The sequence below is a fragment of the Coffea arabica genome, chromosome 6e (assembly GCF_036785885.1).
Source record: "Coffea arabica cultivar ET-39 chromosome 6e, Coffea Arabica ET-39 HiFi, whole genome shotgun sequence".
Lineage (NCBI taxonomy): Eukaryota > Viridiplantae > Streptophyta > Magnoliopsida > Gentianales > Rubiaceae > Coffea > Coffea arabica.
Window position 1 is genome coordinate 19,504,821 of NC_092321.1, and position 72,089 is coordinate 19,576,909.

General features: G+C 35.8%; 5 protein-coding genes across 5 annotated transcripts in view; 4 read left to right on the forward strand and 1 right to left on the reverse strand.

Annotated features, from left to right (window-relative positions):
• The window catches only part of LOC113695214 (disease resistance protein RPM1-like), a 3,078-nt gene extending 1,766 nt beyond the window's left edge, over nt 1–1,312 (forward strand). Inside the window, exon 2 of the mRNA XM_027214232.2 lies at nt 1–1,312. This exon is cut by the window's left edge and continues 1,314 nt beyond it. Within this exon, the coding sequence (XP_027070033.1) occupies nt 1–1,005 (1,005 nt within the window). The 3' untranslated portion in view covers nt 1,006–1,312.
• A 9,673-nt stretch (nt 1,313–10,985) lies between these two features.
• Nucleotides 10,986–13,348, reverse strand: LOC140009770 (uncharacterized). Its single transcript, XM_072056078.1, has 4 exons — nt 12,891–13,348; nt 12,116–12,431; nt 11,328–11,549; nt 10,986–11,228 (listed from the first exon to the last, which is right to left on the reverse strand). Exons 1-4 carry the CDS (start codon nt 13,346–13,348, stop codon nt 10,986–10,988), a joined length of 1,239 nt encoding a protein of 412 aa, XP_071912179.1.
• An 11,980-nt stretch (nt 13,349–25,328) lies between these two features.
• Nucleotides 25,329–26,291, forward strand: LOC113696540 (uncharacterized). The gene has a single exon (XM_027215944.2). It carries the CDS (start codon nt 25,329–25,331, stop codon nt 26,289–26,291), a length of 963 nt encoding a protein of 320 aa, XP_027071745.2.
• Nucleotides 26,292–34,847: 8,556 nt separating this feature from the next.
• On the forward strand, nt 34,848–39,022 carry LOC113694684 (transcription factor bHLH100). Its single transcript, XM_027213539.2, has 3 exons — nt 34,848–35,157; nt 36,242–36,604; nt 38,686–39,022. The coding sequence occupies exons 1-3, from the start codon at nt 34,867–34,869 to the stop codon at nt 38,782–38,784; spliced, it is 753 nt and encodes a 250-aa protein (XP_027069340.1). The 5' UTR covers nt 34,848–34,866; the 3' UTR covers nt 38,785–39,022.
• Nucleotides 39,023–53,155: 14,133 nt separating this feature from the next.
• On the forward strand, nt 53,156–54,012 carry LOC113696541 (uncharacterized). Its single transcript, XM_027215945.1, has 2 exons — nt 53,156–53,298; nt 53,379–54,012. The coding sequence occupies exons 1-2, from the start codon at nt 53,156–53,158 to the stop codon at nt 54,010–54,012; spliced, it is 777 nt and encodes a 258-aa protein (XP_027071746.1).
• Nucleotides 54,013–72,089: the final 18,077 nt, after the last annotated feature.

The following is a 72,089-nucleotide window of genomic DNA, read 5'->3' on the forward strand; positions in this document are numbered from 1 at the left end:
GACAGAGTTAAAAAGATACTCTCTCTTAGTTATAGCGACCTGCCTTGGCATCTCAAGACATGTCTGTTGTACACAAGCATTTATCCAGAGGATCACAGAATTGGATGCCTAAGACTTGTTAATTTGTGGATTGCTGAAAGGTTTGTAGAACGGAGAGAAGGAATGAATATTGAAGATATAGCTAGGGGTTATCTCACTGAACTCGTCAATAGAAGTCTAATTCAAGTGACGGGTGTGTTTTATGAAGGAATACCCAAATATTGTCGAATCCATGACCTACTGCGAGAAATTATCATTTTCAAGTCAAGAGAACAAAACATGGTCACAATTACTACCGGAGAACCAACAAGGTGGCCGTCCGAGAAGGTACGCCGTCTAATAGTCCATAGTAGTAGTGGTAGTAACAACACCCAGCAAAGACCAAATTATTGCTTTGACCACCTTCGGTCATTCGTTACAGTTGGATCCAAAAACCCACTCCTGTCCAGAATGTTGTTATCTGAAGTTTCACGGGGTAGTAAGTTGTTAAAAGTTTTGGATTTGAGACGTCAAAAGACACTGAAGGAAATGCCAAATGGGATTTTCAAATTGTTTCACCTCAAGCATCTGGACCTACATGGTACAGGAGTGGAGAGAGTCTCAAAAGGCATTGGGAAGCTTCAACACTTGGAGTATCTGAATTTGGGAAACACCAGAGTTATGGAATTACCTATGGAAATCCTAAAGCTGCAAAAACTTCGGGCTCTCAGAGTATATCAACAAGTTGATTCTTCCGATGATGATTATGGATTTCATGGATTTAAAGCTCCCTTGAATATGGGAGGGCTTCTTGTCCTAGAAGTATTAGACTGCATAGATGCAAGTAGTGGATCCACAATAGTTAAGGAGATAGGAAAGTTGACCCAATTAAGAGAATTATGTATTACTAAGTTAAGAGGAGAAGATGGAAAAGAGCTCTGCTCCTCCCTTGCCAACCTCATGATACACGTGAACGGGGTTACGTAAGTTTAGGGGCTGCATGTGCGTGCATGGGGTTTGCATGGAGGGCCACAGCTGGGTTTTGTTGCAGTTAGTTACTGAAAGTTGTTACAGTTAGTTAGTACTGATTTGTAAGATTCTTATGACATCAGCAGATGTCATAAGTTTGTTAGCCGGTTATAAGCTCACCGTCTTAGCACTTATAAAAGGCGAAGATGGGCACCAGTAGAAGACAGACAAAATCTGGGAAATTTGTTATATCGGCACTTTCCATTTCTTCTGTAATCTTTCCTTCTTTATTCAAGTCAATAAAGTTCTCTTGGCTTTCGGATTACTTCTCCGCCAGTTTTTGTAATTCCTAAGTCAGAGATTGAGGACCTCTACTGTCCTTTGCATCAGTGGTATCAGAGCTGGGTTACGCCAGCTCCAATCATCGATGGCAGAGGGCACTAGGTCTCAGGATGTCAGGAAAATGGAGGAACAAGTCAGAGCTTTGCTGAAGGAGCAGCAGGAGCAATTTGAGAGGGAAATGGCGGCTCTGCGGAATTTGGTGATCGAGCTTCACACACAGAAGGCTCAGGGCGAGGGGAACAGCTCTCCTCACCATTCGGATACTCCAACAAGTAGCAGGGGAGGATATCAAGTTCCTTCGCGACTGTCACGTATTGACTTCCCGAAATTCAACGGGGAGGACTTCCGAGGATGGTTGTACAAGAGCGAGCAGTTTTTTGAAGTGGATGGCACTCCTGGCTCAGTCAAGGTCAAAATAGCGGCCATGAATTTGGAAGGTAAGGCTCTTCAATGGCACCAAATTTTCATGAAATCTAGGCTTACTCGTGAACCCCCTGTGTGGGAAGAATACGTAAGGGAGCTGTCCTCAAGGTTTGGCGATTCCCTGTACGACGATCCAATGGGCGAATTGAAGAGCTTGAAGCAGTCTGGGACAGTACAAGACTACCACGATCTGTTTGAAGAACTACTCAACAGAGTGGACCTCCCAGAAGATTACGCTACAAGTTGTTTTCTGAGCGGGTTGAAGCCCGAAATCCAGTTGACTGTACGGATGTTCATGCCTAAAAGTGTGCAACATGCCAGAATTCTGGCCAAGATCGAAGAAGCAAAGATATCAGTACAATCGAATGGAAAGGTGACACCCAAACCTTTCACGAATTATTATGATCGCACTGGTACCACACCAATCCATGTGAATGCTCTTAAGCCTAAATGGAAGACGGACTCTAAGGCAGTGCTGCCCCTGCCTACGTTTCCAGCACTCCCTAGCAATGAAAGACAAAAGGAGCTAGTTGTTAGGAGGCCTTTCAGGAAATTGAGTAGGGCAGAAATGGATGAAAAAAGGGCACGAGGACTTTGTTTCTGGTGCGATGAGAGGTTTACTGCTGGGCATAGGTGCGGGAGTAAGCAATTCCACCGACTGGAGGTTTGGGATGATGAATCAGATAAGGATGAGACGGAAACAGATGAGGAAGGGGGTACGGTCGATGAGGGACAGTTAGCTCATATTTCCCTCAATGCCATGACTAACATGACTGTTCCTAATTTCAGGACAATGAGGGTCACTGGGCATGTGGGAAGGCAGTCTGTGAACATTTTCATAGACTGTGGTAGCTCACATAATTTTATCCACCCCAAGGTTGCACAAAAGCTGGGATTAAGTACACGGCAGGTTGACCCCCTAATTGTAGAAGTAGCAGACGGAAACAAGTTGACTACTCGTGAACTCTGTTCAGGCTTCACCTGGAAAATGCAGGGGCAAGAGTTTAAGGCCGACTTGTTGGTACTACCTGTGGGTGGATGCGAAGTAGTATTGGGAATGCAGTGGTTAACCACCATTGGGGACGTGAAATGGAACTTTAGGGATCTCAGGATGGAGTTCTTGTCGGATGGCCACAAGGTGGTCTTGAGGGGAATGAAGCAACATGGGCTACAGTTGGTGAAACAGAGAAAAATGCAGAGGCTACTCCAAAAGCCTGAACAAATTGCAGGAGCTCAAATCTGCCTAATCAGGATGATCCAAGAGCCGGAGCCAGAACCATTACCTCTTTCTAGTATTGCTGTAGGAACCAGTGGTGAGCAGGTTAGTCAATCGTTGGGTCTGGATTCTTTGTTAAATGAATATGATGATTTGTTTCAAGAACCAAATGGCTTACCTCCTGAAAGATTGCATGATCATAGAATTGTTTTAAAAGAAGGTACGGAACCTATCAATGTAAGACCTTATAGGTATCCGGCCTTCCAGAAGGGAGAAATTGAAAAATTGATCGCTGAAATGCTTGTGTGTGGGCTCATCAGAGCTAGCTCTAGTCCATTCTCTTCACCAATAGTTTTGGTGAAAAAGAAGGATGGGTCCTGGCGAATGTGTGTTGACTATAGGCAGCTAAACAATGCCACAATAAAGAATAAATTTCCCATTCCTTTAATAGAAGAGTTGTTGGATGAACTTTTTGGAGCTAAGTTCTTCACCAAATTAGATTTGAGGTCTGGTTATCACCAGATTAGAATGAAAACTGAAGATGTGGAGAAGACAGCCTTTAGAACTCACGATGGCCACTATGAGTTTCTAGTTATGCCCTTTGGGCTAACTAATGCTCCTTCAACATTTCAAGGTCTAATGAATGACATTTTTAGGCCATTCTTGCGGAAGTTTATTTTGGTTTTCTTTGATGACATTTTGGTATACAGTGGCGGTTGGGAGGAGCACCTGCAGCATCTGAGTGTGGTGTTTGAACTACTGAGAAGTCATGAACTGAAGGTAAAAAGAAGTAAATGTGCTTTTGCTCAGCAGCAAATTGACTATTTGGGGCATATTATCAATGCAGAAGGCGTCCAAGCTGATCCCAAGAAAACTGATGCCATTCGGAGTTGGCCACTGCCGCAGACAGTCAAGGAATTGAGAGGATTTCTGGGTCTCACTGGGTATTATAGGAGGTTCATACGAGATTATGGTAAAATTACAAAGCCTTTAACTGACTTGCTTAAAAAGAATCAGTTTCAGTGGCACGATGGAGCTACTCAAGCTTTTAAGAAGTTGCAGGAAGTTATGAGTAGCCCCCCTGTCCTAGCTCTGCCAGATTTTAGCCAGGAATTCATCGTGGAGACAGATGCATCTGGGAATGGGATTGGGGCGGTGTTAATGCAAAAAAGGAAACCGCTAGCTTTCTTCAGCAAGTCATTGGGGTCCAAGCATCAAGCTCTATCAGTATACGAAAAGGAAATGTTAGCCATAGTCACTGCCATTTTGAAGTGGAGAGCTTACTTGGTGGGAAGGCATTTCGTCATTAAAACGGACCATCAGAGCTTGAAGTACATTATTGAACAAAGGGTACATACACCACTGCAACAGAAATGGATAGCCAAGCTGATGGGGTATGACTATGAAATACAATATAAGAAGGGGAGTGACAACGTTGTGGCAGATGCATTATCCAGGCAACCTCAGGAGGGCAGTTCTCTATGTACCATGGTCACTATCACAACGTCCTTGATCAGGGACATACAGCAGAGTTGGCAACAGGATGCAGTAGTTCAGGACTTGATCCAGAGGTTAGCCAATAATGGTCCGTGCTCGAGCAACTACTCGTGGCACCAGGGAGTGTTAAAGAGGAAGGGAAAACTGGTGGTTGGCAATGACCCGTCTTTAAGGGGCAGATTGATTACCTTGTGGCATTCGAGCTCACAAGGGGGGCATTCTGGAATTGAGGTAACGTACAGGAGGCTTAAGCAGATCTTGTACTGGCCATTCATGTTCAAGGATGTGGCTCATTTTGTAGCAGCATGCGACATCTGCCAAAGAAATAAACCAGATAATGTAGCTTATCCGGGCTTATTACAACCTCTACCCATACCTCAGAGGATCTGGTCTGACATCTCTATGGATTTTATCGAAGGCTTACCTCTCTCACATGGCAAGAAGGTGATTTTCGTGGTGGTCGATAGGCTCAGTAAATATGCCCACTTCATGGCCGTAGCTCATCCTTACACAGCCATCTCCATTGCACAGCTCTTCATGGACCAGGTTTACAGGTTGCATGGTCTTCCCCAGACCATTGTTAGTGATCGAGACCCCATCTTTCTAAACTCCTTCTGGCGAGAAATTTTCAGGTTGCAGCAGGTTCAGTTGAACATGTCTTCTTCTTATCACCCTCAGAGCGACGGTCAGACAGAGGTAGTCAACAGATGTCTGGAGAACTATTTAAGATGTATGACGGGTGACCATCCCAGAGAATGGAGTTCGTGGTTGCCAATGGCAGAGTACTGGTATAACACAAATTTCCATTCTTCTGCTAAGTTCACTCCATATGAAATTGTCTATGGGCAGCCGGCCCCTCTTCACATTCCATACCTACCTGAGGCCACAGCATGTGCTTCCGTGGATAGGAGCTTACAAGCTAGGGAGAAGGTCATTCACTCCTTGAGACATAATCTGTCCAAGGCTCAACATCGAATGAAGCAGTTAGCTGATAAGCATAGGTCGGAGAGGGAACTTGCGGTTGGTGACTGGGTTTATGTGAAACTTCAGCCTTACAGACAGCATTCCCTACGTTCTCACCACTGTCAGAAGCTGTCACCTCGCTACTTTGGTCCATTTCAGGTGTTGGCAAGGATAGGAGCAGTGGCCTACAAGTTAGCTTTACCTTCGCATGCCCGTATCCATGACACATTCCATATCTCCTTGCTCAAAAAGAAGGTTGGCACAGGGGGCACTCAAGCTCAGATTCCCGCAGGAATTACACACCAAGGACAGATGTTGGCAGAGCCCATAGCTGTTCTTGACAGACGTCTGGTCAAGCGTGGGCGAGTTGCGGCTACACAGGTGCTGGTTCAATGGAGTAACAGCTTTCCCGAAGATGCAACTTGGGAGTACTTGCAGGACTTGCGGCTACAGTTCCCTCATTTCAATCCTTGAGGACAAGGATTGTTTTGAGAGGCGGGTATTGATACACGTGAACGGGGTTACGTAAGTTTAGGGGCTGCATGTGCGTGCATGGGGTTTGCATGGAGGGCCACAGCTGGGTTTTGTTGCAGTTAGTTACTGAAAGTTGTTACAGTTAGTTAGTACTGATTTGTAAGATTCTTATGACATCAGCAGATGTCATAAGTTTGTTAGCCGGTTATAAGCTCACCGTCTTAGCACTTATAAAAGGCGAAGATGGGCACCAGTAGAAGACAGACAAAATCTGGGAAATTTGTTATATCGGCACTTTCCATTTCTTCTGTAATCTTTCCTTCTTTATTCAAGTCAATAAAGTTCTCTTGGCTTTCGGATTACTTCTCCGCCAGTTTTTGTAATTCCTAAGTCAGAGATTGAGGACCTCTACTGTCCTTTGCATCAGCTCACCAATCTTCGGGAATTAAGTGTTGAATCAATTGGAAAAGGTGATGATCATGAGATAATCGATCTAAATCATCATCATCCTTCTCTTTCTTCTTCTTCATCGTTTCTTCAATCTCTTCGTATGTTGCTTTTGTGTGGCCGCTTAGAAAAGATGCCACAATGGGTAGCTCATCAACACGGCTTGGTAAGAATAGATTTGAATTGGAGCGGGTTAAGGGGTGAGGAGAATCCGCTTGAATCCCTCCAACATTTGCCCAATTTGGGTGAAATTAATTTCTGTGGATCTTACCAGGGAGAAGGGTTGTGTTTCAAGGCTGCAGGGTTCCTAAAGCTGAAGGAGATGCACTTAAAGAGAATGGAAGGGTTGAGATGGATGAGAGTGGAGGAGGGTGCATTGCCTCGTCTCCAAACACTAATCCTGGAAAAACTTCCATCACTAGAGGAGCTGCCTATGGGTATTCAGCATTTGATCCAGCTTCAACGGCTTTCTTTGTATGAGGTGGGTTCTCAATCGAGAGAGAAGCTGTTAGAGAATCAGAAGGAAGAAAGTGAAGATCACAGAAGAATCGCACACATTCCTGAAATTCTCATTGGTTACTATACAGATGATAGGAAATGGAGACAGCACCAGCTATGGGAGAAGAAGAAGAAGAAAACATAGTCATTCCTAGCAACAGCAGCTGCCGTGGCTTCCCTTTCTCTAGTTTGTACCCTCCCTGTTGTGGACAACACTACTGCTTCCTCTTCTTTTGTTTTTATTTTTTATTAGAAATTTTATTCCCCTTCGACCGTGAGAGAAGTTCATCATCTGCAACGTCTTTCCTTCTTATTTATTGTATGCATCGTGTATAATGCGTAATGATGTTGTTAATGTACTGTATACAATTAGTTTTATCTTTTTGTTTCTTGATCTTTTCCATAATTGATTTAGCAAACAATCAAGAGGTAGGCAGGTTAGAAGTGTATTAATTATATCTACCAGAAAATTTTCATTAAAACTCCAAATAACTTTTAAATTAGCGAATGTTGGACATACATCAAGTTTATTACATGATTTCTTTTACGTGATAGATATCCCTCAATCAGTTCTTTTCTTCTCAAATTTGTCAATGTTTCAATTCACATTGCATATGATATGAGATCATTCATCATTGACTAGTATAATTACTTTGTGCTAATAAACCTACACTGGATTAATTTCTTAGATTATCTATGAAAAAAGAAAAAATCAGTCACGTGCTGAATCAGCACGGCATGAAAAAGTATATATATATATATATATATATACTTTTAAAAATCTTGTCCACTGCCACTGTGAGTCAGCCCGGCAGGGGTGATTCTTTTAAAAAAATAGTAATAATAACCTGAATTTTTTTTTTTTCCAGAAACTGCCACCTGCCCGCAAACTCAGCCCGGCAGTGGTGATTCTTTTTTAGGGGGAAAAAAAAAGTGCGCCTGAACATCGGCTAATCAAAGCCGAAATAAGGACCAGTAGTTTCACATGCACATGTTCATTGCTCAAAATGTTGTGTTCATATTTATGACCAACCAAAGATAAACAAAGTTTCTCTAAAACTACAATAATGTTTGCCTAACAATAAAGAGCCCATAGTAGCATATAAAATTTTCTATTGTTTGCCTTTTATCCTTTTGTGTTAAAGTACAATAATGTTATATATTTCAAAATACAACAATATAACTGATTAGATGAATAATTTTATTTATACAACTATATATATATATATCAAAATATTGTTTTATTTATACTACAATATATATATATATTTCAAAAATACAACTCATATAATAATTTTATTTATTACATGAGTTTTACTTTGGAATATAAATAGTTGTATAACTAAAATTATTCATCTAATCAATTATATTGTTGTATTTTGAAATATATAACATTATTATACTTTAAAAAAAAAATAAAAGGAGCACAATTGTACGAGTCCTTGGTTTAGTCAAAAGATGCTTAAAACTCCATCAAAATCGAAGAATCTCAACAATCCCACACTCCTATCGTAAGATGAATAAGAGATTCCAATTACCAGTGGTTTTAGAGCAACTTTGTTTATCTTTGGTCATAAATATGAACACAACATTTTGGGCAATGAACATGTGCATGTGAAACTACTAGTCCTTATTTCGGCTTTGATTAGCAGATGTTCAGGCGTACATTTTTTTTCCCCTAAAGAATCACCACTGCCGGCTGAGTTTGCCCGGCAGGAGGCGGCTTTCTTTTTTTTAAAAAAAAAAAGCTTCAGGAAATATTTTGCTGCCTCCTTCTGGGGTGGTGACTGGCGAGAGTTGACCCTCTTAAGATACTAGCACTATTTAAATTGGTAACACATACGTACCTTTTCTTCTGTATTTCCCTTTTCATGTTTTGTTCCGGTACCGCCTCTTTAGTTAACTATTAATTACTTCTCTACGAACGACTGAGCTCTTTTACATTCCTCCTACTATCAAGTTAGCAACTCTCTCTTTCTCTCTCCCTGCATAGAATTCCCTCTGTTATAGCTGAAGCCTGGAGGCCCCCCTGCATAAAATTTATAACTTGGTGGTTTTTCTTCTCTTTCTTCATCATTACTGTTGGGAAAAAACTGTTCTTTCCCTCTTTTGCTATAGATGGTATGTGAGAATTTTAGATATATTGGGAAGAACCGAATCCCCATTTTCTAGAATGAGAAATAGATATCTTTAGTCATTCAGTTATATCAGATTGATTAATTTGAGTTACCACGGGCGAATTTGGCTTCTATAATACAAGTTTTGTGAACTTATTTCACATATAAGTAATAAAATACTGGTAATTAAGAATGTATACATGTAAAGGGTTTGTCTATTTGGTAGTGCACCAAATAAGAGGTGCAAATAAGAAGTGGATCCTTATTTTTTCTGCCAAAGTGTTGTTGCAACTTAAGTGGTGAATGATAATTTTAAAACTTTAATAGTACACCTACCTTCTTGTTTTAATTATATTTAAATCATACATACATATATATATATATATTAAATATCCAATAACTCTGGCTCGTCCACGTGGAACAAGTTAAGAGTCTTCTGTTGGAAATATCCAGTAGACTGATGATGGATTCTCTTTTTTTTTTTTTGTCGAAACGTTAGCTTTATAGAAATGCTCAAGAATTTACAATATGTGGACAAAGGTCCAGTCATCAGGACAATAGTCCTACCAAAACATTAGTGCCTAGCACCTCAAGTTGGGATTCACCCATTCCTCATCTACAAGGATGTTTAGAGCATACATGCTCAACTTGATACTGCCTACAAATCCTGATTCAACAAAAGAGAAAGAACACTTTTGGAACAATTTACTTATGTACTGTATATCCTCCACAAGAGTAGCCATCTGTTGGTTGCTTTGTGTCTCCAGACATTCTTTCCCTTAATGCCCAGATTGCTTGTAGACTACCTACCGAGTCAGTAGCAGTGATTCCAATCCCCACCATTTGTTGCCTTCTGTCTTGGTGAGTGTGGACCTTGATTATCAGTCTGGCTTGGTTCTCTCTTTGGCTTTGATCTTGCTCAATACATTGTAGTATTTCTGTTCCCTGGGTGTTCTTCCTTGTCTCCTTCCCTTTGTTGGCCTCATCAAATTCCATCCATTCCTTCACAGCTTTCTGTATTACCTTATGAGGTTCCTTTTCCTTATGTTCAAACTCCCTCTCGTTTCTGGCCTTCCAAATCTGCCAGAGAATATTTATGGTGAGGTTCACTTGGTCCTCCCCTCCTCTCTCTTCTTGAGCTTCCATGATTGCAGTCCACCACTTGATGAAACAGTTCGATGTATGCTGTATTCCATCCCATTGTACTGGCGATAGCTTCCATACTTCCTTTACTTTGTTGCATTGGAGCAGCAGATGTTCTATTGTTTCTTCCTCTTCTCCACACCCTGCACATTTAGGATCTCCTTGCCTTGTTCGTCTGTGAATTTCACCTCTCACTGGGAGACCTCCATGCAGACACTTCCATATGAATACTTTCATTTTTTGGCACACTTTCTGCTTCCATAGTGATTTCCAAACTCTCTTGATAGATCCTTCATAGCTTGGCCCAACATCATCCCTCCTTCTTATACTCTCCAGCTCTTTTTCCTTCATCCATTTCTTATATCCAGATTGAGTAGTATATTGACCATTTTGAGAGTGTTCCCAGTAGTGACCATTTTCCTTCCCTGTAAAGCTTATAGGTATCCTCAGTATCCTTTCAGCATCTTGTTGGCTGAAAATTCTGAATATCAAAACAGCATTCCATCTGTTGTTGATGATAAGATCTGACACATGCTGTAGTTGACACCCCGGTGGCTTTGGTGTTGTTGGTTTCCCACTTTTGCTATCTGGAATCCAACAGTCTTCCCAGATTGGCGTTGCTTTGCCATTTCCTATCTTCCTCTTGACCCCATTCTGTACTTCTTTTCTCACATTAGCTAAGCTTTGCCAAATCCAGGAGGCATTTTGAGGGACTTTACTGGTGAATAATGATTGCCTGGGGTAGTATTTTTCCTTCAGGACTCTACTGACTAACAGGTTTGGTTGTGTTAATAACTTCCAAACTTGTTTGCCCAGTAAAGCTCTATTGAACCCTTGCAAGTCTTTGAATCCCATGCCACCCTTACTTCTTTTTTCTGTCATCTTTCTCCAGCCAATCCAATGCATCCTTTTCTTTCCTTCTGTCTCCCCCACCAATAGTCTGCCATTTTAGCACTAATGTCTCTGCACATCTTAGAGCTCAGTCTGAAGCATGACATGGTGTAGGTTGGCATAGCCATGGCTACTGCTTTAAGCATGACTTCTTTCCCTGCTTGGCTTAGCAGCTTATTTTTCCAGCTCTGCAGCTTCTTATCAATAGCATTCCGTATGTAACCAAACACCTACTCTTAAGATCTTGTTATAATCATAGGGAGGCCGAGGTATTGACCTTGTCCTATCTGCTGAATGGATCCCATTGAGTGACAGACTTCCTCTCTTACAGCTTGGGTTGTATTTTTACTAAAGAACACCGAAGATTTATCCATGTTGATAAGCTGACCAGTTGCCTTTTCATATACCTTGAGAATGTTCATTAACTTCCCAGCTTCCTGCCTATTAGCTCTGCAGAATACTAAAGAGTCATCAGCAAAAAACAAATGAGTTATTGCTGGTGCCCCTCTACTGATTTTAACACCTGTTAGCTGCTTCCCCATCTTAGCTTTCTGTAGCAGATTAGACAACCCTTCTGAGCATATTAGAAACAGGTATGGGGAGAGAGGGTCACCTTGCCTTATTCCTCTAGTTGGGGTTATGAACTCTTTTGTTCACCATTTATGTTGAAAGAGTAGGTGATTGAGCTGATACAGGCTGTAATCCAACTTATCCACTTGGTGCAGAATCCCATTCTTTCCATTATCGCTTTCAAGAAGTCCCACTCCACCCTATCGTAGGCCTTTGACATGTCTAGTTTCACTGCCATCATCCCAACTCTCCCTTGTCTTTTGTTTTTCAAGAAATGCAGCAATTCATGAGAAATGATGACATTATCTATGATTTGCCTACCTAGAACAAAAGCAGATTGGTTTTTGCTAATGCATTTAGATAGGAAAGGTTTTAGTCTATTGACCAGAATTTTTGCAAGAGCTTTGTAGACCACTTGGCATAAACTTATAGGCCTGAACTGTTTGATCTCTATAGGGCAGTCTACTTTTGGAATCAAGGAGATGACTGTGTGGTTAATGGCTTTAAGAATAACATTATTGTGAAAGAATCCTTGAATTGCACTTACCAGGTCCTGCTTAATTATGCTCCAGAATTTTTGAAAGAATAGTGGAGACATGCCATCACTTCCAGGAGCCTTATTAGGTTCCATAGAGAAGAAGGCAGTCTTGATTTCATCTTCCTCAACTTCTTTGGTCAGATCTCTATTCATTTGCTCAGTTATAGATACAGGGATCCCCTCTAAGATGTCATCAAGCCCCTCCAACCCTGAACTCTTAAACAACTCTCCATAATAGTCAGCAACTTCCTTCCCCAACTCTTCATCAGTAGCAGTCCAATTCCCACTAGATTTTTTCAACTTCTGGATTCTATTTCCTCTCCTCCTTCATTTGACTGTAGCATGAAAAAATTGGGTGTTTTTATCCCCCTCTTTTAGCCGTCTTAATCTGGATTTCTGATTCCAATAGGCCTCTTCATTATCATAAGCCACTTTCAATTGTTCTTTCATTTCCTGAATCCTTGGCCTTTTGTTTTCAGTCTCTGATGCCTTAATTGCCTCAATCTAGTCTTTGCACCAATTAATTCTTTCTAGTGAGTTCCCTTTCTTTTTGTTGCTCCATTTAAGAAGCTCAATCCTATAGTTCTTGATTTTCTCCTTCACTTTGAACCATTTAGTTCCCTCGCACTGGACATCCCAAGCCTTCTTTACCACCTCCACAATATCATCATGTTGTAATCATCTTTTATCAAACTGGAATCTTTTTTTCCATCTCTTTCTTTCCTTCTCAGTCTCAAGTAACAACATGCTATGGTCAGAGGCAATCGAATCAATGTGTGTGCACTTTGCATCCTCATAGCATTGAGACCATTTCATGGAACATAGGCCTCTGTCCAGTCGCTCTTTGATTTCTCCATTCCCATACCAGTTGTTGCTCCATGTCCACGGCTTTCCTATATACCCAACATCCAGCAGCTGATTCTCATTTATGAACTTTCGAAAATCATGAAAACTTCTATTATCTCTCCTCCTTCCACCCCATTTTTCATCATTTGAGATGATATCATTGAAGTCACCTATAATAATCCATTTATCCCCCCATCCAACTTTCCTTCTATTCAAAACTTCCCACTGACCTCGCCTCACTTGACTATCACAGCTTGCGTAGATTCCAATCAACCACCAACTTTCCTTTTTCTCTTGATCTTCCACCTTCACCTCAATTGTAAAGGCCGTACCTTGTACTTCCAAAATATTAGCTTCATTATTCCATAGGAGAGCCATCCCACCACTCTTATTCATAGCCTCTATTACAAAACTATTATCAAAGTTCAAATTTTTTTTACTTTTTCCATATAACTTCTCCTGTTTTTTGTTTCACATAGGAAAATGATATTAGGGGAGAGGAGTCTATTTTCCTCCTTCAGATGGGGAACTGTCAAGGGGGCTCCCTGCACCTTGACAATTCCACACCAGAACTCTCATTGAGGGTTGACAGACCAAGATGGGCTGGTCTCTTCCCCCCTCAAAATCTGATCAATGTGTTCCAACTCACCAGACATTTTGTTTCGTTTTACAGTCTGCGCATTATGCTCCATATCCAGCATTTCCTCATCAATTATTTGCAGCTTCCTTTCAGTATTACCCCCTTTTTTGGGTTCCCTATTCTGAATATCACTTAGAGGTTGCCTACCTCTGTCGCTCATTTTATTCCAAAGTCTTACTTTCCTCACCCTGCTTACTCCATTTTCCTTATTCTGGCTATGTTCTTCCTCATCCACCAGCATGTCCATTGTTTTATCTTCCCTTTCTCCCATTCTCCTACCCAGGTTCCTATTCCCAAGCTCTCCTAATGCTACTAGAGATCCTACTGCTTGAACCATTCTCCCCGTCTCACACTCTGTTGAGGCAGATTCCAGATTACTCACTTTATTTATCCTTTCGGCCCCTTCTGTATGCATTTCTGTCACCTGAGCATCCAGGAGCACCTCATCTCCCTCATTTGGTTCCTGTACCCTGTCTACCAGCCTTACATTATGATCCTCTACTGTGAATGCATTCTTGGTCAATTCTATGCTTTTAACAATCTCAGTTCTGGCAGGGTTGGTTCCCTTTTCTTCTTTTTTACCATTGCTCTTCTTGATCCATTCCCCATTTTGAAACCCCCAAACCTGCCTATCCAAATTATATGAACTGGGATTACTCTCCTTTTGTGGTGATCCTCTCCCATTTTGTGCACGTAGCCAGGGACCATATTGGTTCTCATGTTGTCCCTTCTTAATGCTCACTTCGTTCTTACATTTCTTCTCACTGTGACCTACAATTCCACACTTGTAGCAGAAATCAGGTACTCTTTCATACCTAAAGTTAATCCATTTTAGCACTCCATTCATCTTGACTGCTGTTCTACGTAGTAAAGGTTGGGTCATGTCTGCCCACACTAGCATCTTCAAGTGCTTCCCTTCCTTTCCTCCTGTGTGAGAAATTAGAACTTCCTTCACCTTTTTAAACACTTTCCCTATCTTTCTCCCAGCCTCTTTCGAGATCCAGTGAATTGGCAAATTCCATACTTGAACCCATAGAGGGGCAAATCTAAATGCCTCAGTATTCTCCTCAATTCCAGCCTCCCATCTATTCAGCACTAGTATCTGACTGTCTATCAACCATGGTCCCCCGTTTAGTATTCTCAGTCTGTTCTCCTCTTCTGGAATGAAAAACTGAAATAAGTTAGGACCTAGCTCCGTTACTTCCAGATTCTTTGGGTAACCCCAAGCTGCAGTCACGAAGTTCTTTACTCCTGTGAAATTTGCAACAGTATTCTCCTCAATTCCAGCCTCCCATCTATTCAGCACTAGTATCTGACTGTCTATCAACCATGGTCCCCCGTTTAGTATTCTCAGTCTGTTCTCCTCTTCTGGAATGAAAAACTGAAATAAGTTAGGACCTAGCTCCGCTACTTCCAGATTCTTTGGGTAACCCCAAGCTGCAGTCACGAAGTTCTTTACTCCTGTGAAATTTGCAACTTTTTCTCCTCTAATCTTCCCAATGATGCTATTTTCACACTCAGTTATCCCCGGATTTATGTCATCCATATCCAACCATGTTCCGTTCTGTTCTAGATTAGATAAAGCAAACTTCTTTAAAACTTCCTCCAGTTCATCAGCCATGGTGCCCAGTAAATCTTAGTGGGATACCTCTATTTATGTAAAAGAGCAAATGCTAGAGCCTGACGAAAACAGTGGGAAGAGAAAGTCCGACTACTATCTTCTCTAGGTAAGTGCACTACCAGATAGGCAAAAAGACAGAAAGAAAACCACCTACTTATGCAAATGCAGATGCAGAAGACATAAAAGACCTAAAAGAGCAGTTAATGGCAGTGAAACCTGGCATTTTAGGGCTTCGTGGAGTTAATGCTCTGAGATTAAGAGTAATTGCTGCTATTGTAGTCCATCAGACCGGCTCCAAGTGCTTTCTGATCCCTAAGGCTTGCTTTGAGTGTTCATAAATGTCTCCCCTTTAATTTACCTATGCTCCTTCATGATCTTCCAGCTTCCCTATTTCTACTATATAATTGTTGTTATAGATCTGGTGTTTGATATTCAATGTTCAGGAATGGTGTTGTGTAGTGTTCAGCATTTTTCGTTTCTTGAGAGGGATGCGAGTGCAATTTTGGCGGGCTTTTTACTTTGAAAATTTCAGACTCCCACACAAAGGAGAGAAAGCTCTCAGGTTAGAAAGAGAAAGCTCTCAGGTTCGAGAGTCAACGTGATGTTCCCCAACAGAAGACTCTTAACTTGTTCCACGTGGACGAGCCAAAGTTATTGGATATTTAATATATATATATATATATATATATATATATATATGTATGTATGATTTAAATATAATTAAAACAAGAAGGTAGGTGTACTATTAAAGTTTTAAAATTATCATTCACCACTTAAGTTGCAACAACACTTTGACAGAAAAAATAAGGATCCACTTCTTATTTGCACCTCTTATTTGGTGCACTACCAAATAGACAAACCCTTTACATGTATACATTCTTAATTACCAGTATTTTATTACTTATATGTGAAATAAGTTCACAAAACTTGTATTATAGAAGCCAAATTCGCCTGTGGTAACTCAAATTAATCAATCTGATATAACTGAATGACTAAAGATATCTATTTCTCATTCTAGAAAATGGGGATTCGGTTCTTCCCAATATATCCACCCTCCCATTCATTACCCAAAAAGAAAAAAAGGGATGACTGAAGAATCGCAGGCATCACTGAATTTAGTATTGCTTTCTGGGCATCGGCCACTTGACAGCTAGGTGCTAAGGCTCGGCGGCGGCATCTCTATCTCGTTTGTCTTCTCGCCTAGCTAATTGCCAATGTTGCATTGCAATATTGCACATGGGATCATGGGCTGTAAATGACTCATGCTAATAAATTTTACTTCTGCTAATAATTTTTGTAGCAACGAAGTGGAACTCGTATTCATTTCCAGTGTAATTAATTGAAAAATTAAAAGATGAGAATTATGCAGGCAATCAAGAACCAATGCTGACGATTGGTTGGCATTTTGTTTGATTAATTTAAGGGCTAGAAAATGTTTAGTTCTACTATGTTAAAAACCAGAATATGAAGAGGAAATCTCTGATTGACTTCTTTTTTTGAAATCAAGGAAGCTAGTTTCTCATGGATAAGATTTGGACCAATACATTCCTTCGCAAATTCCTCTCTCTTTGAGTACAACATCAATTGACCAATAAATAATAAAGTACAACATCAGTTGGTCGAAAAGCATTGAAATACTATTCAAAAAGAGGTGGGTGGGGGGATAAAGTCTAGTTTCGGGGTTAGTAGGTGGAAATTAAAGGATTTGAAGAAAATTAAAGGATTTCTCGGTTGCTTGCTGCGTTTCATGTATAATTAATCATGACCACGATCATATTACAAATTAATGACTGAATGAGACTGGTTGAGAGTGTTGCTGTTGCATGCACTGAGCTGGCTTATTTTGAAGCCATCCTTGCATTATTTTGAAGCCCGGAAGCCCACAATTGCGTTTGCAGTCTCACCACCAACTCCACCACCTGCAGATTCCCTTCTTTGAATTCTGGTGTATTAGTGCACTAATTGATTGTAAGTTTAGAACATCTTGTCATTAATTTATTGATCTCCTTCGTTTTACCAAGCTTAAAGCTTAGGTTAAAGTAACAGGGCTTACTTTGAAGGGCCACAGTGCTAAAGGCTGCATTTCGATATTAATAGGTGCCCAAGCACTGGTGTTCTGAAATTTGAAGATAATTTATACTAACTCTTTGGGTGCCTTTCTGCTTCTTGCCTACTAAGTATAATTTTGTATTCTTAACTAGCTTCAGCTACTCTCGGCTAGCTTTCACAAAAGAATTCAGCAACCTGAATTGAGCTTAGGTCTTGAGTTGCATTTTCTGTTCCATTCCGAGGAAATTAACTTTGCTCTGCACCACACGTTCCTGGAAAACACATAGCTAGCTTCCATTTGATTCAGAACTGTCATTTTTGTTTCGAGGCGGGGTTTTATTTATTTAAAGTAGATTCTCATTCTGTTGTGTTGTTTCCTCTTTAATTACTTTAACACACATGCATGTCTATACCGAAATTTTGGTCTGACACCGTAGTGGAGTGGTTTGTTCCCAAGGTTTCTTTGATATTCCACCCGTTTTTATTACAAAAATACTAATTGGTACAAGAGGCAAAAAAAAGAAGAAGCAGAAATTAGTTCCACAGGACGAGGAGGTTACATATGTCAGCAGAAGGTGCAAAAGACTTTATAGTGGTAGTTTTATTTCTTCGTCAATGAAATCAACAATGTCCATTCCAGCCCTTGTTAAATAATTTGACATCATTGCTTTTGCACGATGCTGCGGTAGTCACTCCTTTATCTTTATCCGACCAAAGGGACCACAGTTGAAAGAAGGTCCTGAAGGCTGATCACCTCACCAATTGCACTGTCTTCTAGTTGGCAAGAGGATTTTTCAATACTTAGGGATAACCATTGAACATGGGTTGTTCTACAAGAATGGTGAAAAATCAGATTTATTTAGTTTTATTGACAGTGATTATGTAGGTGATTTTGATGATAGAAAGAGTATGTCTGACTACATATTCATGATGAGTTCAGTAGCTATTTCATGGTGTTCAAAAAAGCAATCAATTTTTACTTTATTAACAACTGAAGTAGAATTTGGAGCTGCAACAGCCTGTGCCTGTCAAGCAATTTGGCTAAGGAATATTCTTGAAGAATTGCATTTTCAACAAAAAGGAGCTACTATAATTTATTGTGACAATAGTTCTGCCATCAAACTTTCTAAAAATCCAGTTCTATACGGAAGAACCAAGCACTTCAACGTGAGGTTTCACTTTCTAAGGGAGCTTACAAGAGATGAAATAATTGATTTTCTCTACTACCAAAGTGAAGGACAGATTGCTAACATAATGATAAAACCATTGAAGTTATCCACGTTTCAAAAATTAAGGACGCTGTTTGGAGTCTGTGCAGTTGATAAGTCCTACTAAACTGAATGTTTGGAAAACTTTCAGTTTAAGGGAGAGATTGTTAGAAATATTTACTGTTGTTAGTTTGACCATGTTTGTTTTTCTACCTAGTTAGTGGAATTAGTGGAGTAACTAGTGGAGTTAGTAGGACAATTAGTGGAGTTATTTTGAACTCTATTATAAATAGAGTAGTTTCATGTTATGTTAATGAAAAATTATGCAACTTGATCTATCTCAGACATTGAAATACAAAGATTGGTAGCTAATTCTGAGGAGAGGAATGCATGCTTCCTGCTTGCTTTATTTGGTGAATAAAGCTGAAATGGATTTTGGAATCTCCTTTCTGTTTGTGCTAGCGCCTGCCTTTTCTTTTTTTTCTTTTTTTTTTTGAGGGGTGGATTTATCTGAATGATGAATTGTATTCTTGCCTTTTTTTTTTGGGTATTTTGTTTAAAAGCAAAAATGGAGAAGTTAATGTTTGTTTGCTTTTGTTTTTGAGATTGGTTTAACAGTTTCCATCTCCATTTGTTTTCATGAGATTCTTATCTTCATCTCTATGAAGTTTTCTTTCTCTCTTCTCCTATCTCATTGTTTTGTCTAATAATAACAGTTTTTTGTTGCACAGGTGGCTGATGACTCAACACTGCATGGTTGTAGTGTTTTAGTTGAAGAGATAATACTGAAGCCGTCTGGATTGATTTCCATGATTTCAGATGGGCAGCCTTGTCATTTGGGGTGTTATAGACAAATAATGTGTTAGATATAGAATTATGTCATGCAATATACTACCAAAGGATTTAATTCCTCTGCATTCCCAAAACACTACCAAATATATAGATTTAATTCCTTCTCATATCTGCATGCCTTTTCGGGACTTAATTTTTAAGGGGGAAGTTATTTTCCAAAATAATGTTGGAGATATATATATTTCTAGGTATCTTGCTGCCTCAAATCGATTATTTCTTTCTGTTTAGTAAAATTCAGACTTCTATTTCGTTCCTTTAAGATTTTTTACATGCTGATGGTTTTCCAGGTGACCATGTCTTTGTTAGTTGATTGCTTGGTCTAAGGTCATTTGGCAACGTCCCTTGGATATATACCCTTTTCTCGAAATCCAAATGGCATAATCTGCAGAACCCCACAAACTAGTCCGTCCAAAGAACTTCAGAAAAGTGCTTGGTTATAAGTTCAGTTCGATCCCACATATTATTTGTCTTTTACCAGCCTAAATGGTTTCAAGACAAACAATTACGAGGGATTAAACTATCTTGCTGATATTCAAGGTTGTTCAGGGTCGATTTGTATATATATATTTAGGTTTGTGTAAAGCTCTAATATAGGTGTGCAGGCTTTGTTTACTCGTAAGTATAATAATAGTTTTGGAAGAGCATTTAGATGTCGAGAGAGAGAGAGAGAGTTCAACATTCAGGGAGGTAATCGAATATTAGATTGGATGAAATTGAGGTCAATAGACAAAGATCAACTTTTTCAATCTCTCACATGAGAGCTCTTTCTCTCTCTGCGAGAGCTTTTCCCCCCAATAGTGGGAGCCAAAACTTTCCAACTCTGCAAACTTTTCAAACTTTTCAAACTTTCAAAAACCCAAAAACAGAGATTCAGACCAGGAACTAATAATCAAATACTTGTAACCAATCAACGTGAATCTGTCCGAAAATCCAAACAAGTTCAAGTGCTAATGCTGGTGGGTGTCGGAACAAAAGGTGCCTGGGTCCAGGAGCTTCGGACATACTATTTATAGCTGGTCGGAGCTAAGAAGATGGACCGACGCAGAACAGGTTTTACAGCCATAAATGCATGCTTTAAAGACTGAGTTTCTCTTAGGTTTTATCCCTTAATTTTTTTAGCTGCATTAGTTTTTGTTATCGTTATCCTTTCTTTCTCTTTGTTGTCTTTTCGTGTATGTGGTTCTCCCAGAAAGGCATTTACCTAGTGGAAGACTGCAGATTTGAGTGCTCATCTGTATAAGTTTGGTTAGATCCTTTTCATATCTCAGAAAGTGTGGGTCTCCATCTAAATATCATAACACTACAATGGCTGAAGAGTTGACTGAAATCATGCAAAAGTTTGCATTAAATAGCCATGAATACAGTGTGACTGATCTGGATGCAGGGGATGCCCGCACAGGTAGGCAGGAATGTCAGACAAGTTTGTTGGGAAGAATCAGGGGAGATAAGATAGCGAACTATACTGGGGTTAAAAATTTTGTGGCAAGTGCTTGGGGTTATCCGAAAGAGCTCAGAGTAACTGAACTAGGGCCAAACTTCTTCCAATTCGAAATTCAATGGGAGGATATCAGAGAAAGGATAATCAATGGAGGGCCTTGGATTTTAGATAACCAGATACTTGTGTTGAGTAGGTGGTACGAGGGGATTGAGGATGATCCTCATGCTTTCAGTATAGCACCACTTTGGGTTCAAATGTGGAATCTTCCTTTACATTGCATATCCAAGGAGGTAGGAAAGAAAGTAGGTGCAGTGTTTAAGGAAGTCAGGGAAGTAGTTATCCCACAGAATGGAGGCAAAGAAGGAAAGCATCTGAAGGCACTGGTCATGGCTGATATATTCCATCCTCTGCTTCGTGGAACAACAATCAAAATGAATGATCAAAAAAGATGGATTAAGTTCAAATATGAAAGGTGTCCTGACTTTTGCTACACATGTGGGATTATAGGCCACAGTGAAAAGGGATGTCAGTCTAAGATACTAGTAGGAAATGATCAGCAAGAGAATCAGTACGGACCATGGATGAGAGTACAATTTGGGAAATCATCACCCCAAAAGGAGAAGAACTATTACAAATCTCCATCTAAGAGGCAATACTGGGGGGTGGAAAACGGGGAACTGGTGAGGAAAGAATCAAAGAGGCAGGAAGAGGAATATAAGTCCACAACTCCAAGAGGAAAGGAAATTCTGGAAGAAAGGGACAAGGGAAAAAATAATCCAAAGGAAAGAGTGGAACATATACCAAGTAACTTGAATGTGGAACTACAGGTCCAAGCTTTGGTTAGCAAGGAAAATCGAGTAGAAAATCAGGCAGATATGGACAATGTGGAGGAAATAACATTGGAGAAAGTCCAGGCAGGAGCTTAACAATCTAGCAGTAACAAGATGATGGAGCTTCTAAAAGAGATGGAAAGATGCAAAAAACCAGAACTTCAAGGAATTAATGGAGAGGATGAGGTAATGATGGACAGGGAGCTGCTAGAACCAGAGCAAAAAGCTGATCTAAATATCCAAGAAGATGGCAGTTACAGTACTGTGCCTAATGAGGTACAAGGTAAACAAGAGGGCCAAAATAGCAAAGACACTCAAATAGAACATCCTCAGAGACAGGAAAGAAAAACAAGGAAAACAGCAAGGATATCATTGGGGAGGGGAAGGAAGGCGTTGCAGCAGATTGACAGCAATTGTCTGAGCCAAGTAGGAACGGCCAAAAGGAAATTGGCTGTGGAAGATGAAGATATGACAGACTCTGGAGCAAGCGAACACATCCTGAAAAAAAGCAAAGGGGGAGACAAAGTAATGGAAATAGAAGGTTTAAAGGAAGGGGTGGGTGCCAGCCTTCACTGGACCCCATGTGATCCATGAAGGTTATGGTGTGGAACTGCCAAGGTGCGGGGAGCCCCTTGACAGTTCCCCACTTGAAGGAGTACAAGAGACTCCTCTCCCCAGAAGTGATGTTTCTTTGTGAAACTAAGAATAGGAAACAATATATGGAAAAGGTCCAGAGGATCCTAAATTATGAGCACAGCTATATAGTGGAATCGATGGACAAGGCAGGATGTATGGTCCTATATTGGAGTGAACACACCAAACTATTGCAGGTACAACACACGGCCTTCACCCTAGAGGCTCATGTAGAGGACCAGAGCAGCAATAGTGACTGGTGGATAGTTGGGATCTATGCCAGTTGTGATGACTCAATAAGGAAACAACAGTGGTCGGTCATTCAAAGAAGGAAACATTTATGGGAACAAATGGATAATTGTAGGGGATTTCAATGACATTTGCTCCAATGAGGAGAAGTGGGGAGGAAGAATAAGAGAAGAATGGACTTTTACTGACTTTAGGAACTTTATCCATGAAAATCAGCTGATTGACATTGGCTATGAAGGGCAGCCTTGGACATGGAGTAATAATTGGGAAGGGGACGGTGAGATTAAACAGAGGCTGGATAGAACATTGAGCAGTGTAGAATGGAATCTGAACTTTGGGAAGGCAAAATGCACCCACCTGAAGTCCCATGCGTCTGATCACAGTGCTTTACTCTTGGATACTAACCCCATGGAAAGAAACATGAAAAAAAGATTCTTTTTTGACAAAAGGTGGCTTCAGAGAGAAGGAATATCCCAAGTTATCAAGGAAGCTTGGGACAAGAAGGTAGAGGGGTCCAGGATGTTTCAGGTTAAGACAAAAGTGAGGAATTGCAGAATTGCCTTACTTAGATGGAGCAACAATAATAACAGGAACTCTAGGGAAAGGATAGAGAGTATAAAGGAAAAGTTGAATCAGATTCAAGGATCTTCACTGGTAAGTATCAGGAAGGAAAAGGCTTCTCTCAAAATGCAACTGAAGGAAGCTTACAGGGATGAGGAAATGTTTTGGTGCCAGAAAGCCAGACTCAAATGGCTACAAGAAGGAGACAAGAATACTCAGTTTTTCCATGCACAGGTAAACAGCAGAAGAAAGGTAAACAGAATGCAGAAACTACAAAAGGAAGATGGGACATGGACAGAAAATGAGGATGATTTGGGAACTGAAATTGGTAGCTACTACAGGCAACTCTTCTCCAAATCTATTGAGAGTAGTAATCATGAGATTATAGATGGAATCCCAAAATCCATTTCTGAGGCTATGAACCAGGATCTAACTAAGGTAGTAACAGAAGAGGAAGTCAAATCTGCAATCTTCTCTATGGATAGCAACAAGGCTCCTGGCATAGATGGGATGTCCCCCTTTTTTTTCCAAAAATTCTAGGATATAATCAAAGGAGACCTGGTAAATGCTATTAAAAGTTTTTTTCATTCTGGCAATATGCTAAAGGCTTTTAACCATACCATCATTTCCTTGATCCCAAAGGTCCCATGTCCCACTAACATCAAGCAATACAGACCCATTAGCCTCTGTAGTGTGATTTACAAAGTTATTGCCAAAATCCTAGTCAACAGGCTCAAGCCTATTCTGCATCATTGTATTAGCATTAATCAATCTGCTTTCATCCCTGGGAGACACATTCTAGATAACATCATTACCTCTCATGAGTATTTGCATCATCTCAAAAATAAAAGGTACGGTAAGGATGCATTTATGGCTGTGAAGCTTGATATGTCTAAGGCTTATGACAGAGTTGAATGGCAATTTTTGCAAGATATAATGGGAAAAATGGGATTCTGTGAGAAATGGATAACATGGATAATGAAGTGCATAAATACAGTTTCCTTCTCTTTTAACATCAATGGAGAGTGTAAGGAATACATTGTACCTGAAAGAGGATTAAGGCAAGGTGATCCTCTGTCACCTTATTTATTCCTCTTATGCTCAGAAGGCTTCTCTAGCCTACTGAAGAAAGCAACGCAGACAAAAAGCATGGCAGGCATGAAGATAAGCAGACATGGCCCCTCTATAACCCACCTGTTCTTCGCTGATGACTCCTTGATCTTTTGCAAAGCCAACTCTAAAGAAGCAAAGGAGCTGAAGAGGATACTAGAGGTATATGAACAAGAATCTGGGCAGATGGTTAACTTAGACAAGTCCAGTGTGTTTTTTAGCAAAAATGTGGATGTGGCAACTAAGGAGGAAGTGTGCATGGAACTAGGAGGGATTCAACCAGTATCGCAAGGGAAATACTTAGGGCTGCCTATGGTGATTTCAAGGTCTAAGGGACAGCTGTTTGGTTACATAAAGGATAACATCAAAAGAAGAATGCTAAGCTGGAAAAACAAGCTTCTGAGCTCAGCTGGGAAAGAAATTCTGATCAAAGCTGTGGCAATGGCAATGCCTAATTACACAATTTCTTGTTTCAAACTACCTTGCAGGCTGTGCAAAGAGATAAGCTCTATGCTTTCCAATTTCTGGTGGGGAGAAAAAGACAACAAGAATAAGGTGCACTGGGTAGCTTGGAAGCAGCTGACAAGGGAAAAAAAACGAGGTGGTATGGGATTCCAGGACATTCAAAGTTTCAATAGAGCTCTGCTGGCTAAACAGATTTGGAGAATCATCAAAAATCCAAACCTGTTATCCAGCAGAGTTCTGAAAAGCAAGTATTTCCCAAATTGCAGTGTCTTGGATTCCAGAACCCCCAACAATGCCTCATGGTTTTGGCAAAGCATCATGAGTGCAAGAGAAGAGCTTCAATGGGGAATACGAAAAAGGATAGGGAATGGCCTTTCTACTAGAATCTGGGATGATCAATGGATTCCAAACCAACATTTAGGAAGACCAATCACAACTAAGCCAGAAGACTGCCAAGTTCAGAAAGTTGCTGATTTGATAGAAGGCTACAGGTGGAACAGAAATCTCATTTTCAAAAACTTCAAAAAGGAGGATGCTGAAAACATTCTCAAGATTCCCATAAGCATGACAGGAAGAGAGGACAATATCTTCTAGACAGAAAATCAGATAGGGGAATATACGGTGCAATCAGGCTACAAGGCAATCCAAGCTAAGAATGAACAGGAGGGTAGAGGGGAAAGAGAAGGAATTGAGGCTAGCTATAGACCAAGGAGGACTGACATGTGGAGAGTGCTGTGGAAACTAAAAATCAGTCACAAAGTTAAGATCTTCATATGGAAAGGCCTGAAAGAAGCAATTCCAGTCAAGGAATTAATCTGGAGGAGAATGTCTAAAGGAGACCCTATATGCTCAGGTTGTGGAGAGGAGCTAGAAACATTGGAACATCTTCTTCTGAAGTGCAAGAAAGCTAAGGAGGTCTGGAAAGTTGCACCGATACAATGGGATGGGATCCAGGAGCTGACTGGGAATTTCAACAGATGGTGGGCTGCATTATCTGAAGCAACTCAAAGAGATCAAGGGATAGACCATATATATCTCACAGCTTATATTCTATGGCATATCTGGAAAAGTAGGAATGATAAAGAGTTTAACAACAAAACACATGAGCCAGTACAAGTAATCACCAAAGCCTGGAATGCATGGATGGAGTTCAATGAAGGGACCAAAAAGACTAGGAGCTGTAGTATTGAATCAACAACAGCTTCACTTCACAGGAATGAACAAGAAGCGAGCCAAACTCCAGACAACAGAATAGTAGGAATGCAATTAAGAATAGCAACCAAGTGGAACAAGGCATCAAAGTCCATTGGATATGGTATTGTTGCAGCTGATTGTAGAGGGCAGGATGTGATGGGATGGAAAATGAGAGAAAGAGAAAGCTCAAACCAAGTTCAACATGAAGCTGAAGGTGTTAAATGGGCCCTGATCAAAGCAGCAGAACAAGGATGGAGGCTGGTATGTATTGGAGTTCCTAATATGGACCTGCTGCAGCAAATACAGGGAACAAAAACAGTTGGCTTGTGGTTAGCTACCCTAATAGAGGACATCCGCGAGCTAAGTAAGATGTTTTACAAATGCTCCTTTTGCATAGGAAAATATAGAAGGAATGATCTAAGTTGTTTGTTTAGTGCTCAAGCTTTGAGCAATTATTTTGATGAAGAATGGGTTAACCCCAATCTATAGTGCAAAATGCACTTTGTATAGCATCGAGCTAGTCTCGCCTGTGTATAATCCTTTTCCAATCAATATATTCCTATCGTTTCGACAAAAAAAAAAGAATATTAGATTGGATGCACTGACTTTATTTCCGCCTTAACGTGAGCAGTGGGCATAGACTACTGGTCCAACTATAGAAAGGGCTTTTTCTGTGACCCAACTTGAGATATTGTCTAGACTATTATGCCTGAAGAAAGTTTAGACAATGTTGGATGGTACAAATATTATTATTTAGAACACTAGCTGTCAAAAGCGATTAAGGCCTGGACTGTTCATATCAAATCGGCCCACGATATATGTGTGCGTCACCCTAATGAAAGGGGGGAATCAGGGTCCAGGGATGGCAACTGAGGGGGTTGGGGCGGGACAGGAACGGGATGAATTTTTCTCCCTCCTTTTTAAATGGGGCAGGGGGCGGGAGAACACATCTCTCGCTTTAATTTATTAATATAAATAAATGTAATATATTATATAATCTAATAATAATAAACTTAAAATATTTGGTAACTAAACATAACCTTTATCCCATTTCTATCTAAATTCCTAGTTGATATTTGACACAAGCATGTTGTGCGTTTTACGAGTATTTCTAAATATTATCTATACAATTCAATTGAATTTTTTAATTTTTTTGATGTTTTATTTTAACACTTTTCTTGTTTTATTTTTCATTTTTCACTTTTTTCAACTCCGTATTTTATTTTATTTTTTTGAATTTAGCTTTGATCTATTGAATAAAAACTTCTAGAATAAAAAAATAAATTATCACCCGTGGGCATCCGTGGGGGAAGCGGGGTGGAGGGGAATAGAGGCGGGGGAAGGGGCAGGGGACGGGGGGAGTTTTATAACAACGGGGCAGGTCCAGGGAGAGGGATCCCTCACCCGTCCCCCGCCCTAGTTGTCATCCCTAATCAGGGACAAGAAGGGGCAACTGCCTTCCCAAGATTCTGTCGATATCACATTAATGATTTGGGTTTTTAAAATTTTACTTTATCTACATTAATTTTGGGCCTGCCCCATCCTTAATTAATGTTGATATGATTTTCCTTTTCCCTTTTTAAATGAATTTCCCATGTTAAACCAACTCCTAATCTCATATTCTATAGGATTAGTGGAATGCAAATATAATAACTAATGATAAAAGTAAATGCCAAAAAAAGGAAATAATGTAATTACATTAGGTAGCTAACTAATTAATATCCAATTAGAATTTTGTTCATATTCAATAATTAAAAGGGATACCAACTTTTGTATCCTTGCAGTCAAGCATTAACTATTTTCTAATTCTCCAAAGTAAGAATTTCTATTTTGCTTCCAATTTTCTATTGTATATTACATCTGAGCTATTAATTTTGTAAGCAATTGTTCTTATATAAAAGTGAGAGATACAACTGTAGAAAACCTAAAGAAAACCATAAATTTGATCATAATATTGTCATTCTATTAAATGTTTAGCTTTAAAATTGTACACTTTGGGTAGATTCTATTTTGATTTTAAGTTGTATGGATAGGCAGTACAGAATTGCTTGCTAGTATTTCTTAAATTCCTAACATTTTTTTATATTCTATGTAAGACTATTATTAAAAGTACTTGAATGTTAGTCATTGCCTTGGAAGTTTTGACCTTAAACTTATGTTTCTCACATTATTTTATATTTGTAGGATTTGGTTGTTCTCCCCACTAAACTCAAATCCTAGTTCCATCCCTGATTTAATGAATAATTTTCTCCCTCTAAGTGGCATGGCTATTGGAAGAGAATTAATGGATTAATCAGTATTTGGGTCATATCCTTTTTTTTTTTTGGTACTAGATTCTCTTCCAATCAATTTTATTTATGATTTCTCTCTACTCTAACAACATTTATCTCTCTTCTAATTTTGTACAAGAGTAAGTGAAGACACCCTGAAAATTTTTGTTTAATTAGGTTATCATTCTCTTACTAATTTTTATCATATTATTTACAAGTTGAAGTGACATGGAAATTCTAAAAGGCCCAAACAGCCAAAAATCATGCTCCTTCATCTTGAATAAAATGTCTCAAGGATAAAAAAAAAACAACAAAGTACTGTTATATTCATAAAAATTTCTTTGAGAAAATATACAAAGAACAATGATAAGAGAAACCTCCATGTAGTAGTGCCATATATTTGCTCAAAAGTTAAAACCACTTGTGTCGATATTTTTTAGTTTTTAGGTTGACTAGAAATTTAAATATTATGTGTACGTATATGTATGTTCCTACATTAATTCTTCCATACTAGAGTACGTAATTCTCCACCCAGGGCTTACGAGTCACTTTGGTATGGTTAAATGAAAGGAAATACTGCCATTTTAATCCCCAAAATTTGGGCAATACGCTGTTTTGTTTTATTGAAAATAAATTTAGCCCTTATTGTTTTACTTTTGCGGAAAATTGCCCCCAAAATTTTAACAGAGAGAAATTGCTTCCTAATATTTCAAAATTTTGCAAAAAAGAAAAATAAGGGGACAATACATAGAATTTGGTAATTTCTAATATTTCAAAATTTTGCAAGGAAAGAAAAAAAAGGGGACAATACGTAGAATTTGGTCAATTATCAGCTCCGTGAGAGTCATGTGGGTGTTAATTAAAGCAATTAATGAAACTATCCAGAATTGTCTCTAAAAATTGCTCTTTTTTTTTCTAATTTCTCTTTTCCCATTAATTTTCCTCTCTAAACAGACATTCAATTTTTCTAAAGAACCTAAAAGTCAAAACTAAAACCGACACCAATTTGAAAGCAAGGATCAAATTATATCAAATCTTCTTCTTTTTTACAACTGAAAATAATAGGGACCACATTTTTTTGAAAAATTTGGGATTTATATCGGTGTTGTGTAAAACCTTTGGCAACTAAAAGAACTTTGTTCCATTTAAATGAATTGGCATAGGAGTACATGCATTGCGTCTTGGATGTTATTTCATTTTTCCTTTTTAGGTATGTTGGATGTTATTTCATAAAACAATAGCTAACAAATTAATTTGTGAAGATTGATGAGGAGGGAAAATTTTTTTTGACTATTGATAGTATTTAAGTGGGCATAAATTTCTTCCCCTTTGTTCTTTATTTTGCAAAAGCTTCATAATAATCTAATTACATTCATGATTACTAGGAAATTTTGCTATATTCAGAAATGATAATATTTCTTCCTATTCTTCTTTGATTTCCAAGAGTTTCAAAAAAATGTCCCTCTATTCATGATTACTAAAAAAATTCCTTCTTCTAACTTTATTTTTATTTGCCTAGTAGCATTGCCACAAAAATTACGTTAAGTGAGAAAAGCAGTTTTAATCCTCAATATTTTGCTTGTGTAATAACTTGATCCTTAATCTTTCAACCAAAATAAATTTAGACCCAATATTTCTGATTTTAAGCACACGTAGAACAATTGACAAATTCAACAATGATTAGTGGTCAATATCAAATTCCTATTAGTCAAAGTTTTGATTTTACACTTTTAGTCTCCAATGCTTGGTGTTTTAAAAATTATGGTCCTATAAATCTTATATAGTCATATTCAGGGTTTTAGGATGAAAGAATATGTAAATCAGATTGAAATTGTGTTAGACATGTATTAGGAACTATAATAATGAAATGTGGAAAAGCTAATTAAACTTCTTTTTTTCTCTTTAATTTTATTTTTTATTTCATTTATCCATGCTATTAATTTCTCATGCACTTTTTCTCTTTTGCATAGTTTATCTCAAATTTGACTTTAATTCTTATATTTATTGTTTTGTACTATGAATTCAATAATGAGTTCTATTAGTTTTTATTTATATTAATAATTAGACACTTCATTAAACATCTCTTTAAGCTATAAGGAAAGGGCATCCTCTCCTTCCCTTTCTTCCATCCACATTTTTCAAAGAGAAATCTCTAATCAAGAATAGAATAAGATCCACATTGCATGCCTCGATTAAAGCTGAAGAAGCAATATTAGTTTTTGATTTTTGTAAACCTAAACTAAAAGTCCAAAAGAAAAAATAAACTCATGAAATGAAGTTCATTGAAATAGCATATTGTATACTATAATAGGGAATTACGTGAATTGGATAGATATCCATATTCCTTTCTATATTTCTGTATCTTAAATTTTGATGCAAACATCAATTTTGCAAAATAACTATAATTAACTATGGAAAATATCTAGAAGATATGTATAAAGTGATTAGCACAACGCACTTAATTAATTAGACTTTTTATATCGCTATAGTGATAATCAATAAAAGAAAAAAGCTAATAAAGCATGGATTATTGATTCAAATGAAATATTATTTGCATATCAATTTTCCTAGAAAAGCATGTTATAGTGAAATATTATTTGATTAAAGATTTGAAATTTACTCAAATCATTCTAATTGTTTAGATATTTTAAAAGATATTTGGATTTGTAATTCACCAATTATATAAACACATTTTAAATGCTAGAATAATTGATAATTTATAAATCCAAATACTTCGTAAATAATCTAAATAATTAGAGAGATCTGAGAATTTCAAATCCTTCATTAAATTCCCCAATCTAACATAAATGTTGCTACAATTGTTAATTGGTATAGACATAATGCAGCCTGATTGCTTTCTTCGCTTCCTAATTTCTCTCATCCAGTTTTGTTTGTACCATAAACTTCATTTGGCCGGCCATTGACTGATTGACATCGGGCAAATAATTTTTTTAAGGAGTAATAATAACTCAAGTTTGATTTTAGGGTTATTATCACTTTACCCCCTTAAACTATATCACTACTATCAGTTTACCTCCTAACGTTATCTTTTAGTCACTTTACCCCCATAAGTAATTCAACTCAACATGTTACAAAATTTTGGACAAAAATGCGCTTTTATTTTATAGCACTACTACATTATTGTTATCACTTTATTCGTTTAGATTATAGTGATACAATCACTTTAGTTCCTAACTTTATTTTCTAGGCATTTTACCTCATCGTTAATCTAACTAGTATGGTCAAAAAATTTTAAATATATTTACCATTTTTTATATATAATTAAAAATAAAAAAGTTGGAATGATTATTCTTCCTTTTTTTCACTTGAAGAGATCGAAAAACATAAAAATAAAAGGATTTTCTCAAATTTCTTTTTTTTTCACACTTATTAATACTAGGAAAAGAAAAAGAGATAGGAAAGAAGGAGACAGAAAATTAGATTTTGCAAAGAAAGAAAATAAATAAAGTCTAACATTATCATATTATTTTAAGGTTGTCAGGATTAGGATTGAAATTTGGTGATAAACAGAAAGGTGAAATAATTTTAAAATAATACAAGTATTTAATTCTTTCTTATTTGTATTTTTTAAAAAATGAATTGAGCTCTCTCTCTCCCTCCCCCTTCCCCTCTCCATTTTTCTATTTTTTTTCAATATTAATAAAATTGCCAAGAAGAAAGAAATTAATACTTTGACTTTTTTCATGATACCAAAAAGGAGAAGAGTCACTCTAAATTTTTTATTATTTTTATTATGCAAAGAGAAGGGTACTTTCTACTAAAATTATTTAACTTGCTAAGTTGGTTTAATGGTAGGATAAATTACCTAAAAAATAACTCTAGGGGATAAATTGATAATGAGACTATAGTTTATGGAGGTAAAGTGATAATAATTTTAAGGGTTAAACATGTCTTTTCACTTTAATTAACAAACTCCGTTAAGTTTGACCATTAGTTTTGAGGGTAAAGTAACTAAAAAATAATGTTAAGGGGAAATTGACAGTGGCACCAAATGTTAATGGGGTAAAGTAATAATAACCCTTGATTTAATTATTGTCCAAACAGGGAACGTGTTTCCCCGTGCTCCGTACCATTTGCTCGAGCATTTGGCAACAAGCCTGCAATGTGCTCGTGCATGGCGTGCATTAACACACGAAATCAACACACGCTTGTCGGCCAACTTCTGTCATCCTAAGTCCTAGCCAATTTAATATCTCACTAATTAGTTGTTCGTCACAACTTTTTTTCATTTTTAAATAACATTTTAGGCCATTTTTATAAATAACATTATTCACTTAAGTCTCATATCAGCTTTTAAATAAAAATTTTATCCAATTTCATGATTAAATCAAAGGATTAATTTTGGATACATTGTCAATGTATATATGAATAAATATGAACGCATTCCACCTACTCTTAACTTAAATTTGAAGTTCAAATCTTGCACACACACACACACACACATATATATATATATATATCTATATATCTATGCCTACTAGTCCATCTACTATCAGTTTATATAAAATTAGAATTTTGCCCGTGCCTTAGCACTGTATTTTTCTTATTTATTGTGAATTTATACAAATATAAATAATTTAAGTACAAAAATTAACAACAATCCTACATGTTCATTTATATTAATTTTAAAAAATTAATGTATTCTAAATGTTCAATTATTTACTAATTTTTAAAAGTTTTTTTACATCCTTTCACTATAATGTTATAGTATATATCAAATAATGTACCTCGTATCAAAAACTTGGTAGATATTTTTCTTTTTTAACAAATATTCTTTTAGATAATTTAAATTTTTATAATGACTATAAATCTAGAACTATATATTCATATTTAATTAAGTAGAAAAAATCCAATAATTCATTTTTTTCATCAATAAATATTCAGTTTCCAACAATATTGATAAATCTGTCAGTGTAACAATTAATTCTCTTTTTTACACTAAGTTAATTTAAAATTAAGGGAACAATTGATGAACAATTTGAATACTAATCAACGATAAGATGGTGAAATGAAATAATTTGAGATATATAAGATTTCAATAATTGTGATTAAAGAAGTAATTTGAGATATGTAAGATTTCAATAATTGTGATTTGAAAAAGATTTTACTATAGTTCTATATGTAATAATTGGATAGAAAACAGAATCATTAAGATAAGATTAGTTATTTGTTAAAGCAATATCATTAAGATAAGATTAGTTATTTTTTAAAGTTATTTTAAAATTAGAGATAATTTTTAAACATATAATATAATCTAAATAGGATTCAATATGGATAAAACCCAAGTGATTCATAACCCGTTAATTCTCTTCAATTAGGCCTACTAAGTAGGAGTGAGAAATAATTTTAATTAAAATAACTACTTTCCATATATATATATATATATAGATTAGTCCTAAGTCAAATAAATATGAACTAATTCTTTTTTCCACTATTAGGTTTAGGGTTAGAATCTTGAGCTTAGCAGATGTGTATGGGAAAGACATAGGGAGGGGTGGGAGGTAAAAGAAGAAAGAAAAAAGAACTAATTCTTTTACTTGGCCCGTGTTACTTGTCACAAGAGAATTTTAATTGGACTCCAACGAAAAATACTTTATGATCATTTAAATAATTCTTAATTCTTACCCAAAAAAATGATCATTTTTTTTACCATTAGGAAAAACAAGATTACAACAATCAACAACATCTCTACACTTGCTATTTTCATATTCACAACAAACCAATCGTGCTTGGGCAACGAAGCTTATATTCATTCACATTGGTTCATCTGCTATGATTTAAATCGTTTTAACTTTTTTAATATATTCTTTGTTATTTGTGAGTAAGTTTTTTTTTTGTCTATACCTAAGTTGCAAGTGTAAACTCAAAGGCTTGGACTACGCTTCCTTGCCTAGTAAATGTTTGCAAAATATAGATTTTGATGCAAATTGTCCTCCTCTCCCAATCAATTACTGATCAGCTACCAATTCTCTAGGCATATTTGCACATTTACGTGTACACGTAGACACAAGAGTCAAGATAGGCCAGATAACATACAGGTGTGAAAGTGCCTTATTCTTCCGGATACTTTGTGTAAGCGTCGATGGTGTGTGATGTAATTAGAAGATCAAAATAATCAGGGTAATGATGTAATTAGAAGATCAAAATAATCAAGGCAATGACATCAAGGTTCTTAAACTTTTATTGCACAACTATTTTACGTGAAAAGCATCAAAGATAATCTGTGAGACACAAACGGGAAAAAAAATTGTAACCTCTCTAACATGATAGATGATATTGTGGAAGATTCCTATAAATAACAATTTATTAGGCATTTTTGCTTTTAGAAGTTAATAACACTTCTTTGTGCTACAATTATTTTTAGAGTAAATCTTATATATACTTAATACTATCGTAACTAGATACATGACATATAAGTATAATTTGAATTTTAGATACAAATTTAGTTTAATTATTTTACGTCCAATCTCATAATGTATACACTATCAGTGTATAGAACATTAATCATTATTTTTATTTCAAAGCTTAGGAAAAAGTCTAAATACCTCAGCATGCTTCTTTAATGGGTAAATGCTATATAGTAGTATTATTCTTCACTTGCCATCCACAGAAATCACCTCCGATATAAAAGAAAAATTTTTTCAACACATCTTACCTTTTCAAATCCTATGCTGAGGTCAGTCAAAACACCACTAGCTATATGTCTATATAAGGCCTTGTCCTTCTCAAACTTTTCTCACCATCCAAAGAAGTTTCAAAGCTCACTAAGAATAATGCTAACAATTTCCCCACCTTTGTTTAGCTACCCTTTGGGGGATCTCAGAAGACATGAACAGAATGGTTCCTATCATGGAGAAACAGAAACTTCAGAATCACTTCTGAATTCTCCAACGTTTCAGCAACAAGTTGGGCAAAATCATGAATCCCACCAATTTTCTTCGGTTAATGATCAATCCAAGACGGTAAAGAAGCTGAATCATAATGCAAGTGAACGAGATCGTCGCAAAAGAATTAATGGCTTGTACTCCTCTCTTCGTTCTCTACTCCCACCGGCATATCAAGAGGCATGAATTTATTTTTCTTAAGTTTCTTCTTTGCTAGTATTATTTATGCTATTTTTATTCTAAGGTTTACATGCCTGAGTGATGAACTATTACGTTAGAGTACTCATTTTAGTTGTAGTTTTGCCTTTTTTGAAGTAATTAGAAATAAGGATTTAAGAGAGTCAAACTATTTATGGGTAGCTCGATGCTTGACTCAAGAAAAACTTGACTGGACTTGATTTGATACAAGTTTGAACTTGAGTAGTTGGAGTAGCAAATCTAGTCGAGTCTGAGCTTTGAAATGCTATGTTCAGGAGCCCAATCGAGTATTTTTAGTATTACTTAATTTTTACTTGATCTCGACTTAATTCGAATACACCTCTGATCAGAAAGATGAAATCAAAACCAAAATGATTTCAAACATTTAAAAGTTGGGATAAACCATAAGTGGAAAGCTTTAATAAATTCTATAGCTTGTAATTTCGTGTTTATGGTTTTTGAGTTGGTTCTTATAAAGCTTTTTGATTCGTATTAAGCTCATTATAACTCTTTGTTATTCTAATGGTTATATTGGTTGTTCTTACTATTTCTATTCTAAAGCTCAGAAATTTTTTTTTTATTTTGTTTGCTAGTAACCTGGTACCAGTCATATAGCTCAGCACTTTATTTATATCTATTATCTACAGAACAGATTCTCAAGTCCTTTAATTTAAGTTACTGTGGACCCCGGTTGATCCCAACACTAAAACGGAGAAAAAACTGTTAAGTTTTTGGTGTATTTAGATTGATTGTTTTATTTTATGTAGGACTTAGAACCTTTCCTTAAATTTTATATCACTATTTTAAGTTGATAGTTAAGAAATAGCCATGTCTTCACATAAAATACTAAAATGAAAACATTCCAAATTTTTATTTATTTGCCATCTTTATGAGTGACTTTGCAATTTTCATACAACAACAAATGTCAAGACATGAGCAGCAATTTATACGAATTGTATACAACAATCAGTCAAGACATGGAGGATGGATGATATCCTTAGCTTAGTCCTCATCGATTATTTGCTTCCAAGTATACTGACAAAGACAACACCATTTTCCTTTGCAGAAGAAATTAAGCATTCCATCGACAGTTTCACGTGTACTAAAATACATACCGGAGCTGCAAAAGGAAGTGGAATCATTAATCGAGAAAAAGGAATGCCTTAAAACGAGGATTTCAGAACAAGAAAATTCAAGTCCTTTAAGAAAGCAAAGAAACTTAGGTTCATCAACTCAGATTCCTTCATCAACTGTTTCTGCAAGTAGGTTAAGTGATAGAGAAGTAATGGTTCAAATATCTACAATGAAGTTCAGTAAATGTTCATACGCTGATGTTCTATCAAGCTTGGAGCAGGATGGCTTTTTTTCACTAAATTCATCGTGTTTCGAGTCTTTTGGAGAGAGGGTTTTCCATAGCTTGCATCTTGAGGTACGTCCATAATCTAGCCTACTTGCATTAATTGTTTATTTTTCTATCTCACAGGGCTCTCAATTGGGTTATCTGAGTCTGAATTTAATAAGTTCAGCTTATATAGTTAGTACCACTTTCGGGTTTTGACTTATGAGTTTCGGATTAATAAATGTTAAACTCATACTTAACTCACAAAATATTCGAACTGTGAATCTAATTCAAACTTAGTTCAACCTTGCTTATTGTTCCTTAATTTCACTTTGAGATCTTTATTGTAAGCATACTCAAATCTTTCTTCTTAAGTAAAAATGCACGTTGATGATAACTTTTTAGTCCTCTATGCACTATTATTTCTATGCTATCACTCCTTAGTCTCCTAATTAATTTTCTGGGGGGAAATAATCCTCATTAGAACGTAAATTGATGATGGAATGCCAAAAAAGGATTAAGAGAACAAGAAAAAAAAAAAGCTTCGACAAACTTGGAGTACACATAAAATTTATTTATGATAAAATTGGATATTATCACTAAGCATTGTCACTGAAAACCTTATTTCTTGCAGTGATATTTAGACATATAATTATATATATCAAAGTATGAATATACTATATATAATTTTATATATAGATACAGATTAAAGGGTCGGACCTATATCAAGTTTGAATCTAATGAAATCCAAACTCGACTTACATTTAATTTGAGTATAATATTCCAGCTCAATTTCAACCCATCTCAATGAGATGTTAGGTTTATTGGACTTTTTCATGGGTCGAGCGAACTAGCTCAATGAAAGATCGGTTCACATTTAAATTGGACTCAGGCTGGCCTGGCCCAGGGTAGTCCAACTCAATTGACAATCCTACCAAAAACTTAAATTTTCTCAAACTTAAAATTGCCTATTATAGTTTGTCAAAACTTGGACTAATAAATTATGCATTAAAAATGATTAAACTAACACAAAAATATGTTGGGAAAGTATATAAATCCGTAGATGATAAGTGTCTCAGGTCATGGTGAATTACCTCTCAAAATTCAAATTTACTGTGTTTTAATGCTTAAGTGGATAACTTTATATCATAATCACGAGAACATAAAATACGTTGCTGATGAATCTTATTTCTTGTATGACGCATATACATGGCATCAGTACTCACTGGTAGGGTCCAGATACTAAAATGTAAAATTTTGAAACGTAGGATGGGAGTCAACAACCTTTTTTTTTTTTTTTTTTTTTATAATTATCGGAAAAAAGGTTTAAGTTATTCAAGTTTATCCATATGAAGACACATAATTATTCTTTTGTAGTTTTTCTTTTTTGATTTTAATTGTCAAGATTTTAGTGTAACTCAATTACTTCTTTTTTTTAAAAATCTTTATTCGCAAATATTTGTATACACATTTTCTTGGTCCAATGACAAATGTCTAACCAATTGAAAATATGTGGTTCCAGTTAAGTTGACTCATAACCTCATCCTGATTTGATTTATATAATGATCATGATAATACGAGAATATCAGTTGAAGAAGTGAAATAAACCAATTAAAAAAAATCTAACTTGAAGAATTTCGTTAAAAAAGAAAGCAATACAGATTTTAAGACTAGTGAAATTAGAAGATTATAATGCTCTCCTTCTTCACCAAAAATGAATTCGGAGTATATTTTTGATAGTATACCAGAGTTAGTACTCCTCCTTCAGAATAGATTGGTAGAAGATAAGTAGATTTAGAAGGACAATGATTTTTCTGGTTAGATTGGAAACAACAAGGTTTTCCCATCAAATGTTACATCAGTTTAAGAAACTTTCTCTACATTTCGAAAATCACCATAAAGTTGCTTATAATGTTGAAAAATCCTCATGAATACCAAGAAAGAGGAGAGGTGGCTGTAGTTGGAATATAGGCAAAAAAATATGACGAAAACATCTTCAAGAACCAGTTAATCCATGTACTTGATTATAGAAACAAAGTGGAGAGATGAATATTTCAAGGTTGCTTTTTGTTGTGATCAGGGCAATTAATAAACTATGTAAAATAGTTGTTCAAATTTCATACAATTTACTAGAGGACTGATCATTTTTCATTTATTCTTGAACTTCATAGATTCGTGGAACACCAACAGTGGATTTAGAAGGGTTAAGGAAGAAACTATTGTCGTTTTACAGTGAGAAGCTGGAAGAACAATCGATTTTAAGTTTTTAGATTTTGAAATCGACTCTTCTGTAAATCTGTAATAGATCATTAAGAAGCTGCATATTGTCAATTGAGCAGCGGATATCAATTAGGAGTTCCTATTTCTGTCCCTTTCTTTATCTTTACAAGTGCGAAAGAAGTAGAATTGTGCATATGCCATACTTAGTTTTGTTGCGGAGACTGTGAAAATTCAAAGGTCCAAAAGGGTCCATTTGGATTGCTATTTTTAAGAGCTTTTGTAGCAAAATATACTGTAACAATTTGATATATGTGAGATAAAAGATAATTAATAAATGTGTTTACGAAAATGTAAAAATTTTTCTGTAACAATTTGATTTATGTGAGATAAAAGGTAATTAATAAATGTGTTTGCGAAAATGTAAAAATTTTTCTGTGAAAAATTTTCACATTTGTATTCAAGAAATGCTCTCTAGACTGCTAGAGAGCTTCATATCTCTAGACTGCTAGACCCACATATCCTAACTTCATATACTCATTTTTTGATCAGATAAAAATGTGGCCTTGTATAGCTAAAGTTACAAAAAGTCAAACGTTTATTGCTAAGGAGTCCAGAAAATTTTTTACATCATTTTTTAGTACGAAGATAGTTTGGCAAACAAAGTTTATTCATTTGTCATGCTTCACCATTTATAGTGTTACAGCCCCACCTCACCTTAAGGCGAATCAAAGGGTTCGACGGACCGCCTGTCCAACTCTCGCCGGGACTACAGATCTGGAATAAACGTAAACCCTACCAAACGCTCAAAAGAATTTCGAGAAGATAAACATTCAGAACCCAATTGAGCCGAACTAAAAGATACAATCAATTTTGGTACAACGTTCCCACGAGAAATTAAAACGAAATGGAAATGCCGCTGCCACGCCACAATCCAACCAAGTACAAGTAAACTTTGTCTAACATGAGAGAATGTACATTCCCAAATACCCATGCCACATAAACATGAGAAAACACTTTTAAAATATACATATTAGTAAGTTTACCAACCAAAAGGAAACATTGTATTAAGATACATTTAGAGTTTCCAAATTGTCGAGGAGCTATACCAAAAGAACAAAAGAATTTCTGACTAGTTCAACTCATTCTTCAAAACATCGAAGTTCCAAAAGATTGTTCCCTGTAAGGAGAACAAGGATAATGGAACGGGGTGAGCTAGAAACTCAATGAGGTACCAAAAGTATAAATAGTAAAAATCATGAGAAAACACTTTTAAGGCACATATACACATCAAATAAAAGAAATGAACGAACACCACAATTTAAAGGATACAAGTGGCTCTCAGGAGCCAAATCTCCGTTGCAATACTTGATCCAACCTCGTTGACCCTCCGTCAACGTTTAATGAAACACACATGTCCGTAGACCCCGCTTACGCCAAAATCCCGATCACCAAACATACCCCTTACAAGGCCCGACGCCAAACAAGAACAGGAATGGTAATACTCGAGTATATCGGAAATTTAGAGTCTCCAATACCCAAAGATTTTCCAAGAATAGGCACCCATGGATTGTCAATTTTCCTCAACCAAGCCCTTGCTGGCTCGATTCAATTGACTCCTCATGAGGTTGAGCTTAGCTTTAACGAGAAGGTCGTTGGATACACTTCTAAACGACATTATAACAGGCGCAGGTAACAGATTCAAGTATATACAGGAAACAAGTCACACAGGCCAGAGAACAAGTGCGATAAAGTACACACTCGTCTCGTACAAAATAAACAGTCAGTAAGGACATTCAAATAGCAATTTGCAAGTACAAATAACCAGTTTAGCAATAATTTAGGGGAGTGGTACACTCACCAGTCAAAGCAAGGATACTTCAAAAGTTTCAATCAAAGTATGACTCTAATCACCAAGAAACCCTAGAATAACCAAGGTAAACAATTATGGTTCCCACAGCCACAAATCCAGTAAATAAAATGCACAAATGAGGCTCGACTACAAGTCGTAGACCTCTCCAAATAATTACTCATGCAAGGGTGCAAAACATGATTTTGGGACGAAAAGGTAACATGAAGACCTAGGGCTCGAACAATCCCAAAAGCCCTTCTTATATATATCCCAAACCAAACCAAACTCGAAGAAATCCAACACTCCCAAAATTTGGACAGCATATCCCCTACATTTCCTTACTTTTCCACCTTACAATCAAAACCAATTCATCTCAAATCAACCACATATAAGTCATAGATTATAAAATACACCTTTCGGCACAATAAGCACAACTGTAGCTACACTTATCGGATTGAAACGAATCTTATGGCGTTTCGAAACCAAAACATATACCTACATTTCTTATGAAGATCTCCAAAGCCAAATCATGCATTTTCATGGTCAAAAATGGAAATCCCCACGAAAACAGAAATCTGTCCGCGAAATAGGGTTCATGGGCAGTCAAGGGTATTCCGGTCATTTCATGGGCTACAGTACTCTAATTGAGCTGAAATTTTGCAGGCATCTAGTTAATATCATTTTCTACAACTTTCATGTTTTAACCTAAGCCTGATTCGGCCTCTAACATGCACGAATAAAGTTGGTCAGAACAGGGCAGATTGAAACCCTAAAACTGAAATTTCCGCACAAAATCGAAATTTTTCCGCAAACAATCGCAATTAACGCACAAAGACTTCATTTCACACAATTTAGAGCTATCAATCCAAGGCCAACCATAACCATCATATGAAAACAGAAAAATTCCCAAAAAAATCAGAAATTTATCTAACTCTACCTCAAACCATAAAATCTTCCATAAAATAGCATATTTAGCCACAAAAAACCACTAATTTGACATTAGCGTGAACAAAGAGGAAGTTTGTAAGCAAAGTACCTTGACACCTCAAGAAAGATGATAACTTAGGGTTTTCCTTTCACAAATCCCTCCACTAGAAGCTTTAATCCTCCTTAGTAAGCAACTTTGATGGAGTAATCTACAATTTCAATGGTTGGAAATCAAGATTGAAGCAAGGGATTGAAGTTGAGGTTGACAAGTTTTTCTTGTTTCTTCCTCTAAGAGGTTCGGCCAGCTCAAGCAAAAATGAAGATGATCTTGGTCAAATTTTGTATTTAGTAAAGGTGAAGAAAAATTGGTCAAGTCCACCAACCAATCGGGTCGCGACACATGGCACTTTTAATGGTTCAACCTTATCTTCTTTCTTCCAATGGTTAATTTATCTAGCTAACCTCTAATTATCTCTTACCACCTTGTAAAATAATATTTCTCAATACGAAACTTAACCTAGTCGTCTAAAATTTTATCGCACTAACCGCACTAGCGGGTCCCACGTCCTTAATACACTTCCAAATTGATCCGAACTAACTTATACTAGAAAAATGTTTTAAAAAACTATATTCACTTATAAAATGTCCAGAAAATTAAGGTAGTAAAATAAAATAAAGAAAATGCATGAAAAGGAATAGAATTAAATGATATAAAATAAGAAAATTTTATGGGTCCTCACATATAGACTATCTTACTATTATGTTTTAAGTTTTTAAGTTTTTAAGTACAAAAAATTGTAAAAAAAAAAAATCTACATGAAATGAATGGAAAAATCACAACAAACTCTAAAAAAATAAGTGTTAGGTATTCTAAAAAATCCAAATTAATACCATAATAAATCATGTCTTATACATGTGATTTTTTAAATTTATTTTGTGTGCTTTTTTAAATAACAATAGATTAAGAATTATAATTTGTACATGCATATTTTATACTTTTTCTGTAGAAATTATAGAATTGGCATATTTATTCATTATTTTATTTGGTCAAAAATGAATACATTACACTTATTTAGCATTTTTAGAGTTCATAAATTATTATGAATTTTTTTCAATTTTTCTTTTTTTAAAAAAAGAAAAAATTATTGTGATTTTTCTATTACTTCTTTGGAATTTCATCTATTTATTTATCATATTAATAAATTTTCTTAGATTTTATACAACATTAGGGACCAGCATCAAAGCATAATGATATTGAGCAGCATCAAAGCACATCCAATTTCCACCTTTTAATGATATTCAAAAGTCTCCCCTTGTAGAGTTAGTTGCAGATTTTGCAATAAAAGAATACAAGGAAGTAGGCATCAGGGGATTGTTAAAGGGGACGAAGCGCTTGGAGCGGATCTTACCTCTGCTAAGGATTTTTGCCCTCTCTTTCGGGGCTTCAAGGAAGACAAGCGCTTGGACCTCTCCTTGAATTCGTAATGGACTTTGGTTTCTGCCCAAAAAAAAAAAAATCTCATTGAACATTGAGAGAAGATAAAAACCAACTAAAGATGAGACAAAACATGCCTGAGATACGTATGGAGCGGATCTTACCTCTGCTGGTCCCCCTATTCTTTGTGCAAAGGTTTCCGGACCCAGATCACAGAACAACCCATTTATTTGGATTGGCCCATCTTTTGATATCTCTAGGCCTCATTGCCACAATTGTGACAAAACCTACAGACCGATTTGTGGTTTACTAACGTGACAACAAACAACCGACCGATTGGGGCAGCCCAATCTCACATTTCCAAGCTTACAAATGTTTTGGGACTGGGAACGGAGGACAAAACAGTGAAGCGACGTTGTTTAGAATAATAATAAAATTTTGGTATAAAATAAGCATAAAAAATTGCATGTAACGAGTAAATAAAAATTAGATAAGCACTCCACTAATTCTCATTCTAATCATCTTGGTAAAAATGATACATTCTGCACATTTTTCCCATTCACGAACATAACGTGATGGGTAAAAGAACAAAAAAAAATATGAACCTCTACCAAGCAGAAGATTATATGTGCATGTAAAAACATACAAAATTAATGACAATTAGTGGGAATGGCACACCCTATGTGTGTGCAAATCTAAAAGGAAAAATTTTAAAAATATATTAGAATTTTTAGTAGTTGTTGGAGATTTTGTTTTAGAAATATGGATCGAAAAATTGTGTTTTTCATTTTTTTTTAGATTGGAAGTTGTTGGCAGTTATTGTCTTATTGAAAGTTTTGTTAAGCTAAAAAAGCAGGGATATGTGTATGTATTTTTGTGTGTTTATTGTACTGGTAGTTATGTAGGGGCAGGAAGTTTAACAAATAAGATGTGAGTAGATAATAGTGAATATTGGAAGGATATAACACATAATGATACTTTTTTTTGTACCAAGCCCTATTTAGGCTTTATTAACATATCTAGTCTATGCGGGAATGGGAGGCTTTTCAATTGGGCTCTGATTGCTAACGTGGCGGGCTTCCATTGGCCGATTGGTGGTCGTCTACTTCGTGTGAATTCGCTTGCGTGAATTGGTCGTCCAGCCGATCGTTTGTTTGTTTTCTTTGTTTCCTTGGCTGTGTTTTTAAACTCCGACCGGTTGAACCGGGAACCGGCCAAGTGTCCGGTCCGAGCTATCTTAAAAACTCGGATTGGTCAAGACTCGGTCAAACCCCAGTTCTGACCAGGTTTGACCGGAAACCGGAAGAACCCGTACGAACCGGGTTTTTCTTATTCTCCATTTTTAAATTCTTTTTTACCCTTCCTGACCTCTTAACCCCAAATCCTTGTGAGCTCTCCCTCCTCCGCAAATCCATTTTCACTCATTGACTTCAATTCAAGCATGAAAAATCAATGTTTTACCCCTTTTTTAAAATAAGATATAATCTTAGATCTTGTATTCAAAAGAAAAAAAAAGACCCAAAAATGCAAAAAAGAGTGTGGAGAAGAGAACAGTTTGCAGAAATCAGATAAAAGCATGATATTTCATGGGTTTGAGAACAAATAACAAATAAAATAAGAATGAAAATGAAATAAAAAAAAAAGATGAAGAAGAAGAAAGGAGTTGCAGAATGGCGTGGAAGATGAAGAAAGGAGTTGCAGGAAGATGAAGTGACACCGTCAGGAGTAGAGGAAGAAATGAGAGGTGCGGCGTGAGGTCAAACTTCAAAGCACTTTCATCTGATATAGGATCAAAACATTTTCAATATTATGTTTTGACCCTTAAGTTGTTAAAAACTATTAATATACCTCAAATATTTCATACTTTATAAATATTGTCCTAAAGTTTGGTGTTATTTTTTAATCAAGTCCATAATTTTAATTCTAAACTTGTTAATATTCATTAAATAATATAAATTGCTCCTTGATTATTCTAATTTCTTTGTATTTTATTGTTAAATACATTTGAAACATTAAACATATATGAATAAACCTTTATTAATATTAACATGATCTTAGATATTTTAAATATAATATTTTAATTTCTAAATGATTTTTATTTATGACGTCATCCGCTTTAACCCTCGGTCGAACCCATTGACCCCTGACCCCTGACCCTGACCGAGTCGATACCCGGTCCGAGTCTGAAAACATAGTTCCTTGGACGTCTGGCTTGGAAGTGTGCAGCTAAATTCTGGTCCCACATGGCTTTGGTTGGCTTTGCTTTGTTTCAGACGTTTAGCAATCCTTTTGCCTTTTGTTTACCCGTGCCAATTTCCAATTGATGGCCGTCCATTCGCACGCGTGAATTCTTTTGTTTTTTGTTTGCTCAAACGTTTAGCAATTCTTTTGGATTTTGTTTCTTTTTTTTGCTCAGACGTTTAGCAATATTTTTTTCCCAATTAATTGTTCGTTAGCTGATCAATAATTCCATTTTTTATTACCTAACACATAACATTTAACTTTCAACTTCTTACAATTATTAACATTTTTGTAGTTTCCAAATAAATCACAATTAATTATCAAATTCTTGTAATTGACACATATTAATTATTAACACATATATTTTTTTTCGAATATAACAGGGGAAGGCATTCACCTATTATTATCAAATTTTCATTACAGTTTTATTTAGTATTGATTCTACATAAACAATCAATAATGTATTCGCGCCACGTACCACGTTTAATTATCGATTCTCCGCTGTTAATTGTTATAACTATTTATTTATGTATTTTTATTTGAATTCCATTTTTTTACCCAATCAATCACATTTTTATTGCCAATTTTTTATTCATTGTTAATAGCTAATTAATGATGTCATTTTTTATTGTTAATTTTTTTTACCTAATAAATCACATTTAGTTCGTGACTTTTTCGAAACTATTAAAAAAAACTTTTTTTTTGCCTCTTCACAAAATCGAATTTAGTTACCTTTGTTTTTCCAGATTTTATTAAGAAAATGTTCACCTTTATCTTGGGTTGCCCAACAAATCAACTTTAATTATCGACTTTTTAAAATTGTTCTTTTTAAATTAGCCCCTAATTTTGCAGTTTTATTGCCAGACAAATTCCTTTTAATTACCGCTCACAGTCAAATTTTTCTCAATTTCTTCATCCACCACTCACATTTCTTGTCATCAGCCTCCGGCCTCTTTTTGTTGACAGCCGATTTTACTTGAGTTGAATAATACCTGACTCATTTTTATTTTATTACCCATCCTTTCTGCCTCCATTTACGGTTCCTTATAAGAGCCTTTGTTCCTTTTTGTCCTTTTTCTGGGGTCATGTCTGTAAATCTGCAATCTACCGTCGCCTCTTCTCGTTGTCGCCCATCAGCTCTTTTTCTCCCGTCGATTGACGTTGTTTTCTACTTTGCATTTGTACAATGGTTATAGAGTTTCTCCGCTTTTCTTTGCATTTGTACAATGGTTATAGACTTTCTCCGCTTTTCCCCAGCTAATTTTCTACTGCTCGACATCATGAACAGTGGTAATTGTGCATCTACTCCTTTCTTTACCCTTTTCCATTGCTCTTGTTTCTTTGCTAGAGAGAAAAAGGTACCTCATAAACATTGTTCTTCGTTTTCTTTAGCTATTTTGAACCTTCCTTTTCCTGATTTATTGCCTTGGTTCCGATTTGCACAGGTGTTGTTGTCACTGCTTCCTGGTGAGCATGTTGATTTTTACCGTTTGCTTTCTTTTGTTTTTCCTCTAATTGTTCGAACACTTTGGCATTGTTGTCATACTGCTTTGTTTTAAATTTCTTCCTTGCTTCTCTACTTTGTTGTGCGCTGGTTCGACCATTTTTACTTTTCCCCTGTCCCTACTAAATTTTTATCACCAAATCAGCTCCTTTTTTTTCCCTTGTTTTTTTCCACCTTTTCGTATTGCCTCTTACTTGCTTGTGGTTTCTTTGATAGCTTCTGCTGTTATTCGTTTTTGCGGGGTTGGACCTCTTTGTACAAGCAGGTTAGCTATTCTCATTTTGTTCTCTTCTTGTTTTACTCTTTTGTCTATATTTTATCCTTGAATTTGTACCTCTTTGATATGCATTTCCTGATGCATCATTAGCTACATGCTTCTCCAATCTTGCCTTTTTTATTTAGCCTTTTTTTGACTTTCTTTAAACTTTTGTGATCCTTATACATTCTATGTACATGTTATTCTATTTCTCTGATGCTGTTCCATTGCCAGTGACAAAATGCCTATTTTCTGCACTATAATTACCTGCCTGGCTTTTTTGTTCTTGTTAAATATTTATTATTTGCTCAGTTGTTGGACTATTGACTCATGAACAGTGGTAATTGTGCATATACTGCTTTCTCTTCCCTATTCTATTGCTCTTGTTTCTTTGCTTGGAAGAAAGAGCTACCTCATAAGCAGTGTTCTTCGTTTTTCTTTAGCTCTTTTAAACCTTCATTTTCCCGATATATTGCCTTGGTTTTAATTTGCACTTGTGTTGTTGTCACTACTTCCTGGTGAGCTTGTTGGTTTTTACAGTTTGCTTTCTTTTGTTTTTCCTCTACTTGTTCGAATATTTTAGCATTGCTGTCATGCTGCTTTGTTTTAAATTTCTTCCTTGCTTCTCTACTTTATTGTGTGCTGGTCCGACCTTTTTTACTTTTCCCCTGTCCATGCTAAATTTTTATCAACCAAAAAAGTCCTTTTTTTGCTGCTCTTTTTTCCCCTACATTTTCTTATTGCCTTTTACTTGCTCGTGGTTTCTTTGATAGCTCCTACTGTTATTCACTTCTGCGGTGTTGGACCTCTTTATACAAGCAGGTTAGTTATTCTCATTTTGTTCCTTTTTTGTTTTACTCTTTCCTCTGCATTTTATGCTTTAATTTGTACCTTTTTGCCATGCATTTTCTGATGCATCATTAGCTTCATGCTGGTCCAATTTTACATTTTTTTGTTCTCCCTTTATTTGACTTTTTAAAACTTTTGTGATCCTTATACATTCCATGTCCATGTTATTCTATTGTTCCTGATGTTGTTCCATTGCCGGTGAGAAAATGCCTATTTCTTGCACTATAATTACCTGCCTGACTTTTTTGTTCTTGTTAAATATTTGTTGTTTACTCAGTTACTGACTATTGACTCCTTTGCCTTTCTACTTTTTTTTCCCTCGCTCTGTTTTCTGTCAATTTTTAGCTTACGTTTTTTTTTGCTGAGTTAGATATTCCTTTCTTTATATAGCCCTTCGGCATTTTTAGCACTCTTAGTGAAACTCGAATGGATAGAAATGCTACCCGCCGCAAAAAGTATGCAGAAATGCCACCATTGAAAAAAAAGGAACTTCTGCAACGACGAAGAGAAAATAGATCTGCCAAGAAAAAAGATGCACGTTTACTCCCGCGTATTCGCAAGGTTCCTCTTGGTTATATAGAATCAGGTGTTTCTTTCCCTGATTCGCATCATGAAAAATTTGATTGTGCGAATGACCCTTCTATGCATAGTGAAATGTTAGGAAGCGAAGCATTGAAGAGCGGTCATGACAGTGCCGTTACTGAGGCGTTGCAATATATGTCCTCTCGCGAGTCTGCTTCTTTTGTTCCTCATGTTCATTTTGCTTCCACTACTGAAATAGCAAATGACATGCGAAATGCAAGTGTTTTTCAGGTATAGTTGGTGATGTCCTTTTTCCTTCTTATTCAGTAGGTGTTTTTTTAGATCACCTTCACTCCCCTACCTACTGGTTCCTGTGTTAGCATTTCAATTCTTTGTAAATGGGTGCATCTTCATTTACAATCTGCAGAGTTTCCGCTTGCTGCTAAGGCTGATCTTAGGAACTGCAAAGGAAAATTTCTTCCAGAAAAAAGAAAAAATTTGACCCTCTCTTCTTCTTCTATTGAACCTGATTTCTGTCTGCCTAGGAGAAAAATTAGGAACTCTGTGCCTGTGGCGTTGCATGAACGACCAGACAATTGCTTTGATCGTTCTCATAACGTCATCCAAGATCTTAACTCTACCAAAGAGGATTTGCTTATGAACTGTCTTTTTGAAAATTCAATAGAATATTGCTCTTCTGACCATGTTTCTGTGAACTCTGAAAAATTTTATCCCTTCAGAGCTACTGTTCATGTAGATCCATTTCGACAACAAAAAAATGCATCTATTGAGGAGCAAAATTTTATGCTTAGATCTGCTTGCTCTGTTCCTGTGATGTCGATTGACAGGACCACCAGTTCTTCTCATCTTTTTGAAAACGTTGTTAAGTACTCTCCTTTGGCCAAAGTTTATATGCAATTTGGTCAGCCGTTGTCTCCTTTCGCTTATGAGCACCAAAGATACCATTGTGAAAAAAATGTACCATCCTCTGAGAACACAGCTTTCAAAACAGCTTCTACATCTCAAGGTATATTTTTTAGACAAAAATTGTTTTCAATGCACCATTTTTGAATATTCTTTCCTTCCTACCACATCCTAATTATGTTCATTGAAATGACACTGGACTATTTTGGTTAGCTTATTTCTTTATACGATTGCAGAAACCACCTCTGTTCAGGTCAGCCGCTCTACCGATTCTGTTGAAAAAAATGATTCAGTCATGACTGCAACAGAAAATGCCCGCTCTTCTGCCTTCTCATGTAAGACACAGCCTTTTACTCGAGAACGTTGTTCTCGACGCCGTGTGAGAAAGCAGGCTCTGGGTTGGCATTTTATTTCTCAACAACTATTTAGATGCCATTGCTATATAGCCTGATAGAGGCACAACTTAGTCCGCTTCTCAGCTGTAGTTTTAAAATAAATGCAGCTGCACCTAAAAGGGGGAGGCAGCGACGCATTTTTCCAATCACTGAAATCCCGCATGAAGCTTTGACTCTTCCAGATGCTCCTGATTGTGAGCACTGTGGAGTCAAGAGGTTCCATTTAGAACCTCCTAACTTTTGCTGCTCTGGGGGAGAGATTTTGATTGTGGCTCCATCTATGCCTTATGATCTTAAACGCCTATTTATCGAAAATGATGAGGAAAGCGCTCATTTTAGAAATAATGTTAGGACCTATAATAGCAACTTGGGATTCACATCCTTCGCTGCAAGATATGATCCAGAGCTGACCAAGAACACGAAAGGTGTTTACACTTTTTGTGTTCAGGGTCAGGTCTACCACTTTCTTAATAGTTTACAGCAGTCAAGCGAAAAACCTTCTAGAATTCAGTTTTACTTTTTTGATTCTGATGAGGAATTAGCAATAAGGGTTGGAAGTTCTGATAAGTTGCGTGAAGGCACTTTAAAATTACTTATGCGTATCCTGTCGAACAATCCTTATGCTAAATTCTTTAAGAATCTTAGGAATGTCCCAAACATTGACAGCTATAAGATTGTTTTGAATTGTTATCCTGATTTAGACCAACGCGTCTATAACCTACCTACAGTCTCTCAAGTTGCTGCCATATGGACTGAGGATGATGATGAATCAGCGGATAGAAATGTTCATATTCAAGTTTATACTCACTCTAATACCAGCCATAGAATCAAGCATTACTATGGCTATTATGATCCTTTGCAATACCCTATTCTCTTTCCTCAAGGTGAATGTGGATGGCACCATGGTGTTAAGAAACTTCGCAAGAGGAAGAGAAATGCAAATTCTTGTGAGGCTGATTTCAACGTTGACCTTTCCTCTGTTGATGACCCTTCACATTTACTAGACTTGGAACGTAGAGGCAAGTGTTTTCCTTGCTGTCTTTGACTATTAGGAGCAAGCATCATAAACTGTATCGACATTAGTTTGACATTTTTTTACTTGTTCTTTATAGCTGTTGAACATGGAAAGAGTGAAGAGGACACTGTATCGGCAAGAGAGTATTATTGTTATAGGTTTCAAATAAGAGAGAACGATGAGTCGATGTTGCTGCACTGTCTTAGACTTCTACAACAATTTTCAGTTGATTCCTATGTGAAGATAGAAACTTCTAGGCTGGATTTTCATAGACACCGACAAAATGTGGTTAGATCAGAAATTCTTCAAGGGGTATTGGACAGTGTTTCTCTAGGCCAGACTGAAGGTTCTAAAGTTGGACGTAGGATAGTGCTACCTGCTTTCTTTATTGGTGGTCCTAGAGACATGAGGCGCCGCTATCTCGATGTAATGGCACTCATACAAAAGTACGGAAAACCAGATATTTTTCTTACCATGACCTGCAATCCGGCATGGAAAGAAATTCAGTGCAATCTTAAGTATCATGAAAAGCCGCAGGATAGGCCTGATTTTCTAGCTAGAGTTTTTAGAGCTAAATTCGAAATGGTTAAGCATGAACTCTTGAATAAACAGATTTTTGGTGAAGTGGCAGCCTGCGTGTATGTCATTGAATTTCAAAAGCGGGGATTTTCACATGCTCATTTGTTACTCATTTTAAAGTCTCAATTTAAGTTGCTCAATCCGGAGTCTTATGACAAGGTAGTCTGCACTGAATTACCTGATCGGCTTCAATATCCTCACCTCTACTCTCTTGTTGTAAAACATATGATTCACGGTCCCTGTGGCGATATGGATAAAAGTTACCCTTGTATGAAAGATGGTTCTTGCAAGAATCACTATCCAAAAAATTTCTGCCCTCATACAACCCATGGTGAAGATAGTTATCCATATTATAGGAGAAAGGATGATGGCAAAAAAGTGAAAGTTCGCAGATTCACTCTTGATAATAGATGGCTTGTGCCTTACAACCCTTATCTTCTTGCTTTGTTCGATTGCCACATGAACGTGGAGATTTGTTCTACCATTAAATTGGTCAAGTACTTGTATAAATATGTGTTCAAGGGGCATGATCTGGTTTGCTTTAGGATTATGGCAGATGATAGTGCTACTGATACTGATGAGATTAAAGAGTTCCAGAAAGGTCGATACATCTCGCCTCCAGAAGCATTTTGGCTCATCTATGAGTTCCGTTTAAACGAGATGACCCCATCTGTCTATACTCTCCAGGTTCACCTTCCAAATCAGCAGCTTGTTTCTTTCCCGAAGAACTCAGACTTGCTGCAATTGTTAGCTAAAGTAGATTTTTCTAAAACCATGCTGACTGAGTTTTTCAAAATGAATGCCTCCAACGCAACTGCTGAGAACCTTAAATGCTTTTATAAAGATTTTCCTTAGCATTTCGTTTGGTCTTCTAAGTATAGACACTGGACAGAAAGAAAGCGTCGAAAGGTGATAGGTAGACTCGTCAGTGTTAATCCACGAGAGGGAGAGAGGTACTATCTGAGGCTTCTCTTAAATCATATTCCAGGACCGATATCATTCGATGATCTCTTGACTGTTCATGCTAAAAAAATGAAGTCGTTTAGGGAGGCTGCTTTGGCACTTGGATTGCTGCAATCTGATACGTACATGGAAGAAACGCTAGAGGAAGCTGTTGCATTTCAAATGCCGTCTTCACTCAGATTGTTATTTGCAACTCTTCTGGTCTATTGTTCTCCAATTGATCCCACAATGTTATGGAGAAAATTTGAATTGGACTTTTCTAGAGATTATGAACGGCATAAACAATATCATGCCTACTCTCCCGCTCAAATTAAGGGATTGGTTCTAGTTGATATTAACAAATCACTTCAGCAGATGGGTACATCCATTGCTGCCTATCAGTTGCCATTAGATGAGCTTGTTAGTGTGGATCATGTTCATTTGACAAAGGAGATAGAAGCTGAAAAAAACATAGACATACTGCCGGAAGATCTATTGATGTCTTTGAAATTAAATTTCCAGTAAAAGTATGCTTATGACATCATCTTACAAGCGTGCTTTGCTTCCCAAGGACATTCATTTTTTATTGATGGTCCCGGAGGTACCGGCAAAACCTTTTTATACCGGTCGCTGCTTGCTACTTTGAGATCGCAAGGTTATATAGCCATTGCAGTAGCAACCTCTGTAATTGTAGCATCTATCCTGCCTGGAGGAAGGATTGCACACTCAAGGTTCAAGATACCCCTTGATTTCTCAAAGAACAGAGCCTGCCAACTTAGCAAGCAAGGCAGTGTTGCAAGGCTGCTCTCGGAGTCAAAACTGATCTTGTGGGATAAGGCTTCCATGGCAAAACGAGAAACTATTGAGCCAATTTTTTCATGACATCTCTAAGCAATAATTTGCAAAAGGATTTCCTTTTGCAGTCATGTTTTCTCAATTCTCCATTGTGGTATAAACTTCATAAACTGAAGTTGACAGAAAACATGCGAGCTATATTAGATCCTCAGTTTTCTGAATTCTTGTTAAGAGTTGGCGAAGGGTGTGAACTTGTGGACTTCAACGGTGAAATAACTTTGCTTAGAGATTTAGTCATTCCTTATTACGATAAAGAAGAGTCCTTAAACAGGTTACATAACTTTAAAAATTCTGGTCTATCTACCTGCTCTTTAGTATATACAGCTTCTAATCAAACTTCTTTATTAACAGGTTACTGCAATCTGTATTTTCAGATTTAACTCTCTATTCCCAGGATCCATATAGAATGATTAATAGATGTATTCTTACTCCTAAAAATAGCTCGGTTGATGAGCTGAATGATATACTGATTAGAAGGATTCCTGGAGAGTTTCGCATTTTCATTAGTTCTGACAAAACTGTTGACCAGCGGCACCAGGGGGATTATGAGGATTTTCTTAATTCTCAAAATCCAAAAGACCTTCCTCCTCACAGGTTAATGTTAAAAGAAAACTGTCCGATTATACTGATAAGGAATCTAAATCCTGTTGAAGGCCTATGCAACAGCACAAGGCTTATATGTAGAGAGCTTGGTCGGCATACTATCTCCGCTGAAATTGTCTTCGGCCAGCATCGAGGAAAGAGACTTCTTATTCCAAAAATACCCTTACAAACTCCCGACAACCAAAAGAATTCTGTTGCATTTATAAGAACTCAGTTTCTTGTTCGGCTCTGTTTTGCGCTGACCATTAATAAATCTCAGGGACAAACTCTCGATTACGTTGGCATTTACTTGAGAGAATCTGTCTTTTCTCATGGACAGTTATATGTAGCCTTGTCCAGAGTTAGAACTTCAGCTGAGCTGAAAATACTTATTGTACCATGAACTTTTGATGGTATAAAAACGGATTGCAAAACTAGAAATGTTGTGTTCAGTGAAGTTTTTAAATTAAGCTAGCAGTTGACTTTTCTTATAGCCAGGTATACTTGCACCAGTCTATGGCTGTGTTTACTTATTGCTAAAGTTTTTATATATACCCGAACTTGTGCATTATAATCATTTTCCTTTTTTTACAGGAATGTCTAACCTCTTGCAAATTGCGGAAATCGTGTCTGATATGAAAAACTGGTCCTGTGTCATCACAGTCCAAGAAAAGCAACAGGTCACGGATTCTTTGGGAACACCAACCAAAAAGCAAAAGTTTGTCTTCTATGATTCAGAGGTTATATTTTAAATTTGAAATGACCATTAATTATTTGAATTTTTTTTTGTTTGTCCAATATATTTCTTATGTGTACTTTTTTTCCGTTTTCTGATAGGCCTCTAAAGTTGAAGGGATAATCTTCAATGCTGATATTTCAAGGATGAGTCCTATGCTGCAGGTTTATAAAAGATATAAGATTTCAAATGCTGATGTCAAGACTATTCTGCCAAAGTTTCAAAGTGTTGGATTAACCAAACAGTGGGTGATCACTTCGAAAACTGTCATTGAAGAGGTTGATGGCAATGAAGACATTATGCCTGTTGGATTCGCTTTCACTGAGTTTGTTGATTTAGCTGAATACATGGATGATAGAAGCAAGTCCGTTGGTGAGTATGCAAACAGTCTATCATTAATATTTTTATCACACAATCGTTATTTTCTCAACCTATCTTTTTTCCCTTTGCAGATGTGCTCGGAGTGGTGATCGGTTCACTGGCCATGAAGACAATCACTAGAAACTCCAAACAATCAAATGCTCAAAAATTTGTCCTTCTAAATAAAGAGTACGTAATCTTTTTATCATACTAGACGCTCTTTTGCTGGCTTTATCGCATCTTTCCTATAGCTTTGAAACATTTTCATCTTGACTTTTATGCCAACGTTAGGTCTCAAACTGTCCTGCTATCTTTATGGGACGATTTTCTGAACAATGAAGGTCAGATTCTATTGAATAACATGCTAAGCTATCCTGTTATCATTGGTTGAAGGCTGAAAGTTAACAACTACAATGGTCTGTTGAGATGCTGTCTTTTTTTGTATTATAACCTTTATTTGTATATCAAGGTTCTCAGTAATAGCTCAGCGTTCATTTTGTTGTTTATTCGGCAGGTGTTTCTCTCTCTACCTGGTTCGATTCTGCATTGCTTGTTGATCCACCGATACAGGAAGCGAGACAGCTCAAGAATTGGTACAATGACATTAACTAACATTTTTTTTATGCACCTTAGTGTCACTTATATCTTTCTTCCCGCATATTTTCCTTACATCATTTTTTCCTTGTAGGGCAATGAGAAATGCTAAGTCAATTGCAGAAATCATTGATGCAAAGAGTTACATTAAATATAATCCTGTGCTTTCTTTAAAAAGGGACCAGAAAACTACTCTAATTTGCAATGTTACCGCATCACAGAAGGTGATCAAATGATATTCTGTTATGTTATTTTACAGCTTCATATCTGTCCATATTTTTATCTGATAAATGTCTATCTTTTTAGACTGCCTGGGTCAAGGCAAAGCTCTCTTTTGAACACATCTTCCAAAAATATTGGTATATGAGCTGTGTGAGGTGTTATCGAGCTACTGCAGCGGACTATGGAATTGAGTTTACCTGTAATTCATGCCAAGAGAAGGGCCCTGCTATGCCTAGGTCCTATATTACTACATCATTAACTTTAATTTAGCTGCTTAATTCCTCTTAATGTTTATGTTATACAGTGTATCGCCTAAGCGCTTGTATACTTATGTTTTAGGTGCCACTTTGACGTTGATTTGACCGATGATAGTGGAGTTATACCTGCATCTATCTTTGGAGATCTAGCAGAAAATATTCTCGCCTTCACTGGCCTTGAAGCAATGGATCACTTTAATCAGGTTATTTTAATTGATCAGCTTTAATAATAAGTGCTATATTTCCTTCTCACTCTCATATCTTCTGTGCTTCTTCCAGAATCTTGAGCTGCCACTTGAGTTTGTTCATGCACCGCTTAAAACAAAGACATTTCTGGTTCACATTAAACCAGTCCAAACACAACTCGCTGATGATAGACAGCGTTATACGATTTTATATTGCGCTGAACTTGAGCCAAAAATGGGTCGCGCTCAGCTAATGCATGAACCAGAATCTGTCTCTCTTTCATCTGACCAGCAGACTGAAAATGAACAGCTATTGACAGCAAGTTGATGAATATACCTAGAGTTGTGATACATAACTATGTTTTCTTTGAATGAACTATTAATTTAACTGAATGTTGCGCTTACAGGACATGGTGGTTCTAGCTCAAAAGTGCGCCTTCGACTCAGTCAAAAGTTTGATGAAACAGAAACTGCCAGCACCAATGACTTTGATAGTCCACATGCTGACTCTAAAAAGAAAGCAAAATTAGGCTGAATTGCCTTCGCTGCCTTTTGCATTGCTCGGACATTAATATTTTTTGGGGTTCTGTAATCTGCACTCCTATGATTAGGCAGATTGTTAATGCTTTTTGGAAATATTGCTCGTCCATTCACAATTCCCTGGCTTTTGTGCTTGGTTACCTACTAAACAACTTTTTGTCATGACCATTGAACTTTGATAATGGCACCTGTATTAAAGTTCTTGCCAGGCTTTCAAAGATTAACTGAAATCCTCCATCTTAGGAAGCATGAGGATTTTCGCAGATATCTTTGGATTCCTGACAATGAACTCCCTTTCTGTGGAACTAACAGCTTTATCTATGCAATATGGGCTTCCTTTCCATTTCTTTATATTTTTTGAATTACAATTGCTACTATCAATTTCGAACTGTCTTTGTTTGAATGAACTCAGCAGGTAATATCTAAATAATTACAACTGCTCAGTTTGAATCGAACTGTCTTCTGTGGATGCACAACTTACAATTACACAAGGTTGCATTTTTTTCAAATCAAATTTAGATATTTAGTTCCTACTCTTATATGTTGGACTATTTGTTCTTCTCAACATGCTGAGTGCACGTTGAAGTATAATTTTCCCTTTATATTTTGGACTGCCTGTTTATTTCCGTTTCTTTATATTTTCTGCAATAGAATTATTATTATCCATTTGGAACCTCCAGCTTTGTATACATATTCATTTATTATGAATCGCAGCATTTTTTACAAATAAAACTTATATATTCAGGTCCTGCTACTTATATGTCAGCCTACCTACTACACTAAACATGGCAAGTACAGGGTGAATTATGATCTTGCCTTCAGGCCATTAAAGCATTACAAATGCATTACTTTACATGCTGTCAGTTGGCAACTCACGCTTAATGTTTCACATTGAATTTTCTTTTCTATTCATTGTTCCTTACCTTCCTCTGCAACTAATTCAATTGTGGTAGGAAAAAGCTTGCACTTAGCATTAACAGCAATGAACACTATTCTCTTTTTACATTGATCTTTTCTTTATATATATGCTTTTTGCCGTTTACAAAATCATCTATACATTTGCACTACCGCTTTTTCTGCATAAGAACTTGTCAGCAGGTGAGTTACTCTGCAATGTATTTCTAATCCTTATCATATGATATAGCCTTGTACTTGCATTTTCTATTAATAGACCACTTTTCTGATTTTCCAACATCAATTTTCCTCCTGATAGTTCAATGGCAGAAACAATCTTAACATCTCTAACAAATTTTTAACCGACAAATAGTTGCTTATCAGCTTGCTATTTTCTACTCAAATGCATCCACAGAGGACAGGTTAACTTTTAGCTCGTTCACCTATATTGCAGCATTTAGAGTTAAATAGCATGGTATTCTTTGACAATGTTTTCCTACTACATTTTTTGAAGGTATTACCTGCTCAGTTTGAATCATTTTTTCATCAGCACCACAGCAATAGAATTATTCTAAGGTTTGGACTGCGGCAATGGCCTATCACAGTCACGGATCATACATTCGCACGAGGCTGGGATGCTTTTTGTGAACACAATATTGTTAAAAGGCATGACATGCTATTACTTCGACATAGCAGGAATCTGATATTTGATGTTATTCACTTTTGTGAACTACAAAAACAAGTTTTTTTGCCTTGGACCGTTCCCCTACCAGACCTGTTGCACATGAATGTCGTTGCATCAAGAGGTAAAAATACCATTGTATCTATCTCACATCCTCATCTATATCATAATTATTTTTAATGTAACACATAGTCACTAATTACAGATGATATCCAAATAGAAGCTGAACAACAGCAAGTTGCTTCCTCGCTGAGGCCAAATTTCTATCAAGATCTATCTGATTCGGTTTGCTTTTATCAAATCTTTAACTCGGCAACTCCAAACAGTTTGGTAAGCTATTCTATGTTTACCTGCATTTTCTTTTTCATCTCAACTTTCTCGCAAGCAATTTCCTTTTATTTTTGCATATCTTCTAATCTGCATCTCTTGATGATAGAAAATTCCGCGCTTTATTGATCACTTCATCAATGGTATCAAGACTCCCATGTTACTTATCAACACTGGACACAGAAGTACTCAAATTGGTGTAAAGCATAAACGCCTTCACCGAAACTGGAGAGATTTCGTTCTTCAACACCAATTGCAGCACAACGAAACTCTTGTCTTTATTCCAGAATCTGAAAATATATTCATTGTTTTGATCTTCGATGACACCGGAGTTGAAAAAATTTTCCCTTGGTATCACACATTCAATATTTATTCAGATGCTTAATGAATTTAGCTGACATCCAGTGTAATTTACCCATCGATTGAATACATTACTGGTAGTTTTCATTTCTTCTTAGCTAAACTAAGCTACATTACTTCTTTGAATTAACTAATTTTACAAAATTAATTATTCAACTGGGCATTACTGGGCATCATTACATTCACCCACCGAGCATCGCGCGGTGATCCCCTCCTAGTATATATAAAGATATTGTAGTAGGATTTAAGGTCGTGGAAGGGGATTGTTGGTTGAAGTCAATTTTATTGCCATATTGACCTTCTATCCTACTCTCTTATAAGCCAAATAGAGTACGTTTAATCAATACACTCTATTATTGAAGAATCAAAATTAAACCCACCAAATAAGTGACAATACATTTGAAAAAAAATCAAAGATAGGGTCTAGTGATTATTTTTGAGCAAACTGCCTTTCAATTCCAAAAGGTGCTCATTTTCATTCTAAATCTACTTGGTTTTTATTGGAAGATAGCTCATTTCATGATTATGGTGTATCAACTATTGAAAAGTAAAACAGAATGCCATTCATGGGCATTTTGTTAACTATCTATGTAAGGATTAAACTACTTCCTAAGTCAAAACAACAAATGAAAAGCAGGATACAAAGCAACCAACAATTTCAACGAATTGATCCACATAAGATAGATTTATTTTGGGGAAGTCAGTACTAAGGCAATGTCTCACAAACTTCTCTGATCACATTTTCTTGTCACCACTTCGTCCCCCGAATTTATTGCACAAATTTGCCTTTGTCCTCAGTGACATGCGCGGGGTATACATATAATATTAAGCTCATCCCAACCAAGTTTTACATTTATAAACTCCTAAATACCCCACACGCGATTTATCGCAAGTATACGAATCGTGAGCGAGTATAGGGTATTAAGGGTCGATCCCGCAAGGAAGATTGCAATTACCGATGTTTTCAAACTCTTTTATTATTTAGACTACCACAAATATAAAATTTATGAAAATAACACTAGAAATCTCCTAGAGATATGGAATTTCTTACTACTCTTGCAAATGAGAAAACCGGTTAAGTGAATGTTATTATTTTGGTTAGTTATAACGTAATTTCCTTATGCATGTGAAACCTACTCTCGTAGTGAATCAGCTATACTTGTAAATAAGCCATACCTACTCTCGTGGTTATGAATTAAATACAAATTCATTTCTTCTATGAAATTACATGAACAAATCACTTAAGCCACATAGGTGCACCTCTACTCTCGTGAGTGTATTCCCTATGTTTATCACTTCCTTGAACTAGTGTTAAATTCCAATTCTCATTGCAAACTTAACACCTTTAGATAATCACAATTAATGGCCGGTTAATCATGATTAGAAAAGCAAAAAATGATAAATAACTTGCTCAAAATAATATCATCAAATAACCAAGTAAAGATCATAAACAAGATGTAGAAAGTTCATACATACTCTAGGCATAAACTTTAACTAAACATGGTAAAAACAAACACCCAACTTGTATTATAGTTAAACATGAATTCAAATACAAAAGAGAAAGTGATAGGAGAGAAGTCACCCTTGTCACATGAGTTTCAAACTCTCCATCTTTGCTCCTCCAATCTTCCTCCAAATCTAACTACAAATATAAGAAGGATAAACTACTCTACCTATACTATACTAATGAACTAAGAAAAACTAGTGAACACTACATTTTTGGTGAGTTTTCCTAGCCTTGCAAAGTTATAAAAATGGTTTTCCAAGGCTGCTATTTATAGAAGAATTCAAGAGCCAAATGAGTTGTTTTTAGTTGTCATTTTTTATTCTTGAAACCTTTTGAGTTGTATTTCCAACTTTCCAGCCTCTTCTTAATCAGATACAACCGGAATTTCTGGCTGGAATTGAGTTGAAAATATTGTGTGAATGAAGGACAAGTTGATCAGTAATTTGCAGCGTTCAGAAGCGAATACGTGATTAGAAATCGCATATTGAATAGTTGCGTTTTGAGTTCTGCATGTTTCAGATAACATAAAAGTTATAACCCTTTGAGTTAGCTTTCCAATACCTCAAGAATCATCCAATTTGGAGCTCTCTAGACTGAGATATGACCAAAATACCAAAGCCTGGTCAGAGCTCTCTTTTCAACTTTGGACAGCTGAGTTGAATTTCGGTATTTCAACTTTTGTACTATGAAAACGGATGAATTGAACTTTGATATCTTCATACCAAATTTAGATACGTCTCTTAGCTTCAAAATGGTATAAAGATCATCTCAATCCCATGTATGTAGCCCAAGATATAGCCAAAATACCAACAGATGCCAAAGCTGACTTTTGTTTGATTCTTTTGTCCACAAATTGCATTTCTCCTTTTACACTTCATATTTTATTTTTATCACTTTAAATCATCATCAATCATCCAAATATTTTCTCAATGGTCTCCATTTGATGATTGAATCATTAAACCTGTAAAATATGAAATTTTTACCATAAAAATTCATAAAAATGCAATTTTCACACTTTAACCACAAAATGCATATTTTCACTAGAATCTTAGTTAATTATTTATAAAACTCAATAAAACACACTAAATCTAACCAATAAAGTATACTAAAAATACGTAAAATACACTCTTATCAAATGCCCCCACACTTGAACCATTGCTTGTCCTCAAGCAATAAGAAATATAAACCAACAATGATTCAAATTTTGAAAATAAACATGTATAGCATTTCAACTTCATTTCCTCAAAACAAAGTAAATAACTATTATGCAATCATTCCATTAAGTTCAAGTACTCGTAATATTAAGTAAAGGGAAGCCAATTATACTTTCATTATAACAAATTCAAATCAATTTCTCATCCTTATCCAATTTCACAAGCAAGTAACTCATATGGTCAACAAAGGGTTCCTAACCCATGATCATCTTCTTATTTAACTTTAAAGAGGGATTTATTTATATAATATAGCTAAATATTACTTAAGTTGTGAAAGTGTCTTTTGACGCGAAAATCGACATTTTTAGATGAAGATCGCTGGTTACTCAATACTTCACATACTCAAGTTGCTTTGCATACTCTTAATTCAAGTACTGTTTTACGCAAAAGTCAACATTTGTAGATGAAGACTCCCGATTACTAAGTACAAGAACCATTGGAGTAGAACAACTCTTATTCTCTTTTCTTTTCTTTTTTTTCTTTTTTTTTCTTTTTTTTTCTTTTTTTTAGTAAAGAAATAATAAAAATTCCTTCTAAAGAATAATCATGAGAAGAGTATTACACTTATTGACTATATTTATCACTTATCTTATAAAATCTAATAAAGAGAGGAAATTTCATTAAATATGCAAAAAAATAGGCATAATTTTCTCCACTTTACAAGATATACTTTCCTACAAATGCAAAAATTATAATCACATAATAGTTCTTTCCAAATTAAATGAGAAAAGAAATTTCCAAATCATATATATTTATTTCAAATGTAGAAGGAATTTGAACTACTAATGATATGGAACTTATTGCGCCTTTGGATAAAATTGAAAAAATTTGAAACTTTTTGAGGCAATTTTGTAATTTTGGACAAGATTTGGGAAAAAATTTAAAATTTTAACACCCAATAAGTCAATCACATACAATGTATATAATCTCAATTCTCCCCCACACTTAACATGCACGTTGTCCTCAATGTGTAAAAAGGGAAACCAAGATAAAGAAAGTAATACTCCCTTATTGTTGCGATTGAATATGAAGCTTCAAGATCCATTGTCCGTGTATCTTCAATGCTTCATGAGTTCCATTAGATAACCATTAGTTATATAAACCTAAAAATGAAAAATGAGAAACAACAAAATAACTCAATACATAATTTAAACATGAAATCACACCAAAATAAAATAGCCAAAACATTGGGTTGCCTCCCAATAAGCGCTTTTGTTTATAGTCGTTGGCTCGATTTTTTCACCTCATTTCTCAAGGAGGTTTTGTTAATGAATAATCCACCAATTTTTGTCGTGGTGGATCATTAAAAGGTGGCTTAATAGCAAAAGCCACATGTTCAAATGATATGAGAGGTGGAAGAAACATACCTATCTAAAGTGAGTCATAGATATTACCTTGAATATGCATCACTTGAGAATTCACCAAAGGAGTTGCCATAAAGGTTTCTTGGGCAACAATACCTTTAGAACCTATACCTTCAATACACTCCTCAAGAGGGGTGAAAAATGAGTCATTAAACCTCATCTTTTGAGGTTCAACGTTAGTTTTAAAGGTACTATCATGTGAAATGGATATTTGTTCATTAAAACTCGAATTAGATTCATCATTTTGATCAAAATATAATCCATTGTCACTTGCAACATGCTCACCATTCATGCTAGGGTCAATTTGCATATCATTAGAAGAAATAACTTCACACAAAATATGTAATTGTTCTTGTATTCTACCAAAGTGAGAAGTTAATTCATCTAACCTTTCTTCAACCCTATCAAAACGATCAGAGGTTGCATTTGTTAGCTTTTCTATAGCTAACTCCCAAGATAGCTTAGATTCAAAGTGGACACTTTCGAGTGGATAATCATAAAAACATGGAGAAGCACTATAAGTACATTGATTATCCAAATCATAAGCACAAGAATTGTCCCTATTAGGACCATATTGATCAAGATAAGGATTGCAATGCCTAAATTCATTATAATAATCCACATTTTGTGCTTGCCTACATATATAAGTAGCATGATAACCTCCACACAAGTTATAAATCATATGATAAGAATTAAAAGCATCAACATTTTTCTTTTGCTAAAGCATATTCATAATGGTGTCCATTTGAATTTTTAACTTTATAACATCAAGTTTAGCCTTTAAGTACTTCAAACCATCTTCAAATGATATACTTTCGGTAATTTCTTGGTTACCTCTATTTAAGGAGCTTTAAGCGCTGTAACCATCCATTGCCGATCTTCCACTTCTCATGCATTGTCCCCTCACATTTTCTACTCTCCTTGAATCTCTAAACATGCTTTCAAAATAACTCAAAAACAAGTTTAGTCAAGAAGAATAGATGACTCTAAAACATACAAATAAAGACTCAACAAGACACTAAACACAACTATTAAGACACTAGACACAACAAAAACAAGAAAATCAAGAAAAAATGTCAAAATTAATAAAGGTATTCTTAGCACCGATATTGACAAATCTTCCCCAGTAACGGCGCCAAAAACTTGACGTGCGCGGGGTATACATATAATATTAAGCTCATCCCAATCAAGTTTTACATTTATAAACTCCTAAATACCTCACACGCGATTTATCACAAGTATACGAATCGTGAGCGAATATAGGCTATTAAGGGTCGATCCCACAGGGAAGATTGCAATTACCGATGTTTTCAAACTCCTTTATTATTTAGACTACCACAAATATAAAATTTATGAAAATAACACAAGAAAACTCCTAGAGATATGGAATTTCATATTACTCTTGCAAATGAGAAAATCGGTTAAGTGAATGTTATTATCTTGGTTAGTTATGACGTAATTTCCTTATGTATGTGAAACCTACTCTTGTAGTGAATCAGATATACCTGTAAATAAGCCATACCTACTCTCGTGGTTATGAATTAAATACAAACTCATTTCTTTTATGAAATTACATGAACAAGTCACTTAAGCCACATAGGTGCACCTCTACTCTCGTGAGTGTATTCCCTATGTTTATCACTTCCTTGAACTAGTGTTAAATTTCAATTCTCATTGCAAACTTAACACCTTTAGATAATCACAATTAATGGCTGGTTAATCATGATTAGAAAAGCAAAAAATGATAAATAACTTGCTCAAAATAATATCATCAAATAACCAAGTAAAGATCATAAACAAGATGTAGAAAGTTCATACATACTCTAGGCATAAACTTTAACTTAACATGGTAAAAACAAACACCCAACTTGTATTATAGTTAAACATGAATTCAAATACAAAAGAGAAAGTGATAGGAGAGAAGTCACCCTTGTCACATGAGTTTCAAACTCTCCATCTTTACTCCTCCAATCTTCCTCCAAATCTAACTACAAATATAAGAAGGATAAACTACTCTACCTATACTATACTAATGAACTAAGAAAAACTAGTGAACACTACATTTTTTGTGAGTTTTCCTAGCCTTGCAAAGTTATAAAAATGGTTCTCCAAGGTTGCTATTTATAGAAGAATTCAAGAGCCAAATGAGTTGTTTTTAGTTATCATTTTTGACTCTTGAAACCTTTTGAGTTGTATTTCCAACTTTCCAGCCTCTTCTTGATCAGATACAGCCGGAATTTCTGGCTGGAATTGAGTTGAAAATATTGTGTGAATGCAGGACAAGTTGATCAGTAATTTGCAGCGTTCAGAAGCGAATACGCGACTACCGAATACACGACTAGAAATCGCGTATTGAACAGTCGCATTTTGAGTTCTGCATGCTTCAGATGCCATTTCTGCACTAATAAAGGCCGAACTAATTCTTGTGCATAACATAAAAGTTATAGTCCTTTGAGTTAGCTTTTCAATGCCTCAAGAATCATCCAATTTGGAGCTCTCTAGACCGAGATATGACCAAAATATCAAAACCTGATCAGAGCTCTCTTTTCAACTTTGGACAGTTGAGTTGAATTTCGGTATTTCAACTTTTGGACTATGAAAACGGCTGAATTGGACTTTGATATCTTCATACCAAATGTAGATACGTCTCTTAGCTTCAAAATGGTATAAAGATCATCTCAATCCCATGTATGTAGCCCAAGATATAGCCAAAATACCAACAGATACCAAAGCTGACTTTTGTTTGATTCTTTTGTCCACAAATTGCATTTCTCCTTTTACACATCATATTTTATTTTCATCACTTTAAATCATCATCAATCATCCAAATATCTTCTCAATGGTCTCCATTTGATAATTGAATCATAGAAATGCAATTTTCACACTTTAACCACAAAATGCATATTTTCACTAGAATCTTAGTTAATTATTTATAAAACTAAATAAAACACACCAAATCTAACCAATAAAGTACACTAAAAATACGTAAAATATACTCTTATCACTCAGTCCACCATGAAAGGTTTTAAGAGCTTTCATTTCAAGCAATTAGAAACTTTTTGTTCAAAGAAAAATGTTAAAACCAATAGGAATTCTTGTTAAAAAAAAACCTAGAGCTTTGAAGGAACAGGAATGACTTATCAGTGACAAACAAGTCTAACGTTTACCCAAGACAATTTCACATAAGAATCTTGCTGCAAGCATTACTAATGATCTAGTTTTTACAGTCCTTCCTTGACAATTCACTTGTACAATTGGCCTCGGATCTGTTTTAGGCTTGTTCTAGTAAATCTTGAACAACGTATATATAGATATACACATTATCTAAATTTGAATTTGAATATCAAATTTTGTATGTATGACATGCCTTTAAACCCGCTATATACATACTATCAGTGCATAAAAGATTATCCTACACTATAACCCTTTTATTTTTTTTTATTTAATCAACTTTCTGAAGTCAAAGACAGCGGGTTGACATTATCTTTTCAAAGATTCTAATCGTTTATTTCATCATTTTATACACCACTTCTAGTTCCAAAATACTTTGATGGTCATCTTTTCCACGTTTTTCGGTTCTAGTGTTTGTATCCTGGCTTCAGAAATAGATAATGTGTTGAGCCCATTAGTTAGCACTCATCGCACTTAGCGGATCTAGGAAATCACCAAAGACATGATGATTCTAACTCCATTTAACCCTGGAATTCAAAGGTGACAATTACACAAAACTACAAGTTAAAAAGGAGATAAGGTACAAATTTAGGGATAAATTCATATATTGTCCCCTGTGAGGGTTCGGGTTGTCTCACTTTGCCCTTCTTACCCTAAACAATAGGTACTTTGTACTAATGGATGCATGTTAGAGAAGAACTAGAAAGATCATTTCATTCTGTAGGTGAGAAAGTGACCGGTGAAATTACAAAAATGACTTGCAATTAGAGGGAGTAAAGAACGTGCAAATCATATGATAGAGGAAAAATATAGGAAAAAGAATAAAATTTAGGATAGCTGTCTTATTTGTGCCAAAAAACCAAAAAAAAAAAAAAAAAACCCCAACCCTTGAAGTCGATTTGCTCCACCTTCCACTCTTCAACCCACAAACAAATGCCAGTCACGATGATTGGGTCCATTGAGCAAGGTAGAATTACTAATCTAAGAAATGGGGGAAGGTTCCCAAGTTTAAGAAGTGAAGAAAGCAAATAAAGGTAAATAATCTTTGGAAGGAAAGGTTCAAAACATAGCAATTTTGAAAAGTAAATGCTAATACTACAAGTTCTCTACAGGGGTATTTTTATAACAAAATTTAGATGTCATCATATTTAGTTAGAAAGTAAAAACGCAGTATAGTACTGTAGGCAGTGTAAAGTACCAAAATATCTTATTGTTCCCCTTTTTCTTTGTGTGTATGTGTGTGTGTGCGTGTGTGATGATTTTTTTTAAAAAAAAAAACTATAAAATAGATAATGTCTTGAGGCAATTAGTTTGGACTCCTCCCACTTTGATGATCTAGGAAATGTCCAGGGACAATGATCCTAAGTCCATTTGAACCCCAGAATTCAAAGGTGAAAATGACACAAAGGCTACATGTTAAAGAAGAGACATGGTAAAAAAAAAAGTTTTTGTGCAAATAACGCGTTATATTTGTTTTTGTTCCCAGCAGGTAGTGGTGATAGTGAGCAAAGATGAAGCTCAAATAAAGCGAAGGTCTGCGGAATAATTCGAATTAATAATTCTTACAAATTGTGCTAGTTCTCAGTCTATGATCATCATGTATGACTGAAATTTATGCAAATGAATTGTTATTTATATACTTAAATGGGAGCGAAAATTACATTTTGAGTAGATTAACAGAGTGAGTATAAACTTGTAAATGCAAATTTACCTCTTAACCAAACTAAAACAAATAAAAAAATAAAACAAAAGTAAGTTTAAACTCATAAATGCGCATTCACCTCTTAACTAGTCGAAGCTTTCCTTAGACGAGGTTGTTTCTGTAGGTCTAAGTGAGGATTCTCCAATGCAATCAATGCTTTTGTTTTCTGAATTGAATTGATTTTTCATTTTTCCATGTTTGTGATGGAAAATTACCAAAAAAATTTCAAAAGTTAAAAAAAGGAGGAACGAGGTAAGGGTGGTGATGGGGGAAGAAGTGGTGGCAAATGAAGGATTTAAACTCCTTGGCCACTTGAGTTCAAATACAACTCTATATTTGTTTTGTTTTATTGTTCCTTCAAGTTTTATCCTTTTTGTTAACAATTTTCATCACAAGCTCATTTTAGGGTATTTATGGGAATTTTTTCTCCAAGTCAGCATATTGGGTTTGTTTTGTTATCTTAAAGATGAAATAGGAGTAGGTGATATTTTTAAAACCTAAAAGGAGCTTACTACAATATGCTAAACCTTGAGTGAGGTATGCGAAATTATCTCTTACTTATAACTATAGGTGGCAAATCAACCCATTTAATTAAATTTACCCATACCCGCCCATGAATAGATGGGTATGGGTATCTTAAGTTTTTGCATATGGGTATAGATGGGTTACCCAATAATACCCATAAATGGGTTTGTTTGGGTAACCCATCAAACCCAATTAACCCATTTGGAATTGTTTCTCCCAAATCTCCTCTCTTCCCCCGCCCATTTTTTTTCATATTTTTCATTTTGTTATGATGTTAACTACTTTTGTTTAATTATTATTATTATTATTATTTGTTGGTTTTATTTTCTCTTATTTTGTTAACTTACTCATTTTTTAGCATTACCAATTTATGATAAGTTTTAGTCTCTTTTCCTACCTTTCCAAAATGAAATTTTAAATTTACATATGAAAAAAATATTAGGGGTTTAAAATTTTTGGATTAAGTTTTTATGTTAATTTTTATAGTACTTAATTTAAATTTTTATATTCTTATTATTCAATTATTAAATAGTATGTAATTTTGCAAGATAGAGTACGGATAGGAAAAAAATTGATAATTAGGCTTATTAAACATTATAAGTAAATATTTAAAACTAATGATGGGTGCAAAGAGTGGTATAAATTGATAACTTACTTTGTAAAAATGAATTTAAATGAGTTTACAAAAAGTTAAAATAAATGGGTTATAAATGGGTAATTGGGTTACCCAATTCATTTTTTGACTTACCCATTTATACCCATCTAATTAAATGGGTATAAATGGGTTGACTCACTTATATCCATTACCCATTTTACCCAATCCAAACCCTCCCAAGTCACCCATTTTGTTTTGACACCTCTACTTATAACCTCCATTATTTAACCAACTTTCTGAAGTCAATCTTTTTGGATTACTTCTCTCTTTTCTTGTAGATGCTAGTTCCAGAGAAAATGAATGACATGATCTTTTTAAAGATCTTAATTGTTTATCTCATCATTTCATACAACCCTTCTGGTAACAAAGAATCTTAAATGTTCCTCCCTTTTTTTGTGTTCATTTTATTTTATATCATGTCTGTAGAATAGATAATGTCTTGAGCCAATTGATTTGCACTCGCCCCACTTTGTGGATGTAGGAAATGTCCAGGGACAATGATTCCAACTGCATTTGAACCCTAGAATTCAAAGGTGACAATGACACAAAGCTACATGTCAAAGAAGAGATATGGTTATAAAGAAAAATGTGCAAAAGGCAAAGCAAATCAAAGGGTCATTGATCCTTATTGATTGGTTGGTCGAATCACAACTAACTTCTGGAAAAACTTGACATTTGTTTGTATTTTTTTCCCAGCTTATAGTGGGAATAATGAGCAAAGATGAAGCTCAATTAAAGTGAAGGTCTGCGGAATAATTCAAAGGGATAGTTCTTATAAAGTGAACTAGTTCTCAATCTAGGATCAATCATCATGCATGATTGAAATTTATGCAAATGAATTGTTATTTACATACTTGATTGGGAACTAAAAAATACGTTTGAGTAGATTTAGGAGTGAGTGTAGAAAATTATATTTAAATGCAAATTTACCTCTTAACCAAACCAAATAATAAACTTATAAATAAAGTAATTGTAAACTTATAAATGCACATTGACCTCTTAACCAGTTGAAACTCTCCTCCATTTTTTTTTTTTTTTTTTTTTTTATAAAAAGCAATTTTGTTAACCAGTTGATGCTTTCCTTAGACGAGGTTGTTTCGTTAGGTATTAAGTGAGGATTCTCCAATGCCATCAACTAATGACTAATCATAATTCATAACTAAACAATTAATTGAACCTAGTTGTTTGGCTAGTGTATTCAAATAATGAGTTTCCGTTCAATTTAAAAGAATTTGATGCATAATAATCTTCATTTATGCTAAAAATAATAATTTAGACATAAATTTTCTTTCCAATTGGCCTATTAGCTCAGTTGGTTAGAGTGTCGTGCTAATAACGCAAAGGTCGCAGGTCTGAAATCTGCATGGGCCACTCTTGTTGAAATTCTGAAGAAATATCGATCACCGTATCTTTTCAATTGGAAGCAATTTTCAATGTTTCCCCGGTCCACATTAAAAACAGTAACATCCTTTTAAATTAAGCTGCAAACGAAAAAGAAAGTGCCACAATTGGTCTGGGAATGATAAAAGTTGCATTGCATTCATGATTTCAATCGCCAACTTCGTTGCATTCCACTTGAAAACTTCTTTTAGTCTGCAAATTGTTTTAGTATTGAACAAGTTTTCATCGAAAGGTTCAACAAGATTGATTTTCTTGCTGGATTCATTGTACTTCAACTTTGAGGTAATTAGGCTGTCTTATATATACATGGACAACTTGCTATCATGGTCCAGACCGACCTATGTGCTAGCCAACAAGTTTCCTACAAATAATAATCCCAACTAGGTTAAAATCTGATGCACATTTGCTGGCCATGGACAAATACATAGATTTTGAATGAATCTAGAAAAGTGCTAGCTATATGATAGACTGTAATCTTGGCTTTTTGCTTAACTTTTTGAGCATTAGATTTTGTTGTATGTTTTTGTTCTCTAGGCCTAAAGTTGTACTGGCAAGTGCTTTGTGTTTCAAGCTGCTTAATTCATACTGATCCGTTAATGCTTAGAACATCGAAATGTGGTGCAGAAAGTGTGCGATGACAGAAATTGGGAATAAACTAGGATTACAAAAACTAAGAGCTAAAATATATTATGTTGGGTACACTGTTTCACTAATCTATGAAAAAAGAGGACGACAATAGTCCTAAAAGATTAAAAGGAGGGAATTGTGTCAAGGAACACCAGCCATGGTCAACCATTGCCCTCTAAAAAATTTTTTTCTTCACGTTATAAAAATATGTTGTAATCTAACTTTTATCTCATATAAATCATATTAGAAAAAGTGCTACAGTATTATTCTATATATATTTTTTCAAATAATCTTCTATTACCAATAATAATTCTCAATGTTTCTTATTTAGCCTTGCACGATTTTGCTTGGCTTTTCGCCTTGCTAGCCAGTCTGGTTCAAGAACGGAATCACCACATATTGCCTTAGCTTTACAGGTTTGTTTATTTACGCTAATTAGTATTAACATGTCTGGCTAGAACTTTCAAGCTAGTTGTATGGATGTAGTTAGAAAGCGCTGATGTTGTTTGTTGGTGTTAGATATCAGGTTAAATCGTTTGTCCACTGCAACTAGGATGGAGATTCTAAGACAAATAAACTCTAATATCTCTGCTTACAAAATAAAAAAGCTTTAATATCCCCATAATAAATTAATAGAGGTACTTTTAATGGGGGTTAACAATCATGAGTTGATCCAAGTTTATCATGCAAGTACAACACAAGTACAGAAATGGCATTTTAGTAGTCTGAATTAAATCATAGGGAAAAGGTATGTAAATTTGTTTCATCACTACTACATCTTCTGATGAACATAATGTCAAAACTCGTGCACAAAGGATTTCACGACTTAGTTGGACCTCCTAAGTGTTAAGAATTACATTAAGGAAATTAAAAGTGTGGGGAAGTTTTTTGTGGTAAACTGAAATAAATTTACCCTGCCATTAAGGGTAAATTAGAAATTTTAAAAATGACACTGTGTGTTTTCACCACACAGTGATGCTTAGGCATTATATATACTAGTGATCGATGCATGTTTGATGTGTGTGTAAGTGATAAAAAAAAAAAATCTTTTGTTGAACTAATAAATACAACAAAATCTAGTAGTAATAAATTAAAATAGCTAATACAATACAAATCATAGAAATCAAACAAAAAATAAATCAAACAATTATCTGTAA

Excerpts from the sequence above, each read along its gene's own strand:
- LOC113696541 (XM_027215945.1), top strand. The coding sequence starts at position 53,156 with ATGCGAGCTATATTAGATCCTCAGTTTTCTGAATTCTTGTTAAGAGTT. Across the intron at positions 53,299-53,378 it reads AAAGAAGAGTCCTTAAACAG|GTTACTGCAATCTGTATTTT; the intron begins GTTACATAACTT and ends CTTTATTAACAG.
- LOC140009770 (XM_072056078.1), bottom strand. The coding sequence starts at position 13,348 with ATGAATAAGAGTGGTGGGATGGCTCTCCTATGGAATAATGAAGCTAAT. Across the intron at positions 11,550-12,115 it reads GCATAATTAAGCAGGACCTG|AAAGCTAAGATGGGGAAGCA; the intron begins GTAAGTGCAATT and ends AATCTGCTACAG. Across the intron at positions 11,229-11,327 it reads GTAAAAATACAACCCAAGCT|GTGTTTGGTTACATACGGAA; the intron begins GTAAGAGAGGAA and ends TCTTAAGAGTAG.
- LOC113696540 (XM_027215944.2), top strand. The coding sequence starts at position 25,329 with ATGTGGAGAGTGCTGTGGAAACTAAAAATCAGTCACAAAGTTAAGATC.
- LOC113694684 (XM_027213539.2), top strand. The coding sequence starts at position 34,867 with ATGCTAACAATTTCCCCACCTTTGTTTAGCTACCCTTTGGGGGATCTC. Across the intron at positions 35,158-36,241 it reads TCCCACCGGCATATCAAGAG|AAGAAATTAAGCATTCCATC; the intron begins GCATGAATTTAT and ends TTTCCTTTGCAG. Across the intron at positions 36,605-38,685 it reads TCCATAGCTTGCATCTTGAG|ATTCGTGGAACACCAACAGT; the intron begins GTACGTCCATAA and ends TGAACTTCATAG.